Consider the following 70,501-nt stretch of genomic DNA (forward strand, 5'->3'; position numbering starts at 1 on the left):
AGGCCTCAGTTAGGCATAGCTTCAGGGACTGAGTTACGGACAGCCTCAGGTCTTCACTTAGGAACAGCGACAGGGCTTTCTTAGGGACGGTGTCAGGACCTTGGTTAGAAATGGGTCAGGATATTGGCTCAGGATAGTGTCCGGATTTTAGTTATTGCCGGCAGCAGGGCCTATATTAGAGATAGATTCCGGGCCTTAGTTAGGGACAGTGTCAGGGCCTTAATTAGGACTAGTCTGGGCCTTAGTTAGGGAGAGCATTACGGCTTCGGTGAGGATAAGGGGCAGGACATTAGCTCGGGACAGAGTCAGTTTCCAGGCCAGTGGTAGTGTCAGGATGTGAGCTAGGGATAGGGTGAAGACCTTAGTTATTGAGAGCATCAGGGCCTTACTTAGGACCGGCGGCAGGGCCTTCATCAGGACCAGTGTCAGGGCTTCATGTACGGACAGCGTCAGAGCCTAACTAAGGTACGGCAACAGGGCCTAAGTGAGGCCTATCTTTAGGGCCTGAGTTAGGGACAGTGTCAGGGCATGACTTAGGAGCAGTATAAAGGCCTCTGTAGGATCAGCATTAGGGTCTTCGTTAAAGACATTCTCAGGGCCTCTGTTAGGGACCGCCTCAGGGCCTCACTTAGGGACGGCGTCAGGCCTTCCTTTGGGACAGTTTCAGGACCTTGGTAAGACATGGGTCAGGATATTAGCTCAGGATAATGTCAGGACTTTAGATATTGACTGCAGCAGGGCCTTAGAGACAGTGTCTCAGCCTGACTTAGGACTAGCATCAGAGCCTTTGTTAGGTACAGTGTCAGGGACTGAGTTAGGTGTAGTGTCAGGGCCTTAGTTAGGGACAGTGTCAGGGCCTGAGTTAGGACGAGCCTCCAGGGCTCAGTTTGGGCCAGGGTCACGGCCTCGGGACTAATTTTAGGGCCTTAGTTAGGAAGAGCATCAGGGATTTATTTAGCATAAGAAGCTCAACATTAGTTAAAGACAAGGTTAGGTTAAGGTCTAGGGATTGTGTCAGGGCATGACCTAGGGATAGTGTCAAGACCTTAGTTACTTAGGGCATCAGGGCCTAATTTAGGACCAGTGTCAGGGCTTCAGGTAGGGATAGCGTCAGAGCCTGACTTAGGGAGAGCGACAGGGCTTGAGTGAGGCCTAGTGTCAGAGCCTTAGCTAGGGATAGTATCAGGGCATGACTTAGGAGCAGCATAAGGGCCTTGGTAGGATCAGCCTCAGGGAGGGGCTTTGTTAAAGACATTATCAGGGCCTCTGTTAGGGACAGCCTTAGGGCCTCACTTAGGGACAGCGTCAGGGCTTACTTAGGGACAGTTTCAGGACCTTGGTAAGAGATGGGTCTGGAAATTAACTCAGGATAGTGTCAGGACATTAGATATTGACGGCAGCAGGGCCTTAGTTAGGGACAGTGTCAAGGCCTTAGTTAGTACTAGCATCTGGGCCTCTGTTAGGTACAGTGTCAGGGCCTGAGTTAGGAATAGTGTTAGGGCCTTCGTTAGGGACAGTATCACGGCCTTGGGACTAAATTCAGGGCCTGAGGTAGTCACAGCATAAGGGCTTTAGTTACCATAAGAGGCAGGACATTTGCTAGGGACAGGGTTAGGGTAAAGTTTAGGGATCGTGTCAGGAAATGACCTAGGGATAGTGTCAAGAGCTTAGTTACAGTATCAGGGCCTTATTTAGGACCCGTGTCAGGGCTTCAGGTAGGGACAGCGTCAGTGCCTGACTCTGGGAGAGCAACAGGGCCTGAGTGAGGCCTAGCGTCAGGCCCTTAGCTGGGGACACTGTCAGGGTATGATGTAGGAGCAGCATCAGGGCCTTTGTTGCATCAGCATTAGTGTCTTAGTTACAGACATGATCAGGGCCTGAGTTAGTCACAGCGTCAAGGGCTCAGTTAGGCATAGCTTCAGGGACTGAGTTATGGACAGCCTCAGGCCTTCACTTAGGAACAGCGACAGGGCCTTCTTAGGGATGGTGTCAGGACCTTGGTTAGAAATGGGTCAGGATATTAGCTCAGGATAGTGTCCGGATTTTAGTTATTGCCGGCAGCAGGGCCTATATTAGAGATAGATTCCGGGCCTTAGTTAGGGACAGTGTCAGGGCCTTAATTAGGACTAGTCTGGGCCTTAGTTAGGGAGAGCATTACGGCTTCGGTGAGGATAAGGGGCAGGACATTAGCTCGGGACAGAGTCAGGTTCCAGGCCAGTGGTAGTGTCAGGATGTGAGCTAGGGATAGGGTGAAGACCTTAGTTATTGAGAGCATCAGGGCCTTACTTAGGACCGGCGGCAGGGCCTTCATCAGGACCAGTGTCAGGGCTTCACGTACGGACAGCGTCAGAGCCTAACTAAGGTACGGCAACAGGGCCTAAGTGAGGCCTATCTTTAGGGCCTGAGTTAACGACAGTGTCAGGGCATTACTTAGGAGCAGTATAAAGGCCTCTGTAGGATCAGCATTAGGGTCTTCGTTAAAGACATTCTCAGGGCCTCTGTTAGGGACCGCCTCAGGGCCTCACTTAGGGACGGCCTCAGGCCTTCCTTTGGGACAGTTTCAGGACCTTGGTAAGACATGGGTCAGGATATTAGCTCAGGATAATGTCAGGACTTTAGATATTGACTGCAGCAGGGCCTTAGAGACAGTGTCTCAGCCTGACTTAGGACTAGCATCAGAGCCTTTGTTAGGTACAGTGTCAGGGACTGAGTTAGGTGTAGTGTCAGGGCCTTAGTTAGGGACAGTGTCAGGGCCTGAGTTAGGACGAGCCTCCAGGCCTCAGTTAGGGCCAGGGTCACGGCCTCGGGACTAATTTTAGGGCCTTAGTTAAGAAGAGCATCAGGGATTTATTTAGCATAAGAAGCTCAACATTAGTTAAAGACAAGGTTAGGTTAAGGTGTAGGGATTGTGTCAGGGCATGACCTAGGGATAGTGTCAAGACCTTAGTTACTTAGGGCATCAGGGCCTAATTTAGGACCAGTGTCAGGGCTTCAGGTAGGGATAGCGTCAGAGCCTGACTTAGGGAGAGCGACAGGGCTTGAGTGAGGCCTAGTGTCAGAGCCTTAGCTAGGGATAGTATCAGGGCATGACTTAGGAGCAGCATAAGGGCCTTGGTAGGATCAGCCTCAGGGAGGGGCTTTGTTAAAGACATTATCAGGGCCTCTGTTAGGGACAGCCTTAGGGCCTCACTTAGGGACAGCGTCAGGGCTTACTTAGGGACAGTTTCAGGACCTTGGTAAGAGATGGGTCTGGAAATTAACTAAGGATAGTGTCAGGACATTAGATATTGACGGCAGCAGGGCCTTAGTTAGGGACAGTGTCAAGGCCTTAGTTAGTACTAGCATCTGGGCCTCTGTTAGGTACAGTGTCAGGGCCTGAGTTAGGAATAGTGTTAGGGCCTTAGTTAGGGACAGTATCACGGCCTTGGGACTAAATTCAGGGCCTGAGGTAGTCACAGCATAAGGGCTTTAGTTAGCATAAGAGGCAGGACATTTGCTAGGGACAGGGTTAGGGTAAAGTTTAGGGATCGTGTCAGGAAATGACCTAGGGCTAGTGTCAAGAGCTTAGTTACAGTATCAGGGCCTTATTTAGGACCAGTGTCAGGGCTTCAGGTAGGGACAGCGTCAGTGCCTGACTCTGGGAGAGCAACAGGGCCTGAGTGAGGCCTAGCGTCAGGCCCTTAGCTGGGGACACTGTCAGGGTATGATGTAGGAGCAGCATCAGGGCCTTTGTTGCATCAGCATTAGTGTCTTAGTTACAGACATGATCAGGGCCTGAGTTAGTCACAGCGTCAAGGGCTCAGTTAGGCATAGCTTCAGGGACTGAGTTATGGACAGCCTCAGGCCTTCACTTAGGAACAGCGACAGGGCCTTCTTAGGGATGGTGTCAGGACCTTGGTTAGAAATGGGTCAGGATATTAGCTCAGGATAGTGTCCGGATTTTAGTTATTGCCGGCAGCAGGGCCTATATTAGAGATAGATTCCGGGCCTTAGTTAGGGACAGTGTCAGGGCCTTAATTAGGACTAGTCTGGGCCTTAGTTAGGGAGAGCATTACGGCTTCGGTGAGGATAAGGGGCAGGACATTAGCTCGGGACAGAGTCAGGTTCCAGGCCAGTGGTAGTGTCAGGATGTGAGCTAGGGATAGGGTGAAGACCTTAGTTATTGAGAGCATCAGGGCCTTACTTAGGACCGGCGGCAGGGCCTTCATCAGGACCAGTGTCAGGGCTTCACGTACTAACTAAGGTACGGCAACAGGGGCTAAGTGAGGCCTATCTTTAGGGCCCGAGTTAGGGACAGTGTCAGGGCATGACTTAGGAGCAGTATAAGGGCCTCTGTAGGATCAGCATTAGGGTCTTCGTTAAAGACATTCTCAGGGCCTCTGTTAGGGACCGCCTCAGGGCCTCACTTAGGGACAGCGTCAGGGCTTCCTTTGGGACAGTTTCAGGACCTTGGTAAGACATGGGTCAGGATATTAGCTCAGGATAATGTCAGGACTTTAGATATTGACTGCAGCAGGGCCTTAGAGACAGTGTCTCAGCCTGACTTAGGACTAGCATCAGAGCCTTTGTTAGGTACAGTGTCAGGGACTGAGTTAGGTGTAGTGTCAGGGCCTTAGTTAGGGACAGTGTCAGGGCCTGAGTTAGGACGAGCCTGCAGGCCTCAGTTAGGGCCAGGGTCACGGCCTCGGGACTAATTTTAGTGCCTTAGTTAGGAACAGCATCAGGGATTTTTTTAGCATAAGAAGCTCAACATTAGATAAAGACAAGGTTAGGTTAAGGTCTAGGGATTGTGTCAGGGCATGACCTAGGGATAGTGTCAAGACCTTAGTTACTTAGGGCATCAGGGCCTAATTTAGGACCAGTGTCAGGGCTTCAGGTAGGGATAGCGTCAGAGCCTGACTTAGGGAGAGCGACAGGGCTTGAGTGAGGCCTAGTGTCAGAGCCTTAGCTAGGGATAGTATCAGGGCATGACTTAGGAGCAGCATAAGGGCCTTGGTAGGATCAGCCTCAGGGAGGGGCTTTGTTAAAGACATTATCAGGGCCTCTGTTAGGGGCAGCCTTAGGGCCTCCCTTAGGGACAGCGTCAGGGCTTACTTAGGGACAGTTTCAGGACCTTGGTAAGAGATGGGTCCGGAAATTAACTCAGGATATTGTCAGGACATTAGATATTGACGGCAGCAGGGCCTTAGTTAGGGACAGTGTCAAGGCATTAGTTAGTACTAGCATCTGGGCCTCTGTTAGGTACAGTGTCAGGGCCTGAGTTAGGAATAGTGTTAGGGCCTTAGTTAGGGACAGTATCACGGCCTTGGGACTAAATTCAGGGCCTGAGGTAGTCACAGCATAAGGGCTTTAGTTACCATAAGAGGCAGGACATTTGCTAGGGACAGGGTTAGGGTAAAGTTTAGGGATCGTGTCAGGAAATGACCTAGGGCTAGTGTCAAGAGCTTAGTTACAGTATCAGGGCCTTATTTAGGACCAGTGTCAGGGCTTCAGGTAGGGACAGCGTCAGTGCCTGACTCTGGGAGAGCAACAGGGCCTGAGTGAGGCCTAGCGTCAGGCCCATAGCTGGGGACACTGTCAGGGCATGATGTAGGAGCAGCATCAGGGCCTTTGTTGCATCAGCATTAGTGTCGTAGTTACAGACATGATCAGGGCCTGAGTTAGTCACAGCGTCAAGGCCTCAGTTAGGCATAGCTTCAGGGACTGAGTTACGGACAGCCTCAGGTCTTCACTTAGGAACAGCGACAGGGCTTTCTTAGGGACGGTGTCAGGACCTTGGTTAGAAATGGGTCAGGATATTAGCTCAGGATAGTGTCCGGATTTTAGTTATTGCCGGCAGCAGGGCCTATATTAGAGATAGATTCCGGGCCTTAGTTAGGGACAGTGTCAGGGCCTTAATTAGGACTCGTCTGGGCCTTAGTTAGGGAGAGCATTACGGCTTCAGTGAGGATAAGGGGCAGGACGTTAGCTCGGGACAGAGTCAGGTTCCAGGCCAGTGGTAGTGTCAGGATGTGAGCTAGGGATAGGGTGAAGACCTTAGTTATTGAGAGCATCAGGGCCTTAGTTAGGACCAGCGTCAGGGCCTTCATCAGGACCAGTGCCAGGGCTTCACCTACGGACAGCGTCAGAGCCTACCTAAGGTACGGCAACAGGGCCTAAGTGAGGCCTATCTTTAGGGCCTGAGTTAGGGACAGTGTCAGGGCATGACTTAGGAGCCGTATAAGGGCCTCTGTAGGATCAGCATTAGGGTCTTCGTTAAAGACATTCTCAGGGCCTCTGTTAGGGACCGCCTCAGGGCCTCACTTAGGGACAGCGTCAGGGCTTCCTTTGGGACAGTTTCAGGACCTTGGTAAGACATGGGTCAGGATATTAGCTCAGGATAATGTCAGGACTTTAGATATTGACTGCAGCAGGGCTTTAGAGACAGTGTCTCAGCCTGACTTAGGACTAGCATCAGAGCCTTTGTTAGGTACAGTGTCAGGGACTGAGTTAGGTGTAGTGTCAGGGCCTTAGTTAGGGACAGTGTCAGGGCCTGAGTTAGCACGAGACTCCAGGCCTCAGTTAGGGCCAGGGTCACGGCCTCGGGACTAATTTTAGGGCCTTAGTTAGGAAGAGCATCAGGGATTTATTTAGCATAAGAAGCTCAACATTAGTTAAAGACAAGGTTAGGTTAAGGTCTAGGGATTGTGTCAGGGCATGACCTAGGGATAGTGTCAAGACCTTAGTTACTTAGGGCATCAGGGCCTAATTTAGGACCAGTGTCAGGGCTTCAGGTAGGGATAGCGTCAGAGCCTGACTTAGGGAGAGCGACAGGGCTTGAGTGAGGCCTAGTATCAGAGCCTTAGCTAGGGATAGTATCAGGGCATGACTTAGGAGCAGCCTAAGGGCCTTGGTAGGATCAGCCTCAGGGGCTTTGTTAAAGACATTCTCAGGGCCTCTGTTAGGGACAGCCTTAGGGCCTCCCTTAGGGACAGCGTCAGGGCTTACTTAGGGACAGTTTCAGGAGCTTGGTAAGAGATGGGTCCGGAAATTACCTCAGGATAGTGTCAGGACATTAGATATTGATGGCAGCAGGGCCTTAGTTAGGGACAGTGTCAAGGCCTTAGTTAGTACTAGCATCTGGGCCTCTGTTAGGTACAGTGTCAGGGCCTGAGTTAGGAATAGTGTTAGGGCCTTAGTTAGGGACAGTATCACGGCCTTGGGACTAAATTCAGGGCCTGAGGTAGTCACAGCCTAAGGGCTTTAGTTAGCATAAGAGGCAGGACATTTGCTAGGGACAGGGTTAGGGTAAAGTTTAGGGATCGTGTCAGGAAATGACCTAGGGATAGTGTCAAGAGCTTAGTTACAGTATCAGGGCCTTATTTAGGACCCGTGTCAGGGCTTCAGGTAGGGACAGCGTCAGTGCCTGACTCTGGGAGAGCAACAGGGCCTGAGTGAGGCTTAGCGTCAGGCCCATAGCTGGGGACACTGTCAGGGCATGATGTAGGAGCAGCATCAGGGCCTTTGTTGCATCAGCATTAGTGTCTTAGTTACAGACATGATCAGGGCCTGAGTTAGTCACAGCGTCAAGGCCTCAGTTAGGCATAGCTTCAGGGACTGAGTTACGGACAGCCTCAGGTCTTCACTTAGGAACAGCGACAGGGCTTTCTTAGGGACGGTGTCAGGACCTTGGTTAGAAATGGGTCAGGATATTAGCTCAGGATAGTGTCCGGATTTTAGTTATTACCGGCAGCAAGGCCTATATTAGAGATAGATTCCGGGCCTTAGTTAAGGACAGTGTCAGGGCCTTAATTAGGACTAGTCTGGGCCTTAGTTAGGGAGAGCATTACGGCTTCGGTGAGGATAAGGGGCAGGACGTTAGCTCGGGACAGAGTCAGGTTCCAGGCCAGTGGTAGTGTCAGGATGTGAGCTAGGGATAGGGTGAAGACCTTAGTTATTGAGAGCATCAGGGCCTTACTTAGGACCGGCGGCAGGGCCTTCATCAGGACCAGTGTCAGGGCTTCACGTACGGACAGTGTCAGAGCCTAACTAAGGTACGGCAACAGGGCCTAAGTGAGGCCTATCTTTAGGGCCCGAGTTAGGGACAGTGTCAGGGCATGACTTAGGAGCAGTATAAGGGCCTCTGTAGGATCAGCATTAGGGTCTTCGTTAAAGACATTCTCAGGGCCTCTGTTAGGGACCGCCTCAGGGCCTCACTTAGGGACAGCGTCAGGGCTTACTTTGGGACAGTTTCAGGACCTTGGTAAGACATGGGTCAGGATATTAGCTCAGGATAATGTCAGGACTTTAGATATTGACTGCCGCAGGTCCTTAGAGACAGTGTCTCAGCCTGACTTAGGACTAGCATCAGAGCCTTTGTTAGGTACAGTGTCAGGGACTGAGTTAGGTGTAGTGTCAGGGCCTTAGTTAGGGACAGTGTCAGGGCCTGAGTTAGCACGAGACTCCAGGCCTCAGTTAGGGCCTGGGTCACGGCCTCGGGACTAATTTTAGGGCCTTAGTTAGGAAGAGCATCAGGGATTTATTTAGCATAAGAAGCTCAACATTAGTTAAAGACAAGGTTAGGTTAAGGTCTAGGGATTGTGTCAGGGCATGACCTAGGGATAGTGTCAAGACCTTAGTTACTTAGGGCATCAGGGCCTAATTTAGGACCAGTGTCAGGGCTTCAGGTAGGGATAGCGTCAGAGCCTGACTTAGGGAGAGCGACAGGGCTTGAGTGAGGCCTAGTGTCAGAGCCTTAGCTAGGGATAGTATCAGGGCATGACTTAGGAGCAGCATAAGGACCTTGGTAGGATCAGCCTCAGGGAGGGGCTTTGTTAAAGACATTTTCAGGGCCTCTGTTAGGGGCAGCCTTAGGGCCTCCCTTAGGGACAGCGTCAGGGCTTACTTAGGGACAGTTTCAGGACCTTGGTAAGAGATGGGTCCGGAAATTAACTCAGGATAGTGTCAGGACATTAGATATTGACGGCAGCAGGGCCTTAGTTAGGGACAGTGTCAAGGCATTAGTTAGTACTAGCATCTGGGCCTCTGTTAGGTACAGTGTCAGGGCCTGAGTTAGGAATAGTGTTAGGGCCTTAGTTAGGGACAGTATCACGGCCTTGGGACTAAATTCAGGGCCTGAGGTAGTCACAGCATAAGGGCTTTAGTTACCATAAGAGCCAGGACATTTGCTAGGGACAGGGTTAGGGTAAAGTTTAGGGATCGTGTCAGGAAATGACCTAGGGATAGTGTCAAGAGCTTAGTTACAGTATCAGGGCCTTATTTAGGACCAGTGTCAGGGCTTCAGGTAGGGACAGCGTCAGTGCCTGACTCTGGGAGAGCAACAGGGCCTGAGTGAGGCCTAGCGTCAGGCCCATAGCTGGGGACACTGTCAGGGCATGATGTAGGAGCAGCATCAGGGCCTTTGTTGCATCAGCATTAGTGTCGTAGTTACAGACATGATCAGGGCCTGAGTTAGTCACAGCGTCAAGGCCTCAGTTAGGCATAGCTTCAGGGACTGAGTTACGGACAGCCTCAGGTCTTCACTTAGGAACAGCGACAGGGCTTTCTTAGGGACGGTGTCAGGACCTTGGTTAGAAATGGGTCAGGATATTAGCTCAGGATAGTGTCCGGATTTTAGTTATTGCCGGCAGCAGGGCCTATATTAGAGATAGATTCCGGGCCTTAGTTAGGGACAGTGTCAGGGCCTTAATTAGGACTCGTCTGGGCCTTAGTTAGGGAGAGCATTACGGCTTCAGTGAGGATAAGGGGCAGGACGTTAGCTCGGGACAGAGTCAGGTTCCAGGCCAGTGGTAGTGTCAGGATGTGAGCTAGGGATAGGGTGAAGAACTTAGTTATTGAGAGCATCAGGGCCTTAGTTAGGACCAGCGTCAGGGCCTTCATCAGGACCAGTGTCAGGGCTTCACGTACGGACAGCGTCAGAGCCTACCTAAGGTACGGCAACAGGGCCTAAGTGAGGCCTATCTTTAGGGCCTGAGTTAGGGACAGTGTCAGGGCATGACTTAGGAGCCGTATAAGGGCCTCTGTAGGATCAGCATTAGGGTCTTCGTTAAAGACATTCTCAGGGCCTCTGTTAGGGACCGCCTCAGGGCCTCACTTAGGGACAGCGTCAGGGCTTCCTTTGGGACAGTTTCAGGACCTTGGTAAGACATGGGTCAGGATATTAGCTCAGGATAATGTCAGGACTTTAGATATTGACTGCAGCAGGGCTTTAGAGACAGTGTCTCAGCCTGACTTAGGACTAGCATCAGAGCCTTTGTTAGGTACAGTGTCAGGGACTGAGTTAGGTGTAGTGTCAGGGCCTTAGTTAGGGACAGTGTCAGGGCCTGAGTTAGCACGAGACTCCAGGCCTCAGTTAGGGCCAGGGTCACGGCCTCGGGACTAATTTTAGGGCCTTAGTTAGGAAGAGCATCAGGGATTTATTTAGCATAAGAAGCTCAACATTAGTTAAAGACAAGGTTAGGTTAAGGTCTAGGGATTGTGTCAGGGCATGACCTAGGGATAGTGTCAAGACCTTAGTTACTTAGGGCATCAGGGCCTAATTTAGGACCAGTGTCAGGGCTTCAGGTAGGGATAGCGTCAGAGCCTGACTTAGGGAGAGCGACAGGGCTTGAGTGAGGCCTAGTATCAGAGCCTTAGCTAGGGATAGTATCAGGGCATGACTTAGGAGCAGCATAAGGGCCTTGGTAGGATCAGCCTCAGGGGCTTTGTTAAAGACATTCTCAGGGCCTCTGTTAGGGACAGCCTTAGGGCCTCCCTTAGGGACAGCGTCAGGGCTTACTTAGGGACAGTTTCAGGAGCTTGGTAAGAGATGGGTCCGGAAATTACCTCAGGATAGTGTCAGGACATTAGATATTGATGGCAGCAGGGCCTTAGTTAGGGACAGTGTCAAGGCCTTAGTTAGTACTAGCATCTGGGCCTCTGTTAGGTACAGTGTCAGGGCCTGAGTTAGGAATAGTGTTAGGGCCTTAGTTAGGGACAGTATCACGGCCTTGGGACTAAATTCAGGGCCTGAGGTAGTCACAGCCTAAGGGCTTTAGTTAGCATAAGAGGCAGGACATTTGCTAGGGACAGGGTTAGGGTAAAGTTTAGGGATCGTGTCAGGAAATGAGCTAGGGATAGTGTCAAGAGCTTAGTTACAGTATCAGGGCCTTATTTAGGACCCGTGTCAGGGCTTCAGGTAGGGACAGCGTCAGTGCCTGACTCTGGGAGAGCAACAGGGCCTGAGTGAGGCTTAGCGTCAGGCCCATAGCTGGGGACACTGTCAGGGCATGATGTAGGAGCAGCATCAGGGCCTTTGTTGCATCAGCATTAGTGTCTTAGTTACAGACATGATCAGGGCCTGAGTTAGTCACAGCGTCAAGGCCTCAGTTAGGCATAGCTTCAGGGACTGAGTTACGGACAGCCTCAGGTCTTCACTTAGGAACAGCGACAGGGCTTTCTTAGGGACGGTGTCAGGACCTTGGTTAGAAATGGGTCAGGATATTAGCTCAGGATAGTGTCCGGATTTTAGTTATTACCGGCAGCAAGGCCTATATTAGAGATAGATTCCGGGCCTTAGTTAAGGACAGTGTCAGGGCCTTAATTAGGACTAGTCTGGGCCTTAGTTAGGGAGAGCATTAAGGCTTCGGTGAGGATAAGGGGCAGGACGTTAGCTCGGGACAGAGTCAGGTTCCAGGCCAGTGGTAGTGTCAGGATGTGAGCTAGGGATAGGGTGAAGACCTTAGTTATTGAGAGCATCAGGGCCTTAGTTAGGACCAGCGTCAGGGCCTTCATCAGGACCAGTGCCAGGGCTTCACGTACGGACAGCGTCAGAGCCTAACTAAGGTACGGCAACAGGGCCTAAGTGAGGCCTATCTTTAGGGCCTGAGTTAGGGGCAGTGTCAGGGCATGACTTAGGAGCCGTATAAGGGCCTCTGTAGGATCAGCATTAGGGTCTTCGTTAAAGACATTCTCAGGGCCTCTGTTAGGGACCGCCTCAGGGCCTCACTTAGGGACAGCGTCAGGGCTTCCTTTGGGACAGTTTCAGGACCTTGGTAAGACATGGGTCAGGATATTAGCTCGGGATAATGTCAGGACTTTAGATATTGACTGCAGCAGGGCCTTAGAGACAGTGTCTCAGCCTGACTTAGGACTAGCATCAGAGCCTTTGTTAGGTACAGTGTCAGGGACTGAGTTAGGTGTAGTGTCAGGGCCTTAGTTAGGGACAGTGTCAGGGCCTGAGTTAGGACGAGCCTCCAGGCCTCAGTTAGGGCCAGGGTCACGGCCTCGGGACTAATTTTAGGGCCTTAGTTAGGAAGAGCATCAGGGATTTATTTAGCATAAGAAGCTCAACATTAGTTAAAGACAAGGTTAGGTTAAGGTCTAGGGATTGTGTCAGGGCATGACCTAGGGATAGTGTCAAGACCTTAGTTACTTAGGGCATCAGGGCCTAATTTAGGACCAGTGTCAGGGCTTCAGGTAGGGATAGCGTCAGAGCCTGACTTAGGGAGAGCGACAGGGCTTGAGTGAGGCCTAGTGTCAGAGCCTTAGCTAGGGATAGTATCAGGGCATGACTTAGGAGCAGCATAAGGGCCTTGGTAGGATCAGCCTCAGGGAGGGGCTTTGTTAAAGACATTCTCAGGGCCTCTGTTAGGGGCAGCCTTAGGGCCTCACTTAGGGACAGCGTCAGGGCTTACTTAGGGACAGTTTCAGGACCTTGGTAAGAGATGGGTCCGGAAATTAACTCAGGATAGTGTCAGGACATTAGATATTGACGGCAGCAGGGCCTTAGTTAGGGACAGTGTCAAGGCCTTAGTTAGTACTAGCATCTGGGCCTCTGTTAGGTACAGTGTCAGGGCCTGAGTTAGGAATAGTGTTAGGGCCTTAGTTAGGGACAGTATCACGGCCTTGGGACTAAATTCAGGGCCTGAGGTAGTCACAGCATAAGGGCTTTAGTTAGCATAAGAGGCAGGACATTTGCTAGGGTCAGGGTTAGGGTCAAGTTTAGGGATCGTGTCAGGAAATGACCAAGGGCTAGTGTCAAGAGCTTAGTTACAGTATCAGGGCCTTATTTAGGACCAGTGTCAGGGCTTCAGGTAGGGACAGCGTCAGTGCCTGACTCTGGGAGAGCAACAGGGCCTGAGTGAGGCCTAGCGTCAGGCCCTTAGCTGGGGACACTGTCAGGGCATGATGTAGGAGCAGCATCAGGATGCTTTGTTGCATCCGCATTAGCATCAGCATGCTTTGTTGCATCAGCATTAGTGTCTTCGTTAGAGACATGATCAGGGCCTGAGTTAGTCACAGCGTCAAGGCCTCAGTTAGGCATAGCTTCAGGGACTGAGTTACGGACAGCCTCAGGTCTTCACTTAGGAACAGCGACAGGGCTTTCTTAGGGACGGTGTCAGGACCTTGGTTAGAAATGGGTCAGGATATTGGCTCAGGATAGTGTCCGGATTTTAGTTATTGCCGGCAGCAGGGCCTATATTAGAGATAGATTCCGGGCCTTAGTTAGGGACAGTGTCAGGGCCTTAATTAGGACTAGTCTGGGCCTTAGTTAGGGAGAGCATTACGGCTTCGGTGAGGATAAGGGGCAGGACATTAGCTCGGGACAGAGTCAGGTTCCAGGCCAGTGGTAGTGTCAGGATGTGAGCTAGGGATAGGGTGAAGACCTTAGTTATTGAGAGCATCAGGGCCTTACTTAGGACCGGCGGCAGGGCCTTCATCAGGACCAGTGTCAGGGCTTCATGTACGGACAGCGTCAGAGCCTAACTAAGGTACGGCAACAGGGCCTAAGTGAGGCCTATCTTTAGGGCCTGAGTTAGGGACAGTGTCAGGGCATGACTTAGGAGCAGTATAAAGGCCTCTGTAGGATCAGCATTAGGGTCTTCGTTAAAGACATTCTCAGGGCCTCTGTTAGGGACCGCCTCAGGGCCTCACTTAGGGACGGCGTCAGGCCTTCCTTTGGGACAGTTTCAGGACCTTGGTAAGACATGGGTCAGGATATTAGCTCAGGATAATGTCAGGACTTTAGATATTGACTGCAGCAGGGCCTTAGAGACAGTGTCTCAGCCTGACTTAGGACTAGCATCAGAGCCTTTGTTAGGTACAGTGTCAGGGACTGAGTTAGGTGTAGTGTCAGGGCCTTAGTTAGGGACAGTGTCAGGGCCTGAGTTAGGACGAGCCTCCAGGGCTCAGTTTGGGCCAGGGTCACGGCCTCGGGACTAATTTTAGGGCCTTAGTTAGGAAGAGCATCAGGGATTTATTTAGCATAAGAAGCTCAACATTAGTTAAAGACAAGGTTAGGTTAAGGTCTAGGGATTGTGTCAGGGCATGACCTAGGGATAGTGTCAAGACCTTAGTTACTTAGGGCATCAGGGCCTAATTTAGGACCAGTGTCAGGGCTTCAGGTAGGGATAGCGTCAGAGCCTGACTTAGGGAGAGCGACAGGGCTTGAGTGAGGCCTAGTGTCAGAGCCTTAGCTAGGGATAGTATCAGGGCATGACTTAGGAGCAGCATAAGGGCCTTGGTAGGATCAGCCTCAGGGAGGGGCTTTGTTAAAGACATTATCAGGGCCTCTGTTAGGGGCAGCCTTAGGGCCTCACTTAGGGACAGCGTCAGGGCTTACTTAGGGACAGTTTCAGGACCTTGGTAAGAGATGGGTCCGGAAATTAACTCAGGATAGTGTCAGGACATTAGATATTGACGGCAGCAGGGCCTTAGTTAGGGACAGTGTCAAGGCCTTAGTTAGTACTAGCATCTGGGCCTCTGTTAGGTACAGTGTCAGGGCCTGAGTTAGGAATAGTGTTAGGGCCTTCGTTAGGGACAGTATCACGGCCTTGGGACTAAATTCAGGGCCTGAGGTAGTCACAGCATAAGGGCTTTAGTTACCATAAGAGGCAGGACATTTGCTAGGGACAGGGTTAGGGTAAAGTTTAGGGATCGTGTCAGGAGTGTGTCAGGGCTTAGTTACAGTATCAGGGCCTTATTTAGGACCCGTGTCAGGGCTTCAGGTAGGGACAGCGTCAGTGCCTGACTCTGGGAGAGCAACAGGGCCTGAGTGAGGCCTAGCGTCAGGCCCTTAGCTGGGGACACTGTCAGGGTATGATGTAGGAGCAGCATCAGGGCCTTTGTTGCATCAGCATTAGTGTCTTAGTTACAGACATGATCAGGGCCTGAGTTAGTCACAGCGTCAAGGCCTCAGTTAGGCATAGCTTCAGGGACTGAGTTATGGACAGCCTCAGGCCTTCACTTAGGAACAGCGACAGGGCCTTCTTAGGGATGGTGTCAGGACCTTGGTTAGAAATGGGTCAGGATATTAGCTCAGGATAGTGTCCGGATTTTAGTTATTGCTGGCAGCAGGGCCTATATTAGAGATAGATTCCGGGCCTTAGTTAGGGACAGTGTCAGGGCCTTAATTAGGACTAGTCTGGGCCTTAGTTAGGGAGAGCATTACGGCTTCGGTGAGGATAAGGGGCAGGACATTAGCTCGGGACAGAGTCAGGTTCCAGGCCAGTGGTAGTGTCAGGATGTGAGCTAGGGATAGGGTGAAGACCTTAGTTATTGAGAGCATCAGGGCCTTACTTAGGACCGGCGGCAGGGCCTTCATCAGGACCAGTGTCAGGGCTTCACGTACGGACAGCGTCAGAGCCTAACTAAGGTACGGCAACAGGGCCTAAGTGAGGCCTATCTTTAGGGCCTGAGTTAACGACAGTGTCAGGGCATTACTTAGGAGCAGTATAAAGGCCTCTGTAGGATCAGCATTAGGGTCTTCGTTAAAGACATTCTCAGGGCCTCTGTTAGGGACCGCCTCAGGGCCTCACTTAGGGACGGCGTCAGGCCTTACTTTGGGACAGTTTCAGGACCTTGGTAAGACATGGGTCAGGATATTAGCTCAGGATAATGTCAGGACTTTAGATATTGACTGCAGCAGGGCCTTAGAGACAGTGTCTCAGCCTGACTTAGGACTAGCATCAGAGCCTTTGTTAGGTACAGTGTCAGGGACTGAGTTAGGTGTAGTGTCAGGGCCTTAGTTAGGGACAGTGTCAGGGCCTGAGTTAGGACGAGCCTCCAGGCCTCAGTTAGGGCCAGGGTCACGGCCTCTGGACAAATTTTAGGGCCTTAGTTAGGAAGAGCATCAGGGATTTATTTAGCATAAGAAGCTCAACATTAGTTAAAGACAAGGTTAGGTTAAGGTCTAGGGATTGTGTCAGGGCATGACCTAGGGATAGTGTCAAGACCTTAGTTACTTAGGGCATCAGGGCCTAATTTAGGACCAGTGTCAGGGCTTCAGGTAGGGATAGCGTCAGAGCCTGACTTAGGGAGAGCGACAGGGCTTGAGTGAGGCCTAGTGTCAGAGCCTTAGCTAGGGATAGTATCAGGGCATGACTTAGGAGCAGCATAAGGGCCTTGATAGGATCATCCTCAGGGAGGGGCTTTGTTAAAGACATTATCAGGGCCTCTGTTAGGGGCAGCCTTAGGGCCTCACTTAGGGACAGCATCAGGGCTTACTTAGGGACAGTTTCAGGACTTTGGTAAGAGATGGGTCTGGAAATTAACTAAGGATAGTGTCAGGACATTAGATATTGACGGCAGCAGGGCCTTAGTTAGGGACAGTGTCAAGGCCTTAGTTAGTACTAGCATCTGGGCCTCTGTTAGGTACAGTGTCAGGGCCTGAGTTAGGAATAGTGTTAGGGCCTTAGTTAGGGACAGTATCACGGCCTTGGGACTAAATTCAGGGCCTGAGGTAGTCACAGCATAAGGGCTTTAGTTAGCATAAGAGGCAGGACATTTGCTAGGGACAGGGTTAGGGTAAAGTTTAGGGATCGTGTCAGGAAATGACCTAGGGATAGTGTCAAGAGCTTAGTTACAGTATCAGGGCCTTATTTAGGACCAGTGTCAGGGCTTCAGGTAGGGACAGCGTCAGTGCCTGACTCTGGGAGAGCAACAGGGCCTGAGTGAGGCCTAGCGTCAGGCCCTTAGCTGGGGACACTGTCAGGGTATGATGTAGGAGCAGCATCAGGGCCTTTGTTGCATCAGCATTAGTGTCTTAGTTACAGACATGATCAGGGCCTGAGTTAGTCACAGCGTCAAGGGCTCAGTTAGGCATAGCTTCAGGGACTGAGTTATGGACAGCCTCAGGCCTTCACTTAGGAACAGCGACAGGGCCTTCTTAGGGATGGTGTCAGGACCTTGGTTAGAAATGGGTCAGGATATTAGCTCAGGATAGTGTCCGGATTTTAGTTATTGCCGGCAGCAGGGCCTATATTAGAGATAGATTCCGGGCCTTAGTTAGGGACAGTGTCAGGGCCTTAATTAGGACTAGTCTGGGCCTTAGTTAGGGAGAGCATTACGGCTTCGGTGAGGATAAGGGGCAGGACATTAGCTCGGGACAGAGTCAGGTTCCAGGCCAGTGGTAGTGTCAGGATGTGAGCTAGGGATAGGGTGAAGACCTTAGTTATTGAGAGCATCAGGGCCTTACTTAGGACCGGCGGCAGGGCCTTCATCAGGACCAGTGTCAGGGCTTCACGTACGGACAGCGTCAGAGCCTAACTAAGGTACGGCAACAGGGGCTAAGTGAGGCCTATCTTTAGGGCCCGAGTTAGGGACAGTGTCAGGGCATGACTTAGGAGCAGTATAAGGGCCTCTGTAGGATCAGCATTAGGGTCTTCGTTAAAGACATTCTCAGGGCCTCTGTTAGGGACCGCCTCAGGGCCTCACTTAGGGACAGCGTCAGGGCTTCCTTTGGGACAGTTTCAGGACCTTGGTAAGACATGGGTCAGGATATTAGCTCAGGATAATGTCAGGACTTTAGATATTGACTGCAGCAGGGCCTTAGAGACAGTGTCTCAGCCTGACTTAGGACTAGCATCAGAGCCTTTGTTAGGTACAGTGTCAGGGACTGAGTTAGGTGTAGTGTCAGGGCCTTAGTTAGGGACAGTGTCAGGGCCTGAGTTAGGACGAGCCTGCAGGCCTCAGTTAGGGCCAGGGTCACGGCCTCGGGACTAATTTTAGTGCCTTAGTTAGGAACAGCATCAGGGATTTTTTTAGCATAAGAAGCTCAACATTAGATAAAGACAAGGTTAGGTTAAGGTCTAGGGATTGTGTCAGGGCATGACCTAGGGATAGTGTCAAGACCTTAGTTACTTAGGGCATCAGGGCCTAATTTAGGACCAGTGTCAGGGCTTCAGGTAGGGATAGCGTCAGAGCCTGACTTAGGGAGAGCGACAGGGCTTGAGTGAGGCCTAGTGTCAGAGCCTTAGCTAGGGATAGTATCAGGGCATGACTTAGGAGCAGCATAAGGGCCTTGGTAGGATCAGCCTCAGGGAGGGGCTTTGTTAAAGACATTATCAGGGCCTCTGTTAGGGGCAGCCTTAGGGCCTCCCTTAGGGACAGCGTCAGGGCTTACTTAGGGACAGTTTCAGGACCTTGGTAAGAGATGGGTCCGGAAATTAACTCAGGATATTGTCAGGACATTAGATATTGACGGCAGCAGGGCCTTAGTTAGGGACAGTGTCAAGGCATTAGTTAGTACTAGCATCTGGGCCTCTGTTAGGTACAGTGTCAGGGCCTGAGTTAGGAATAGTGTTAGGGCCTTAGTTAGGGACAGTATCACGGCCTTGGGACTAAATTCAGGGCCTGAGGTAGTCACAGCATAAGGGCTTTAGTTACCATAAGAGGCAGGACATTTGCTAGGGACAGGGTTAGGGTAAAGTTTAGGGATCGTGTCAGGAAATGACCTAGGGCTAGTGTCAAGAGCTTAGTTACAGTATCAGGGCCTTATTTAGGACCAGTGTCAGGGCTTCAGGTAGGGACAGCGTCAGTGCCTGACTCTGGGAGAGCAACAGGGCCTGAGTGAGGCCTAGCGTCAGGCCCATAGCTGGGGACACTGTCAGGGCATGATGTAGGAGCAGCATCAGGGCCTTTGTTGCATCAGCATTAGTGTCGTAGTTACAGACATGATCAGGGCCTGAGTTAGTCACAGCGTCAAGGCCTCAGTTAGGCATAGCTTCAGGGACTGAGTTACGGACAGCCTCAGGTCTTCACTTAGGAACAGCGACAGGGCTTTCTTAGGGACGGTGTCAGGACCTTGGTTAGAAATGGGTCAGGATATTAGCTCAGGATAGTGTCCGGATTTTAGTTATTGCCGGCAGCAGGGCCTATATTAGAGATAGATTCCGGGCCTTAGTTAGGGACAGTGTCAGGGCCTTAATTAGGACTCGTCTGGGCCTTAGTTAGGGAGAGCATTACGGCTTCAGTGAGGATAAGGGGCAGGACGTTAGCTCGGGACAGAGTCAGGTTCCAGGCCAGTGGTAGTGTCAGGATGTGAGCTAGGGATAGGGTGAAGACCTTAGTTATTGAGAGCATCAGGGCCTTACTTAGGACCAGCGTCAGGGCCTTCATCAGGACCAGTGCCAGGGCTTCACCTACGGACAGCGTCAGAGCCTACCTAAGGTACGGCAACAGGGCCTAAGTGAGGCCTATCTTTAGGGCCTGAGTTAGGGACAGTGTCAGGGCATGACTTAGGAGCCGTATAAGGGCCTCTGTAGGATCAGCATTAGGGTCTTCGTTAAAGACATTCTCAGGGCCTCTGTTAGGGACCGCCTCAGGGCCTCACTTAGGGACAGCGTCAGGGCTTCCTTTGGGACAGTTTCAGGACCTTGGTAAGACATGGGTCAGGATATTAGCTCAGGATAATGTCAGGACTTTAGATATTGACTGCAGCAGGGCTTTAGAGACAGTGTCTCAGCCTGACTTAGGACTAGCATCAGAGCCTTTGTTAGGTACAGTGTCAGGGACTGAGTTAGGTGTAGTGTCAGGGCCTTAGTTAGGGACAGTGTCAGGGCCTGAGTTAGCACGAGACTCCAGGCCTCAGTTAGGGCCAGGGTCACGGCCTCGGGACTAATTTTAGGGCCTTAGTTAGGAAGAGCATCAGGGATTTATTTAGCATAAGAAGCTCAACATTAGTTAAAGACAAGGTTAGGTTAAGGTCTAGGGATTGTGTCAGGGCATGACCTAGGGATAGTGTCAAGACCTTAGTTACTTAGGGCATCAGGGCCTAATTTAGGACCAGTGTCAGGGCTTCAGGTAGGGATAGCGTCAGAGCCTGACTTAGGGAGAGCGACAGGGCTTGAGTGAGGCCTAGTATCAGAGCCTTAGCTAGGGATAGTATCAGGGCATGACTTAGGAGCAGCCTAAGGGCCTTGGTAGGATCAGCCTCAGGGGCTTTGTTAAAGACATTCTCAGGGCCTCTGTTAGGGACAGCCTTAGGGCCTCACTTAGGGACAGCGTCAGGGCTTACTTAGGGACAGTTTCAGGAGCTTGGTAAGAGATGGGTCCGGAAATTACCTCAGGATAGTGTCAGGACATTAGATATTGATGGCAGCAGGGCCTTAGTTAGGGACAGTGTCAAGGCCTTAGTTAGTACTAGCATCTGGGCCTCTGTTAGGTACAGTGTCAGGGCCTGAGTTAGGAATAGTGTTAGGGCCTTAGTTAGGGACAGTATCACGGCCTTGGGACTAAATTCAGGGCCTGAGGTAGTCACAGCCTAAGGGCTTTAGTTAGCATAAGAGGCAGGACATTTGCTAGGGACAGGGTTAGGGTAAAGTTTAGGGATCGTGTCAGGAAATGAGCTAGGGATAGTGTCAAGAGCTTAGTTACAGTATCAGGGCCTTATTTAGGACCCGTGTCAGGGCTTCAGGTAGGGACAGCGTCAGTGCCTGACTCTGGGAGAGCAACAGGGCCTGAGTGAGGCTTAGCGTCAGGCCCATAGCTGGGGACACTGTCAGGGCATGATGTAGGAGCAGCATCAGGGCCTTTGTTGCATCAGCATTAGTGTCGTAGTTACAGACATGATCAGGGCCTGAGTTAGTCACAGCGTCAAGGCCTCAGTTAGGCATAGCTTCAGGGACTGAGTTACGGACAGCCTCAGGTCTTCACTTAGGAACAGCGACAGGGCTTTCTTAGGGACGGTGTCAGGACCTTGGTTAGAAATGGGTCAGGATATTAGCTCAGGATAGTGTCCGGATTTTAGTTATTACCGGCAGCAAGGCCTATATTAGAGATAGATTCCGGGCCTTAGTTAAGGACAGTGTCAGGGCCTTAATTAGGACTAGTCTGGGCCTTAGTTAGGGAGAGCATTAAGGCTTCGGTGAGGATAAGGGGCAGGACGTTAGCTCGGGACAGAGTCAGGTTCCAGGCCAGTGGTAGTGTCAGGATGTGAGCTAGGGATAGGGTGAAGACCTTAGTTATTGAGAGCATCAGGGCCTTAGTTAGGACCAGCGTCAGGGCCTTCATCAGGACCAGTGCCAGGGCTTCACGTACGGACAGCGTCAGAGCCTAACTAAGGTACGGCAACAGGGCCTAAGTGAGGCCTATCTTTAGGGCCTGAGTTAGGGGCAGTGTCAGGGCATGACTTAGGAGCCGTATAAGGGCCTCTGTAGGATCAGCATTAGGGTCTTCGTTAAAGACATTCTCAGGGCCTCTGTTAGGGACCGCCTCAGGGCCTCACTTAGGGACAGCGTCAGGGCTTCCTTTGGGACAGTTTCAGGACCTTGGTAAGACATGGGTCAGGATATTAGCTCGGGATAATGTCAGGACTTTAGATATTGACTGCAGCAGGGCCTTAGAGACAGTGTCTCAGCCTGACTTAGGACTAGCATCAGAGCCTTTGTTAGGTACAGTGTCAGGGACTGAGTTAGGTGTAGTGTCAGGGCCTTAGTTAGGGACAGTGTCAGGGCCTGAGTTAGGACGAGCCTCCAGGCCTCAGTTAGGGCCAGGGTCACGGCCTCGGGACTAATTTTAGGGCCTTAGTTAGGAAGAGCATCAGGGATTTATTTAGCATAAGAAGCTCAACATTAGTTAAAGACAAGGTTAGGTTAAGGTCTAGGGATTGTGTCAGGGCATGACCTAGGGATAGTGTCAAGACCTTAGTTACTTAGGGCATCAGGGCCTAATTTAGGACCAGTGTCAGGGCTTCAGGTAGGGATAGCGTCAGAGCCTGACTTAGGGAGAGCGACAGGGCTTGAGTGAGGCCTAGTGTCAGAGCCTTAGCTAGGGATAGTATCAGGGCATGACTTAGGAGCAGCATAAGGGCCTTGGTAGGATCAGCCTCAGGGAGGGGCTTTGTTAAAGACATTATCAGGGCCTCTGTTAGGGGCAGCCTTAGGGCCTCACTTAGGGACAGCGTCAGGGCTTACTTAGGGACAGTTTCAGGACCTTGGTAAGAGATGGGTCCGGAAATTAACTCAGGATAGTGTCAGGACATTAGATATTGACGGCAGCAGGGCCTTAGTTAGGGACAGTGTCAAGGCCTTAGTTAGTACTAGCATCTGGGCCTCTGTTAGGTACAGTGTCAGGGCCTGAGTTAGGAATAGTGTTAGGGCCTTAGTTAGGGACAGTATCACGGCCTTGGGACTAAATTCAGGGCCTGAGGTAGTCACAGCATAAGGGCTTTAGTTAGCATAAGAGGCAGGACATTTGCTAGGGTCAGGGTTAGGGTCAAGTTTAGGGATCGTGTCAGGAAATGACCAAGGGCTAGTGTCAAGAGCTTAGTTACAGTATCAGGGCCTTATTTAGGACCAGTGTCAGGGCTTCAGGTAGGGACAGCGTCAGTGCCTGACTCTGGGAGAGCAACAGGGCCTGAGTGAGGCCTAGCGTCAGGCCCTTAGCTGGGGACACTGTCAGGGCATGATGTAGGAGCAGCATCAGGATGCTTTGTTGCATCCGCATTAGCATCAGCATGCTTTGTTGCATCAGCATTAGTGTCTTCGTTAGAGACATGATCAGGGCCTGAGTTAGTCACAGCGTCAAGGCCTCAGTTAGGCATAGCTTCAGGGACTGAGTTACGGACAGCCTCAGGTCTTCACTTAGGAACAGCGACAGGGCTTTCTTAGGGACGGTGTCAGGACCTTGGTTAGAAATGGGTCAGGATATTGGCTCAGGATAGTGTCCGGATTTTAGTTATTGCCGGCAGCAGGGCCTATATTAGAGATAGATTCCGGGCCTTAGTTAGGGACAGTGTCAGGGCCTTAATTAGGACTAGTCTGGGCCTTAGTTAGGGAGAGCATTACGGCTTCGGTGAGGATAAGGGGCAGGACATTAGCTCGGGACAGAGTCAGGTTCCAGGCCAGTGGTAGTGTCAGGATGTGAGCTAGGGATAGGGTGAAGACCTTAGTTATTGAGAGCATCAGGGCCTTACTTAGGACCGGCGGCAGGGCCTTCATCAGGACCAGTGTCAGGGCTTCATGTACGGACAGCGTCAGAGCCTAACTAAGGTACGGCAACAGGGCCTAAGTGAGGCCTATCTTTAGGGCCTGAGTTAGGGACAGTGTCAGGGCATGACTTAGGAGCAGTATAAAGGCCTCTGTAGGATCAGCATTAGGGTCTTCGTTAAAGACATTCTCAGGGCCTCTCTTAGGGACCGCCTCAGGGCCTCACTTAGGGACGGCGTCAGGCCTTCCTTTGGGACAGTTTCAGGACCTTGGTAAGACATGGGTCAGGATATTAGCTCAGGATAATGTCAGGACTTTAGATATTGACTGCAGCAGGGCCTTAGAGACAGTGTCTCAGCCTGACTTAGGACTAGCATCAGAGCCTTTGTTAGGTACAGTGTCAGGGACTGAGTTAGGTGTAGTGTCAGGGCCTTAGTTAGGGACAGTGTCAGGGCCTGAGTTAGGACGAGCCTCCAGGGCTCAGTTTGGGCCAGGGTCACGGCCTCGGGACTAATTTTAGGGCCTTAGTTAGGAAGAGCATCAGGGATTTATTTAGCATAAGAAGCTCAACATTAGTTAAAGACAAGGTTAGGTTAAGGTCTAGGGATTGTGTCAGGGCATGACCTAGGGATAGTGTCAAGACCTTAGTTACTTAGGGCATCAGGGCCTAATTTAGGACCAGTGTCAGGGCTTCAGGTAGGGATAGCGTCAGAGCCTGACTTAGGGAGAGCGACAGGGCTTGAGTGAGGCCTAGTGTCAGAGCCTTAGCTAGGGATAGTATCAGGGCATGACTTAGGAGCAGCATAAGGGCCTTGGTAGGATCAGCCTCAGGGAGGGGCTTTGTTAAAGGCATTATCAGGGCCTCTGTTAGGGACAGCCTTAGGGCCTCACTTAGGGACAGCGTCAGGGCTTACTTAGGGACAGTTTCAGGACCTTGGTAAGAGATGGGTCTGGAAATTAACTCAGGATAGTGTCAGGACATTAGATATTGACGGCAGCAGGGCCTTAGTTAGGGACAGTGTCAAGGCCTTAGTTAGTACTAGCATCTGGGCCTCTGTTAGGTACAGTGTCAGGGCCTGAGTTAGGAATAGTGTTAGGGCCTTCGTTAGGGACAGTATCACGGCCTTGGGACTAAATTCAGGGCCTGAGGTAGTCACAGCATAAGGGCTTTAGTTACCATAAGAGGCAGGACATTTGCTAGGGACAGGGTTAGGGTAAAGTTTAGGGATCGTGTCAGGAAATGACCTAGGGATAGTGTCAAGAGCTTAGTTACAGTATCAGGGCCTTATTTAGGACCCGTGTCAGGGCTTCAGGTAGGGACAGCGTCAGTGCCTGACTCTGGGAGAGCAACAGGGCCTGAGTGAGGCCTAGCGTCAGGCCCTTAGCTGGGGACACTGTCAGGGTATGATATAGGAGCAGCATCAGGGCCTTTGTTGCATCAGCATTAGTGTCTTAGTTACAGACATGATCAGGGCCTGAGTTAGTCACAGCGTCAAGGCCTCAGTTAGGCATAGCTTCAGGGACTGAGTTATGGACAGCCTCAGGCCTTCACTTAGGAACAGCGACAGGGCCTTCTTAGGGATGGTGTCAGGACCTTGGTTAGAAATGGGTCAGGATATTAGCTCAGGATAGTGTCCGGATTTTAGTTATTGCCGGCAGCAGGGCCTATATTAGAGATAGATTCCGGGCCTTAGTTAGGGACAGTGTCAGGGCCTTAATTAGGACTAGTCTGGGCCTTAGTTAGGGAGAGCATTACGGCTTCGGTGAGGATAAGGGGCAGGACATTAGCTCGGGACAGAGTCAGGTTCCAGGCCAGTGGTAGTGTCAGGATGTGAGCTAGGGATAGGGTGAAGACCTTAGTTATTGAGAGCATCAGGGCCTTACTTAGGACCGGCGGCAGGGCCTTCATCAGGACCAGTGTCAGGGCTTCACGTACGGACAGCGTCAGAGCCTAACTAAGGTACGGCAACAGGGCCTAAGTGAGGCCTATCTTTAGGGCCTGAGTTAACGACAGTGTCAGGGCATTACTTAGGAGCAGTATAAAGGCCTCTGTAGGATCAGCATTAGGGTCTTCGTTAAAGACATTCTCAGGGCCTCTGTTAGGGACCGCCTCAGGGCCTCACTTAGGGACGGCGTCAGGCCTTCCTTTGGGACAGTTTCAGGACCTTGGTAAGACATGGGTCAGGATATTAGCTCGGGATAATGTCAGGACTTTAGATATTGACTGCAGCAGGGCCTTAGAGACAGTGTCTCAGCCTGACTTAGGACTAGCATCAGAGCCTTTGTTAGGTACAGTGTCAGGGACTGAGTTAGGTGTAGTGTCAGGGCCTTAGTTAGGGACAGTGTCAGGGCCTGAGTTAGCACGAGACTCCAGGCCTCAGTTAGGGCCAGGGTCACGGCCTCGGGACTAATTTTAGGGCCTTAGTTAGGAAGAGCATCAGGGATTTATTTAGCATAAGAAGCTCAACATTAGTTAAAGACAAGGTTAGGTTAAGGTCTAGGGATTGTGTCAGGGCATGACCTAGGGATAGTGTCAAGACCTTAGTTACTTAGGGCATCAGGGCCTAATTTAGGACCAGTGTCAGGGCTTCAGGTAGGGATAGCGTCAGAGCCTGACTTAGGGAGAGCGACAGGGCTTGAGTGAGGCCTAGTGTCAGAGCCTTAGCTAGGGATAGTATCAGGGCATGACTTAGGAGCAGCATAAGGGCCTTGGTAGGATCAGCCTCAGGGAGGGGCTTTGTTAAAGACATTATCAGGGCCTCTGTTAGGGGCAGCCTTAGGGCCTCACTTAGGGACAGCGTCAGGGCTTACTTAGGGACAGTTTCAGGACCTTGGTAAGAGATGGGTCCGGAAATTAACTCAGGATAGTGTCAGGACATTAGATATTGACGGCAGCAGGGCCTTAGTTAGGGACAGTGTCAAGGCCTTAGTTAGTACTAGCATCTGGGCCTCTGTTAGGTACAGTGTCAGGGCCTGAGTTAGGAATAGTGTTAGGGCCTTAGTTAGGGACAGTATCACGGCCTTGGGACTAAATTCAGGGCCTGAGGTAGTCACAGCATAAGGGCTTTAGTTAGCATAAGAGGCAGGACATTTGCTAGGGTCAGGGTTAGGGTCAAGTTTAGGGATCGTGTCAGGAAATGACCAAGGGCTAGTGTCAAGAGCTTAGTTACAGTATCAGGGCCTTATTTAGGACCAGTGTCAGGGCTTCAGGTAGGGACAGCGTCAGTGCCTGACTCTGGGAGAGCAACAGGGCCTGAGTGAGGCCTAGCGTCAGGCCCTTAGCTGGGGACACTGTCAGGGCATGATGTAGGAGCAGCATCAGGATGCTTTGTTGCATCCGCATTAGCATCAGCATGCTTTGTTGCATCAGCATTAGTGTCTTCGTTAGAGACATGATCAGGGCCTGAGTTAGTCACAGCGTCAAGGCCTCAGTTAGGCATAGCTTCAGGGACTGAGTTACGGACAGCCTCAGGTCTTCACTTAGGAACAGCGACAGGGCTTTCTTAGGGACGGTGTCAGGACCTTGGTTAGAAATGGGTCAGGATATTGGCTCAGGATAGTGTCCGGATTTTAGTTATTGCCGGCAGCAGGGCCTATATTAGAGATAGTTTCCGGGCCTTAGTTAGGGACAGTGTCAGGGCCTTAATTAGGACTAGTCTGGGCCTTAGTTAGGGAGAGCATTACGGCTTCGGTGAGGATAAGGGGCAGGACATTAGCTCGGGACAGAGTCAGGTTCCAGGCCAGTGGTAGTGTCAGGATGTGAGCTAGGGATAGGGTGAAGACCTTAGTTATTGAGAGCATCAGGGCCTTACTTAGGACCGGCGGCAGGGCCTTCATCAGGACCAGTGTCAGGGCTTCATGTACGGACAGCGTCAGAGCCTAACTAAGGTACGGCAACAGGGCCTAAGTGAGGCCTATCTTTAGGGCCTGAGTTAGGGACAGTGTCAGGGCATGACTTAGGAGCAGTATAAAGGCCTCTGTAGGATCAGCATTAGGGTCTTCGTTAAAGACATTCTCAGGGCCTCTGTTAGGGACCGCCTCAGGGCCTCACTTAGGGACGGCGTCAGGCCTTCCTTTGGGACAGTTTCAGGACCTTGGTAAGACATGGGTCAGGATATTAGCTCAGGATAATGTCAGGACTTTAGATATTGACTGCAGCAGGGCCTTAGAGACAGTGTCTCAGCCTGACTTAGGACTAGCATCAGAGCCTTTGTTAGGTACAGTGTCAGGGACTGAGTTAGGTGTAGTGTCAGGGCCTTAGTTAGGGACAGTGTCAGGGCCTGAGTTAGGACGAGCCTCCAGGGCTCAGTTTGGGCCAGGGTCACGGCCTCGGGACTAATTTTAGGGCCTTAGTTAGGAAGAGCATCAGGGATTTATTTAGCATAAGAAGCTCAACATTAGTTAAAGACAAGGTTAGGTTAAGGTCTAGGGATTGTGTCAGGGCATGACCTAGGGATAGTGTCAAGACCTTAGTTACTTAGGGCATCAGGGCCTAATTTAGGACCAGTGTCAGGGCTTCAGGTAGGGATAGCGTCAGAGCCTGACTTAGGGAGAGCGACAGGGCTTGAGTGAGGCCTAGTGTCAGAGCCTTAGCTAGGGATAGTATCAGGGCATGACTTAGGAGCAGCATAAGGGCCTTGGTAGGATCAGCCTCAGGGAGGGGCTTTGTTAAAGACATTATCAGGGCCTCTGTTAGGGACAGCCTTAGGGCCTCACTTAGGGACAGCGTCAGGGCTTACTTAGGGACAGTTTCAGGACCTTGGTAAGAGATGGGTCTGGAAATTAACTCAGGATAGTGTCAGGACATTAGATATTGACGGCAGCAGGGCCTTAGTTAGGGACAGTGTCAAGGCCTTAGTTAGTACTAGCATCTGGGCCTCTGTTAGGTACAGTGTCAGGGCCTGAGTTAGGAATAGTGTTAGGGCCTTCGTTAGGGACAGTATCACGGCCTTGGGACTAAATTCAGGGCCTGAGGTAGTCACAGCATAAGGGCTTTAGTTACCATAAGAGGCAGGACATTTGCTAGGGACAGGGTTAGGGTAAAGTTTAGGGATCGTGTCAGGAAATGACCTAGGGATAGTGTCAAGAGCTTAGTTACAGTATCAGGGCCTTATTTAGGACCCGTGTCAGGGCTTCAGGTAGGGACAGCGTCAGTGCCTGACTCTGGGAGAGCAACAGGGCCTGAGTGAGGCCTAGCGTCAGGCCCTTAGCTGGGGACACTGTCAGGGTATGATGTAGGAGCAGCATCAGGGCCTTTGTTGCATCAGCATTAGTGTCTTAGTTACAGACATGATCAGGGCCTGAGTTAGTCACAGCGTCAAGGCCTCAGTTAGGCATAGCTTCAGGGACTGAGTTATGGACAGCCTCAGGCCTTCACTTAGGAACAGCGACAGGGCCTTCTTAGGGATGGTGTCAGGACCTTGGTTAGAAATGGGTCAGGATATTAGCTCAGGATAGTGTCCGGATTTTAGTTATTGCCGGCAGCAGGGCCTATATTAGAGATAGATTCCGGGCCTTAGTTAGGGACAGTGTCAGGGCCTTAATTAGGACTAGTCTGGGCCTTAGTTAGGGAGAGCATTACGGCTTCGGTGAGGATAAGGGGCAGGACATTAGCTCGGGACAGAGTCAGGTTCCAGGCCAGTGGTAGTGTCAGGATGTGAGCTAGGGATAGGGTGAAGACCTTAGTTATTGAGAGCATCAGGGCCTTACTTAGGACTGGCGGCAGGGCCTTCATCAGGACCAGTGTCAGGGCTTCACGTACGGACAGCGTCAGAGCCTAACTAAGGTACGGCAACAGGGCCTAAGTGAGGCCTATCTTTAGGGCCTGAGTTAACGACAGTGTCAGGGCATTACTTAGGAGCAGTATAAAGGCCTCTGTAGGATCAGCATTAGGGTCTTCGTTAAAGACATTCTCAGGGCCTCTGTTAGGGACCGCCTCAGGGCCTCACTTAGGGACGGCGTCAGGCCTTCCTTTGGGACAGTTTCAGGACCTTGGTAAGACATGGGTCAGGATATTAGCTCAGGATAATGTCAGGACTTTAGATATTGACTGCAGCAGGGCCTTAGAGACAGTGTCTCAGCCTGACTTAGGACTAGCATCAGAGCCTTTGTTAGGTACAGTGTCAGGGACTGAGTTAGGTGTAGTGTCAGGGCCTTAGTTAGGGACAGTGTCAGGGCCTGAGTTAGGACGAGCCTCCAGGCCTCAGTTAGGGCCAGGGTCACGGCCTCGGGACTAATTTTAGGGCCTTAGTTAAGAAGAGCATCAGGGATTTATTTAGCATAAGAAGCTCAACATTAGTTAAAGACAAGGTTAGGTTAAGGTGTAGGGATTGTGTCAGGGCATGACCTAGGGATAGTGTCAAGACCTTAGTTACTTAGGGCATCAGGGCCTAATTTAGGACCAGTGTCAGGGCTTCAGGTAGGGATAGCGTCAGAGCCTGACTTAGGGAGAGCGACAGGGCTTGAGTGAGGCCTAGTGTCAGAGCCTTAGCTAGGGATAGTATCAGGGCATGACTTAGGAGCAGCATAAGGGCCTTGGTAGGATCAGCCTCAGGGAGGGGCTTTGTTAAAGACATTATCAGGGCCTCTGTTAGGGACAGCCTTAGGGCCTCACTTAGGGACAGCGTCAGGGCTTACTTAGGGACAGTTTCAGGACCTTGGTAAGAGATGGGTTTGGAAATTAACTCAGGATAGTGTCAGGACATTAGATATTGACGGCAGCAGGGCCTTAGTTAGGGACAGTGTCAAGGCCTTAGTTAGTACTAGCATCTGGGCCTCTGTTAGGTACAGTGTCAGGGCCTGAGTTAGGAATAGTGTTAGGGCCTTAGTTAGGGACAGTATCACGGCCTTGGGACTAAATTCAGGGCCTGAGGTAGTCACAGCATAAGGGCTTTAGTTAGCATAAGAGTCAGGACATTTGCTAGGGACAGGGTTAGGGTAAAGTTTAGGGATCGTGTCAGGAAATGACCTAGGGCTAGTGTCAAGAGCTTAGTTACAGTATCAGGGCCTTATTTAGGACCCGTGTCAGGGCTTCAGGTAGGGACAGCGTCAGTGCCTGACTCTGGGAGAGCAACAGGGCCTGAGTGAGGCCTAGCATCAGGCCCTTAGCTGGGGACACTGTCAGGGCATGATGTTGGAGCAGCATCAGGGCCTTTGTTGCATCAGCATTAGTGTCTTAGTTACAGACATGATCAGGGCCTGAGTTAGTCACAGCGTCAAGGGCTCAGTTAGGCATAGCTTCAGGGACTGAGTTATGGACAGCCTCAGGCCTTCACTTAGGAACAGCGACAGGGCCTACTTAGGGATGGTGTCAGGACCTTGGTTAGAAATGGGTCAGGATATTAGCTCAGGATAGTGTCCGGATTTTAGTTATTGCCGGCAGCAGGGCCTATATTAGAGATAGATTCCGGGCCTTAGTTAGGGACAGTGTCAGGGCCTTAATTAGGACTAGTCTGGGCCTTAGTTAGGGAGAGCATTACGGCTTCGGTGAGGATAAGGGGCAGGACATTAGCTCGGGACAGAGTCAGGTTCCAGGCCAGTGGTAGTGTCAGGATGTGAGCTAGGGATAGGGTGAAGACCTTAGTTATTGAGAGCATCAGGGCCTTACTTAGGACCGGCGGCAGGGCTTTCATCAGGACCAGTGTCAGGGCTTCACGTACGGACAGCGTCAGAGCCTAACTAAGGTACGGCAACAGGGCCTAAGTGAGGCCTATCTTTAGGGCCTGAGTTAGGGACAGTGTCAGGGCATGACTTAGGAGCAGTATAAGGGCCTCTGTAGGATCAGCATTAGGGTCTTCGTTAAAGACATTCTCAGGGCCTCTGTTAGGGACCGCCTCAGGGCCTCACTTAGGGACAGCGTCAGGCCTTCCTTTGGGACAGTTTCAGGACCTTGGTAAGACATGGGTCAGGATATTAGCTCAGGATAATGTCAGGACTTTAGATATTGACTGCAGCAGGGCCTTAGAGACAGTGTCTCAGCCTGACTTAGGACTAGCATCAGAGCCTTTGTTAGGTACAGTGTCAGGGACTGAGTTAGGTGTAGTGTCAGGGCCTTAGTTAGGGACAGTGTCAGGGCCTGAGTTAGGACGAGCCTCCAGGCCTCAGTTAGGGCCAGGGTCACGGCCTCTGGACTAATTTTAGGGCCTTAGTTAGGAAGAGCATCAGGGATTTATTTAGCATAAGAAGCTCAACATTAGTTAAAGACAAGGTTAGGTTAAGGTCTAGGGATTGTGTCAGGGCATGACCTAGGGATAGTGTCAAGACCTTAGTTACTTAGGGCATCAGGGCCTAATTTAGGACCAGTGTCAGGGCTTCAGGTAGGGATAGCGTCAGAGCCTGACTTAGGGAGAGCGACAGGGCTTGAGTGAGGCCTAGTGTCAGAGCCTTAGCTAGGGATAGTATCAGGGCATGACTTAGGAGCAGCATAAGGGCCTTGATAGGATCAGCCTCAGGGAGGGGCTTTGTTAAAGACATTATCAGGGCCTCTGTTAGGGGCAGCCTTAGGGCCTCACTTAGGGACAGCATCAGGGCTTACTTAGGGACAGTTTCAGGACTTTGGTAAGAGATGGGTCTGGAAATTAACTAAGGATAGTGTCAGGACATTAGATATTGACGGCAGCAGGGCCTTAGTTAGGGACAGTGTCAAGGCCTTAGTTAGTACTAGCATCTGGGCCTCTGTTAGGTACAGTGTCAGGGCCTGAGTTAGGAATAGTGTTAGGGCCTTAGTTAGGGACAGTATCACGGCCTTGGGACTAAATTCAGGGCCTGAGGTAGTCACAGCATAAGGGCTTTAGTTAGCATAAGAGGCAGGACATTTGCTAGGGACAGGGTTAGGGTAAAGTTTAGGGATCGTGTCAGGAAATGACCTAGGGATAGTGTCAAGAGCTTAGTTACAGTATCAGGGCCTTATTTAGGACCAGTGTCAGGGCTTCAGGTAGGGACAGCGTCAGTGCCTGACTCTGGGAGAGCAACAGGGCCTGAGTGAGGCCTAGCGTCAGGCCCTTAGCTGGGGACACTGTCAGGGTATGATGTAGGAGCAGCATCAGGGCCTTTGTTGCATCAGCATTAGTGTCTTAGTTACAGACATGATCAGGGCCTGAGTTAGTCACAGCGTCAAGGGCTCAGTTAGGCATAGCTTCAGGGACTGAGTTATGGACAGCCTCAGGCCTTCACTTAGGAACAGCGACAGGGCCTTCTTAGGGATGGTGTCAGGACCTTGGTTAGAAATGGGTCAGGATATTAGCTCAGGATAGTGTCCGGATTTTAGTTATTGCCGGCAGCAGGGCCTATATTAGAGATAGATTCCGGGCCTTAGTTAGGGACAGTGTCAGGGCCTTAATTAGGACTAGTCTGGGCCTTAGTTAGGGAGAGCATTACGGCTTCGGTGAGGATAAGGGGCAGGACATTAGCTCGGGACAGAGTCAGGTTCCAGGCCAGTGGTAGTGTCAGGATGTGAGCTAGGGATAGGGTGAAGACCTTAGTTATTGAGAGCATCAGGGCCTTACTTAGGACCGGCGGCAGGGCCTTCATCAGGACCAGTGTCAGGGCTTCACGTACGGACAGCGTCAGAGCCTAACTAAGGTACGGCAACAGGGCCTAAGTGAGGCCTATCTTTAGGGCCCGAGTTAGGGACAGTGTCAGGGCATGACTTAGGAGCAGTATAAGGGCCTCTGTAGGATCAGCATTAGGGTCTTCGTTAAAGACATTCTCAGGGCCTCTGTTAGGGACCGCCTCAGGGCCTCACTTAGGGACAGCGTCAGGGCTTCCTTTGGGACAGTTTCAGGACCTTGGTAAGACATGGGTCAGGATATTAGCTCAGGATAATGTCAGGACTTTAGATATTGACTGCAGCAGGGCCTTAGAGACAGTGTCTCAGCCTGACTTAGGACTAGCATCAGAGCCTTTGTTAGGTACAGTGTCAGGGACTGAGTTAGGTGTAGTGTCAGGGCCTTAGTTAGGGACAGTGTCAGGGCCTGAGTTAGGACGAGCCTGCAGGCCTCAGTTAGGGCCAGGGTCACGGCCTCGGGACTAATTTTAGTGCCTTAGTTAGGAACAGCATCAGGGATTTTTTTAGCATAAGAAGCTCAACATTAGATAAAGACAAGGTTAGGTTAAGGTCTAGGGATTGTGTCAGGGCATGACCTAGGGATAGTGTCAAGACCTTAGTTACTTAGGGCATCAGGGCCTAATTTAGGACCAGTGTCAGGGCTTCAGGTAGGGATAGCGTCAGAGCCTGACTTAGGGAGAGCGACAGGGCTTGAGTGAGGCCTAGTGTCAGAGCCTTAGCTAGGGATAGTATCAGGGCATGACTTAGGAGCAGCATAAGGGCCTTGGTAGGATCAGCCTCAGGGAGGGGCTTTGTTAAAGACATTATCAGGGCCTCTGTTAGGGGCAGCCTTAGGGCCTCCCTTAGGGACAGCGTCAGGGCTTACTTAGGGACAGTTTCAGGACCTTGGTAAGAGATGGGTCCGGAAATTAACTCAGGATATTGTCAGGACATTAGATATTGACGGCAGCAGGGCCTTAGTTAGGGACAGTGTCAAGGCATTAGTTAGTACTAGCATCTGGGCCTCTGTTAGGTACAGTGTCAGGGCCTGAGTTAGGAATAGTGTTAGGGCCTTAGTTAGGGACAGTATCACGGCCTTGGGACTAAATTCAGGGCCTGAGGTAGTCACAGCATAAGGGCTTTAGTTACCATAAGAGGCAGGACATTTGCTAGGGACAGGGTTAGGGTAAAGTTTAGGGATCGTGTCAGGAAATGACCTAGGGCTAGTGTCAAGAGCTTAGTTACAGTATCAGGGCCTTATTTAGGACCAGTGTCAGGGCTTCAGGTAGGGACAGCGTCAGTGCCTGACTCTGGGAGAGCAACAGGGCCTGAGTGAGGCCTAGCGTCAGGCCCATAGCTGGGGACACTGTCAGGGCATGATGTAGGAGCAGCATCAGGGCCTTTGTTGCATCAGCATTAGTGTCGTAGTTACAGACATGATCAGGGCCTGAGTTAGTCACAGCGTCAAGGCCTCAGTTAGGCATAGCTTCAGGGACTGAGTTACGGACAGCCTCAGGTCTTCACTTAGGAACAGCGACAGGGCTTTCTTAGGGACGGTGTCAGGACCTTGGTTAGAAATGGGTCAGGATATTAGCTCAGGATAGTGTCCGGATTTTAGTTATTGCCGGCAGCAGGGCCTATATTAGAGATAGATTCCGGGCCTTAGTTAGGGACAGTGTCAGGGCCTTAATTAGGACTCGTCTGGGCCTTAGTTAGGGAGAGCATTACGGCTTCAGTGAGGATAAGGGGCAGGACGTTAGCTCGGGACAGAGTCAGGTTCCAGGCCAGTGGTAGTGTCAGGATGTGAGCTAGGGATAGGGTGAAGACCTTAGTTATTGAGAGCATCAGGGCCTTAGTTAGGACCAGCGTCAGGGCCTTCATCAGGACCAGTGCCAGGGCTTCACGTACGGACAGCGTCAGAGCCTACCTAAGGTACGGCAACAGGGCCTAAGTGAGGCCTATCTTTAGGGCCTGAGTTAGGGACAGTGTCAGGGCATGACTTAGGAGCCGTATAAGGGCCTCTGTAGGATCAGCATTAGGGTCTTCGTTAAAGACATTCTCAGGGCCTCTGTTAGGGACCGCCTCAGGGCCTCACTTAGGGACAGCGTCAGGGCTTCCTTTGGGACAGTTTCAGGACCTTGGTAAGACATGGGTCAGGATATTAGCTCAGGATAATGTCAGGACTTTAGATATTGACTGCAGCAGGGCCTTAGAGACAGTGTCTCAGCCTGACTTAGGACTAGCATCAGAGCCTTTGTTAGGTACAGTGTCAGGGACTGAGTTAGGTGTAGTGTCAGGGCCTTAGTTAGGGACAGTGTCAGGGCCTGAGTTAGCACGAGACTCCAGGCCTCAGTTAGGGCCAGGGTCACGGCCTCGGGACTAATTTTAGGGCCTTAGTTAGGAAGAGCATCAGGGATTTATTTAGCATAAGAAGCTCAACATTAGTTAAAGACAAGGTTAGGTTAAGGTCTAGGGATTGTGTCAGGGCATGACCTAGGGATAGTGTCAAGACCTTAGTTACTTAGGGCATCAGGGCCTAATTTAGGACCAGTGTCAGGGCTTCAGGTAGGGATAGCGTCAGAGCCTGACTTAGGGAGAGCGACAGGGCTTGAGTGAGGCCTAGTGTCAGAGCCTTAGCTAGGGATAGTATCAGGGCATGACTTAGGAGCAGCATAAGGGCCTTGATAGGATCAGCCTCAGGGAGGGGCTTTGTTAAAGACATTATCAGGGCCTCTGTTAGGGGCAGCCTTAGGGCCTCACTTAGGGACAGCATCAGGGCTTACTTAGGGACAGTTTCAGGACCTTGGTAAGAGATGGGTCCGGAAATTAACTCAGGATAGTGTCAGGACATTAGATATTGACGGCAGCAGGGCCTTAGTTAGGGACAGTGTCAAGGCCTTAGTTAGTACTAGCATCTGGGCCTCTGTTAGGTACAGTGTCAGGGCCTGAGTTAGGAATAGTGTTAGGGCCTTAGTTAGGGACAGTATCACGGCCTTGGGACTAAATTCAGGGCCTGAGGTAGTCACAGCATAAGGGCTTTAGTTAGCATAAGAGGCAGGACATTTGCTAGGGACAGGGTTAGGGTAAAGTTTAGGGATCGTGTCAGGAAATGACCTAGGGCTAGTGTCAAGAGCTTAGTTACAGTATCAGGGCCTTATTTAGGACCAGTGTCAGCGCTTCAGTTAGGGACAGCGTCAGTGCCTGACTCTGGGAGAGCAACAGGGCCTGAGTGAGGCCTAGCGTCAGGCCCTTAGCTGGGGACACTGTCAGGGTATGATGTAGGAGCAGCATCAGGGCCTTTGTTGCATCAGCATTAGTGTCTTAGTTACAGACATGATCAGGGCCTGAGTTAGTCACAGCGTCAAGGGCTCAGTTAGGCATAGCTTCAGGGACTGAGTTATGGACAGCCTCAGGCCTTCACTTAGGAACAGCGACAGGGCCTTCTTAGGGATGGTGTCAGGACCTTGGTTAGAAATGGGTCAGGATATTAGCTCAGGATAGTGTCCGGATTTTAGTTATTGCCGGCAGCAGGGCCTATATTAGAGATAGATTCCGGGCCTTAGTTAGGGACAGTGTCAGGGCCTTAATTAGGACTAGTCTGGGCCTTAGTTAGGGAGAGCATTACGGCTTCGGTGAGGATAAGGGGCAGGACATTAGCTCGGGACAGAGTCAGGTTCCAGGCCAGTGGTAGTGTCAGGATGTGAGCTAGGGATAGGGTGAAGACCTTAGTTATTGAGAGCATCAGGGCCTTACTTAGGACCGGCGGCAGGGCCTTCATCAGGACCAGTGTCAGGGCTTCACGTACGGACAGCGTCAGAGCCTAACTAAGGTACGGCAACAGGGCCTAAGTGAGGCCTATCTTTAGGGCCCGAGTTAGGGACAGTGTCAGGGCATGACTTAGGAGCAGTATAAGGGCCTCTGTAGGATCAGCATTAGGGTCTTCGTTAAAGACATTCTCAGGGCCTCTGTTAGGGACCGCCTCAGGGCCTCACTTAGGGACAGCGTCAGGGCTTCCTTTGGGACAGTTTCAGGACCTTGGTAAGACATGGGTCAGGATATTAGCTCAGGATAATGTCAGGACTTTAGATATTGACTGCCGCAGGTCCTTAGAGACAGTGTCTCAGCCTGACTTAGGACTAGCATCAGAGCCTTTGTTAGGTACAGTGTCAGGGACTGAGTTAGGTGTAGTGTCAGGGCCTTAGTTAGGGACAGTGTCAGGGCCTGAGTTAGCACGAGACTCCAGGCCTCAGTTAGGGCCTGGGTCACGGCCTCGGGACTAATTTTAGGGCCTTAGTTAGGAAGAGCATCAGGGATTTATTTAGCATAAGAAGCTCAACATTAGTTAAAGACAAGGTTAGGTTAAGGTCTAGGGATTGTGTCAGGGCATGACCTAGGGATAGTGTCAAGACCTTAGTTACTTAGGGCATCAGGGCCTAATTTAGGACCAGTGTCAGGGCTTCAGGTAGGGATAGCGTCAGAGCCTGACTTAGGGAGAGCGACAGGGCTTGAGTGAGGCCTAGTGTCAGAGCCTTAGCTAGGGATAGTATCAGGGCATGACTTAGGAGCAGCATAAAGGCCTTGATAGGATCAGCCTCAGGGAGGGGCTTTGTTAAAGACATTATCAGGGCCTCTGTTAGGGGCAGCCTTAGGGCCTCACTTAGGGACAGCATCAGGGCTTACTTAGGGACAGTTTCAGGACCTTGGTAAGAGATGGGTCCGGAAATTAACTCAGGATAGTGTCAGGACATTAGATATTGACGGCAGCAGGGCCTTAGTTAGGGACAGTGTCAAGGCCTTAGTTAGTACTAGCATCTGGGCCTCTGTTAGGTACAGTGTCAGGGCCTGAGTTAGGAATAGTGTTAGGGCCTTCGTTAGGGACAGTATCACGGCCTTGGGACTAAATTCAGGGCCTGAGGTAGTCACAGCATAAGGGCTTTAGTTAGCATAAGAGGCAGGACATTTGCTAGGGACAGGGTTAGGGTAAAGTTTAGGGATCGTGTCAGGAAATGACCTAGGGATAGTGTCAAGAGCTTAGTTACAGTATCAGGGCCTTATTTAGGACCAGTGTCAGGGCTTCAGGTAGGGACAGCGTCAGTGCCTGACTCTGGGAGAGCAACAGGGCCTGAGTGAGGCCTAGCGTCAGGCCCTTAGCTGGGGACACTGTCAGGGTATGATGTAGGAGCAGCATCAGGGCCTTTGTTGCATCAGCATTAGTGTCTTAGTTACAGACATGATCAGGGCCTGAGTTAGTCACAGCGTCAAGGGCTCAGTTAGGCATAGCTTCAGGGACTGAGTTATGGACAGCCTCAGGCCTTCACTTAGGAACAGCGACAGGGCCTTCTTAGGGATGGTGTCAGGACCTTGGTTAGAAATGGGTCAGGATATTAGCTCAGGATAGTGTCCGGATTTTAGTTATTGCCGGCAGCAGGGCCTATATTAGAGATAGATTCCGGGCCTTAGTTAGGGACAGTGTCAGGGCCTTAATTAGGACTAGTCTGGGCCTTAGTTAGGGAGAGCATTACGGCTTCGGTGAGGATAAGGGGCAGGACATTAGCTCGGGACAGAGTCAGGTTCCAGGCCAGTGGTAGTGTCAGGATGTGAGCTAGGGATAGGGTGAAGACCTTAGTTATTGAGAGCATCAGGGCCTTACTTAGGACCGGCGGCAGGGCCTTCATCAGGACCAGTGTCAGGGCTTCACGTACGGACAGCGTCAGAGCCTAACTAAGGTACGGCAACAGGGCCTAAGTGAGGCCTATCTTTAGGGCCTGAGTTAGGGACAGTGTCAGGGCATGACTTAGGAGCAGTATAAGGGCCTCTGTAGGATCAGCATTAGGGTCTTCGTTAAAGACATTCTCAGGGCCTCTGTTAGGGACCGCCTCAGGGCCTCACTTAGGGACAGCGTCAGGCCTTCCTTTGGGACAGTTTCAGGACCTTGGTAAGACATGGGTCAGGATATTAGCTCAGGATAATGTCAGGACTTTAGATATTGACTGCAGCAGGGCCTTAGAGACAGTGTCTCAGCCTGACTTAGGACTAGCATCAGAGCCTTTGTTAGGTACAGTGTCAGGGACTGAGTTAGGTGTAGTGTCAGGGCCTTAGTTAGGGACAGTGTCAGGGCCTGAGTTAGGACGAGCCTCCAGGCCTCAGTTAGGGCCAGGGTCACGGCCTCTGGACTAATTTTAGGGCCTTAGTTAGGAAGAGCATCAGGGATTTATTTAGCATAAGAAGCTCAACATTAGTTAAAGACAAGGTTAGGTTAAGGTCTAGGGATTGTGTCAGGGCATGACCTAGGGATAGTGTCAAGACCTTAGTTACTTAGGGCATCAGGGCCTAATTTAGGACCAGTGTCAGGGCTTCAGGTAGGGATAGCGTCAGAGCCTGACTTAGGGAGAGCGACAGGGCTTGAGTGAGGCCTAGTGTCAGAGCCTTAGCTAGGGATAGTATCAGGGCATGACTTAGGAGCAGCATAAGGGCCTTGATAGGATCAGCCTCAGGGAGGGGCTTTGTTAAAGACATTATCAGGGCCTCTGTTAGGGGCAGCCTTAGGGCCTCACTTAGGGACAGCATCAGGGCTTACTTAGGGACAGTTTCAGGACCTTGGTAAGAGATGGGTCTGGAAATTAACTAAGGATAGTGTCAGGACATTAGATATTGACGGCAGCAGGGCCTTAGTTAGGGACAGTGTCAAGGCCTTAGTTAGTACTAGCATCTGGGCCTCTGTTAGGTACAGTGTCAGGGCCTGAGTTAGGAATAGTGTTAGGGCCTTAGTTAGGGACAGTATCACGGCCTTGGGACTAAATTCAGGGCCTGAGGTAGTCACAGCATAAGGGCTTTAGTTAGCATAAGAGGCAGGACATTTGCTAGGGACAGGGTTAGGGTAAAGTTTAGGGATCGTGTCAGGAAATGACCTAGGGATAGTGTCAAGAGCTTAGTTACAGTATCAGGGCCTTATTTAGGACCAGTGTCAGGGCTTCAGGTAGGGACAGCGTCAGTGCCTGACTCTGGGAGAGCAACAGGGCCTGAGTGAGGCCTAGCGTCAGGCCCTTAGCTGGGGACACTGTCAGGGTATGATGTAGGAGCAGCATCAGGGCCTTTGTTGCATCAGCATTAGTGTCTTAGTTACAGACATGATCAGGGCCTGAGTTAGTCACAGCGTCAAGGGCTCAGTTAGGCATAGCTTCAGGGACTGAGTTATGGACAGCCTCAGGCCTTCACTTAGGAACAGCGACAGGGCCTTCTTAGGGATGGTGTCAGGACCTTGGTTAGAAATGGGTCAGGATATTAGCTCAGGATAGTGTCCGGATTTTAGTTATTGCCGGCAGCAGGGCCTATATTAGAGATAGATTCCGGGCCTTAGTTAGGGACAGTGTCAGGGCCTTAATTAGGACTAGTCTGGGCCTTAGTTAGGGAGAGCATTACGGCTTCGGTGAGGATAAGGGGCAGGACATTAGCTCGGGACAGAGTCAGGTTCCAGGCCAGTGGTAGTGTCAGGATGTGAGCTAGGGATAGGGTGAAGACCTTAGTTATTGAGAGCATCAGGGCCTTACTTAGGACCGGCGGCAGGGCCTTCATCAGGACCAGTGTCAGGGCTTCACGTACGGACAGCGTCAGAGCCTAACTAAGGTACGGCAACAGGGCCTAAGTGAGGCCTATCTTTAGGGCCTGAGTTAGGGACAGTGTCAGGGCATGACTTAGGAGCAGTATAAGGGCCTCTGTAGGATCAGCATTAGGGTCTTCGTTAAAGACATTCTCAGGGCCTCTGTTAGGGACCGCCTCAGGGCCTCACTTAGGGACAGCGTCAGGCCTTCCTTTGGGACAGTTTCAGGACCTTGGTAAGACATGGGTCAGGATATTAGCTCAGGATAATGTCAGGACTTTAGATATTGACTGCAGCAGGGCCTTAGAGACAGTGTCTCAGCCTGACTTAGGACTAGCATCAGAGCCTTTGTTAGGTACTGTGTCAGGGACTGAGTTAGGTGTAGTGTCAGGGCCTTAGTTAGGGACAGTGTCAGGGCCTGAGTTAGGACGAGCCTGCAGGCCTCAGTTAGGGCCAGGGTCACGGCCTCGGGACTAATTTTAGTGCCTTAGTTAGGAACAGCATCAGGGATTTTTTTAGCATAAGAAGCTCAACATTAGATAAAGACAAGGTTAGGTTAAGGTCTAGGGATTGTGTCAGGGCATGACCTAGGGATAGTGTCAAGACCTTAGTTACTTAGGGCATCAGGGCCTAATTTAGGACCAGTGTCAGGGCTTCAGGTAGGGATAGCGTCAGAGCCTGACTTAGGGAGAGCGACAGGGCTTGAGTGAGGCCTAGTGTCAGAGCCTTAGCTAGGGATAGTATCAGGGCATGACTTAGGAGCAGCATAAGGGCCTTGGTAGGATCAGCCTCAGGGAGGGGCTTTGTTAAAGACATTATCAGGGCCTCTGTTAGGGGCAGCCTTAGGGCCTCCCTTAGGGACAGCGTCAGGGCTTACTTAGGGACAGTTTCAGGACCTTGGTAAGAGATGGGTCCGGAAATTAACTCAGGATATTGTCAGGACATTAGATATTGACGGCAGCAGGGCCTTAGTTAGGGACAGTGTCAAGGCCTTAGTTAGTACTAGCATCTGGGCCTCTGTTAGGTACAGTGTCAGGGCCTGAGTTAGGAATAGTGTTAGGGCCTTAGTTAGGGACAGTATCACGGCCTTGGGACTAAATTCAGGGCCTGAGGTAGTCACAGCATAAGGGCTTTAGTTACCATAAGAGGCAAGACATTTGCTAGGGACAGGGTTAGGGTAAAGTTTAGGGATCGTGTCAGGAAATGACCTAGGGCTAGTGTCAAGAGCTTAGTTACAGTATCAGGGCCTTATTTAGGACCAGTGTCAGGGCTTCAGGTAGGGACAGCGTCAGTGCCTGACTCTGGGAGAGCAACAGGGCCTGAGTGAGGCCTAGCGTCAGGCCCATAGCTGGGGACACTGTCAGGGCATGATGTAGGAGCAGCATCAGGGCCTTTGTTGCATCAGCATTAGTGTCGTAGTTACAGACATGATCAGGGCCTGAGTTAGTCACAGCGTCAAGGGCTCAGTTAGGCATAGCTTCAGGGACTGAGTTATGGACAGCCTCAGGCCTTCACTTAGGAACAGCGACAGGGCCTTCTTAGGGATGGTGTCAGGACCTTGGTTAGAAATGGGTCAGGATATTAGCTCAGGATAGTGTCCGGATTTTAGTTATTGCCGGCAGCAGGGCCTATATTAGAGATAGATTCCGGGCCTTAGTTAGGGACAGTGTCAGGGCCTTAATTAGGACTAGTCTGGGCCTTAGTTAGGGAGAGCATTACGGCTTCGGTGAGGATAAGGGGCAGGACATTAGCTCGGGACAGAGTCAGGTTCCAGGCCAGTGGTAGTGTCAGGATGTGAGCTAGGGATAGGGTGAAGACCTTAGTTATTGAGAGCATCAGGGCCTTACTTAGGACCGGCGGCAGGGCCTTCATCAGGACCAGTGTCAGGGCTTCACGTACGGACAGCGTCAGAGCCTAACTAAGGTACGGCAACAGGGCCTAAGTGAGGCCTATCTTTAGGGCCTGAGTTAGGGACAGTGTCAGGGCATGACTTAGGAGCAGTATAAGGGCCTCTGTAGGATCAGCATTAGGGTCTTCGTTAAAGACATTCTCAGGGCCTCTGTTAGGGACCGCCTCAGGGCCTCACTTAGGGACAGCGTCAGGCCTTCCTTTGGGACAGTTTCAGGACCTTGGTAAGACATGGGTCAGGATATTAGCTCAGGATAATGTCAGGACTTTAGATATTGACTGCAGCAGGGCCTTAGAGACAGTGTCTCAGCCTGACTTAGGACTAGCATCAGAGCCTTTGTTAGGTACAGTGTCAGGGACTGAGTTAGGTGTAGTGTCAGGGCCTTAGTTAGGGACAGTGTCAGGGCCTGAGTTAGGACGAGCCTCCAGGCCTCAGTTAGGGCCAGGGTCACGGCCTCTGGACTAATTTTAGGGCCTTAGTTAGGAAGAGCATCAGGGATTTATTTAGCATAAGAAGCTCAACATTAGTTAAAGACAAGGTTAGGTTAAGGTCTAGGGATTGTGTCAGGGCATGACCTAGGGATAGTGTCAAGACCTTAGTTACTTAGGGCATCAGGGCCTAATTTAGGACCAGTGTCAGGGCTTCAGGTAGGGATAGCGTCAGAGCCTGACTTAGGGAGAGCGACAGGGCTTGAGTGAGGCCTAGTGTCAGAGCCTTAGCTAGGGATAGTATCAGGGCATGACTTAGGAGCAGCATAAGGGCCTTGGTAGGATCAGCCTCAGGGAGGGGCTTTGTTAAAGACATTATCAGGGCCTCTGTTAGGGGCAGCCTTAGGGCCTCCCTTAGGGACAGCGTCAGGGCTTACTTAGGGACAGTTTCAGGACCTTGGTAAGAGATGGGTCCGGAAATTAACTCAGGATATTGTCAGGACATTAGATATTGACGGCAGCAGGGCCTTAGTTAGGGACAGTGTCAAGGCATTAGTTAGTACTAGCATCTGGGCCTCTGTTAGGTACAGTGTCAGGGCCTGAGTTAGGAATAGTGTTAGGGCCTTAGTTAGGGACAGTATCACGGCCTTGGGACTAAATTCAGGGCCTGAGGTAGTCACAGCATAAGGGCTTTAGTTACCATAAGAGGCAGGACATTTGCTAGGGACAGGGTTAGGGTAAAGTTTAGGGATCGTGTCAGGAAATGACCTAGGGCTAGTGTCAAGAGCTTAGTTACAGTATCAGGGCCTTATTTAGGACCAGTGTCAGGGCTTCAGGTAGGGACAGCGTCAGTGCCTGACTCTGGGAGAGCAACAGGGCCTGAGTGAGGCCTAGCGTCAGGCCCATAGCTGGGGACACTGTCAGGGCATGATGTAGGAGCAGCATCAGGGCCTTTGTTGCATCAGCATTAGTGTCGTAGTTACAGACATGATCAGGGCCTGAGTTAGTCACAGCGTCAAGGCCTCAGTTAGGCATAGCTTCAGGGACTGAGTTACGGACAGCCTCAGGTCTTCACTTAGGAACAGCGACAGGGCTTTCTTAGGGACGGTGTCAGGACCTTGGTTAGAAATGGGTCAGGATATTAGCTCAGGATAGTGTCCGGATTTTAGTTATTGCCGGCAGCAGGGCCTATATTAGAGATAGATTCCGGGCCTTAGTTAGGGACAGTGTCAGGGCCTTAATTAGGACTCGTCTGGGCCTTAGTTAGGGAGAGCATTACGGCTTCAGTGAGGATAAGGGGCAGGACGTTAGCTCGGGACAGAGTCAGGTTCCAGGCCAGTGGTAGTGTCAGGATGTGAGCTAGGGATAGGGTGAAGACCTTAGTTATTGAGAGCATCAGGGCCTTAGTTAGGACCAGCGTCAGGGCCTTCATCAGGACCAGTGCCAGGGCTTCACGTACGGACAGCGTCAGAGCCTACCTAAGGTACGGCAACAGGGCCTAAGTGAGGCCTATCTTTAGGGCCTGAGTTAGGGACAGTGTCAGGGCATGACTTAGGAGCCGTATAAGGGCCTCTGTAGGATCAGCATTAGGGTCTTCGTTAAAGACATTCTCAGGGCCTCTGTTAGGGACCGCCTCAGGGCCTCACTTAGGGACAGCGTCAGGGCTTCCTTTGGGACAGTTTCAGGACCTTGGTAAGACATGGGTCAGGATATTAGCTCAGGATAATGTCAGGACTTTAGATATTGACTGCAGCAGGGCCTTAGAGACAGTGTCTCAGCCTGACTTAGGACTAGCATCAGAGCCTTTGTTAGGTACAGTGTCAGGGACTGAGTTAGGTGTAGTGTCAGGGCCTTAGTTAGGGACAGTGTCAGGGCCTGAGTTAGCACGAGACTCCAGGCCTCAGTTAGGGCCAGGGTCACGGCCTCGGGACTAATTTTAGGGCCTTAGTTAGGAAGAGCATCAGGGATTTATTTAGCATAAGAAGCTCAACATTAGTTAAAGACAAGGTTAGGTTAAGGTCTAGGGATTGTGTCAGGGCATGACCTAGGGATAGTGTCAAGACCTTAGTTACTTAGGGCATCAGGGCCTAATTTAGGACCAGTGTCAGGGCTTCAGGTAGGGATAGCGTCAGAGCCTGACTTAGGGAGAGCGACAGGGCTTGAGTGAGGCCTAGTGTCAGAGCCTTAGCTAGGGATAGTATCAGGGCATGACTTAGGAGCAGCATAAGGGCCTTGATAGGATCAGCCTCAGGGAGGGGCTTTGTTAAAGACATTATCAGGGCCTCTGTTAGGGGCAGCCTTAGGGCCTCACTTAGGGACAGCATCAGGGCTTACTTAGGGACAGTTTCAGGACCTTGGTAAGAGATGGGTCCGGAAATTAACTCAGGATAGTGTCAGGACATTAGATATTGACGGCAGCAGGGCCTTAGTTAGGGACAGTGTCAAGGCCTTAGTTAGTACTAGCATCTGGGCCTCTGTTAGGTACAGTGTCAGGGCCTGAGTTAGGAATAGTGTTAGGGCCTTAGTTAGGGACAGTATCACGGCCTTGGGACTAAATTCAGGGCCTGAGGTAGTCACAGCATAAGGGCTTTAGTTAGCATAAGAGGCAGGACATTTGCTAGGGACAGGGTTAGGGTAAAGTTTAGGGATCGTGTCAGGAAATGACCTAGGGCTAGTGTCAAGAGCTTAGTTACAGTATCAGGGCCTTATTTAGGACCAGTGTCAGCGCTTCAGTTAGGGACAGCGTCAGTGCCTGACTCTGGGAGAGCAACAGGGCCTGAGTGAGGCCTAGCGTCAGGCCCTTAGCTGGGGACACTGTCAGGGTATGATGTAGGAGCAGCATCAGGGCCTTTGTTGCATCAGCATTAGTGTCTTAGTTACAGACATGATCAGGGCCTGAGTTAGTCACAGCGTCAAGGGCTCAGTTAGGCATAGCTTCAGGGACTGAGTTATGGACAGCCTCAGGCCTTCACTTAGGAACAGCGACAGGGCCTTCTTAGGGATGGTGTCAGGACCTTGGTTAGAAATGGGTCAGGATATTAGCTCAGGATAGTGTCCGGATTTTAGTTATTGCCGGCAGCAGGGCCTATATTAGAGATAGATTCCGGGCCTTAGTTAGGGACAGTGTCAGGGCCTTAATTAGGACTAGTCTGGGCCTTAGTTAGGGAGAGCATTACGGCTTCGGTGAGGATAAGGGGCAGGACATTAGCTCGGGACAGAGTCAGGTTCCAGGCCAGTGGTAGTGTCAGGATGTGAGCTAGGGATAGGGTGAAGACCTTAGTTATTGAGAGCATCAGGGCCTTACTTAGGACCGGCGGCAGGGCCTTCATCAGGACCAGTGTCAGGGCTTCACGTACGGACAGCGTCAGAGCCTAACTAAGGTACGGCAACAGGGCCTAAGTGAGGCCTATCTTTAGGGCCCGAGTTAGGGACAGTGTCAGGGCATGACTTAGGAGCAGTATAAGGGCCTCTGTAGGATCAGCATTAGGGTCTTCGTTAAAGACATTCTCAGGGCCTCTGTTAGGGACCGCCTCAGGGCCTCACTTAGGGACAGCGTCAGGGCTTCCTTTGGGACAGTTTCAGGACCTTGGTAAGACATGGGTCAGGATATTAGCTCAGGATAATGTCAGGACTTTAGATATTGACTGCCGCAGGTCCTTAGAGACAGTGTCTCAGCCTGACTTAGGACTAGCATCAGAGCCTTTGTTAGGTACAGTGTCAGGGACTGAGTTAGGTGTAGTGTCAGGGCCTTAGTTAGGGACAGTGTCAGGGCCTGAGTTAGCACGAGACTCCAGGCCTCAGTTAGGGCCTGGGTCACGGCCTCGGGACTAATTTTAGGGCCTTAGTTAGGAAGAGCATCAGGGATTTATTTAGCATAAGAAGCTCAACATTAGTTAAAGACAAGGTTAGGTTAAGGTCTAGGGATTGTGTCAGGGCATGACCTAGGGATAGTGTCAAGACCTTAGTTACTTAGGGCATCAGGGCCTAATTTAGGACCAGTGTCAGGGCTTCAGGTAGGGATAGCGTCAGAGCCTGACTTAGGGAGAGCGACAGGGCTTGAGTGAGGCCTAGTGTCAGAGCCTTAGCTAGGGATAGTATCAGGGCATGACTTAGGAGCAGCATAAAGGCCTTGATAGGATCAGCCTCAGGGAGGGGCTTTGTTAAAGACATTATCAGGGCCTCTGTTAGGGGCAGCCTTAGGGCCTCACTTAGGGACAGCATCAGGGCTTACTTAGGGACAGTTTCAGGACCTTGGTAAGAGATGGGTCCGGAAATTAACTCAGGATAGTGTCAGGACATTAGATATTGACGGCAGCAGGGCCTTAGTTAGGGACAGTGTCAAGGCCTTAGTTAGTACTAGCATCTGGGCCTCTGTTAGGTACAGTGTCAGGGCCTGAGTTAGGAATAGTGTTAGGGCCTTCGTTAGGGACAGTATCACGGCCTTGGGACTAAATTCAGGGCCTGAGGTAGTCACAGCATAAGGGCTTTAGTTAGCATAAGAGGCAGGACATTTGCTAGGGACAGGGTTAGGGTAAAGTTTAGGGATCGTGTCAGGAAATGACCTAGGGATAGTGTCAAGAGCTTAGTTACAGTATCAGGGCCTTATTTAGGACCAGTGTCAGGGCTTCAGGTAGGGACAGCGTCAGTGCCTGACTCTGGGAGAGCAACAGGGCCTGAGTGAGGCCTAGCGTCAGGCCCTTAGCTGGGGACACTGTCAGGGTATGATGTAGGAGCAGCATCAGGGCCTTTGTTGCATCAGCATTAGTGTCTTAGTTACAGACATGATCAGGGCCTGAGTTAGTCACAGCGTCAAGGGCTCAGTTAGGCATAGCTTCAGGGACTGAGTTATGGACAGCCTCAGGCCTTCACTTAGGAACAGCGACAGGGCCTTCTTAGGGATGGTGTCAGGACCTTGGTTAGAAATGGGTCAGGATATTAGCTCAGGATAGTGTCCGGATTTTAGTTATTGCCGGCAGCAGGGCCTATATTAGAGATAGATTCCGGGCCTTAGTTAGGGACAGTGTCAGGGCCTTAATTAGGACTAGTCTGGGCCTTAGTTAGGGAGAGCATTACGGCTTCGGTGAGGATAAGGGGCAGGACATTAGCTCGGGACAGAGTCAGGTTCCAGGCCAGTGGTAGTGTCAGGATGTGAGCTAGGGATAGGGTGAAGACCTTAGTTATTGAGAGCATCAGGGCCTTACTTAGGACCGGCGGCAGGGCCTTCATCAGGACCAGTGTCAGGGCTTCACGTACGGACAGCGTCAGAGCCTAACTAAGGTACGGCAACAGGGCCTAAGTGAGGCCTATCTTTAGGGCCTGAGTTAGGGACAGTGTCAGGGCATGACTTAGGAGCAGTATAAGGGCCTCTGTAGGATCAGCATTAGGGTCTTCGTTAAAGACATTCTCAGGGCCTCTGTTAGGGACCGCCTCAGGGCCTCACTTAGGGACAGCGTCAGGCCTTCCTTTGGGACAGTTTCAGGACCTTGGTAAGACATGGGTCAGGATATTAGCTCAGGATAATGTCAGGACTTTAGATATTGACTGCAGCAGGGCCTTAGAGACAGTGTCTCAGCCTGACTTAGGACTAGCATCAGAGCCTTTGTTAGGTACAGTGTCAGGGACTGAGTTAGGTGTAGTGTCAGGGCCTTAGTTAGGGACAGTGTCAGGGCCTGAGTTAGGACGAGCCTCCAGGCCTCAGTTAGGGCCAGGGTCACGGCCTCTGGACTAATTTTAGGGCCTTAGTTAGGAAGAGCATCAGGGATTTATTTAGCATAAGAAGCTCAACATTAGTTAAAGACAAGGTTAGGTTAAGGTCTAGGGATTGTGTCAGGGCATGACCTAGGGATAGTGTCAAGACCTTAGTTACTTAGGGCATCAGGGCCTAATTTAGGACCAGTGTCAGGGCTTCAGGTAGGGATAGCGTCAGAGCCTGACTTAGGGAGAGCGACAGGGCTTGAGTGAGGCCTAGTGTCAGAGCCTTAGCTAGGGATAGTATCAGGGCATGACTTAGGAGCAGCATAAGGGCCTTGATAGGATCAGCCTCAGGGAGGGGCTTTGTTAAAGACATTATCAGGGCCTCTGTTAGGGGCAGCCTTAGGGCCTCACTTAGGGACAGCATCAGGGCTTACTTAGGGACAGTTTCAGGACCTTGGTAAGAGATGGGTCTGGAAATTAACTAAGGATAGTGTCAGGACATTAGATATTGACGGCAGCAGGGCCTTAGTTAGGGACAGTGTCAAGGCCTTAGTTAGTACTAGCATCTGGGCCTCTGTTAGGTACAGTGTCAGGGCCTGAGTTAGGAATAGTGTTAGGGCCTTAGTTAGGGACAGTATCACGGCCTTGGGACTAAATTCAGGGCCTGAGGTAGTCACAGCCTAAGGGCTTTAGTTAGCATAAGAGGCAGGACATTTGCTAGGGACAGGGTTAGGGTAAAGTTTAGGGATCGTGTCAGGAAATGACCTAGGGATAGTGTCAAGAGCTTAGTTACAGTATCAGGGCCTTATTTAGGACCCGTGTCAGGGCTTGAGGTAGGGACAGCGTCAGTGCCTGACTCTGGGAGAGCAACAGGGCCTGAGTGAGGCTTAGCGTCAGGCCCATAGCTGGGGACACTGTCAGGGCATGATGTAGGAGCAGCATCAGGGCCTTTGTTGCATCAGCATTAGTGTCTTAGTTACAGACATGATCAGGGCCTGAGTTAGTCACAGCGTCAAGGCCTCAGTTAGGCATAGCTTCAGGGACTGAGTTACGGACAGCCTCAGGTCTTCACTTAGGAACAGCGACAGGGCTTTCTTAGGGACGGTGTCAGGACCTTGGTTAGAAATGGGTCAGGATATTAGCTCAGGATAGTGTCCGGATTTTAGTTATTACCGGCAGCAAGGCCTATATTAGAGATAGATTCTGGGCCTTAGTTAAGGACAGTGTCAGGGCCTTAATTAGGACTAGTCTGGGCCTTAGTTAGGGAGAGCATTAAGGCTTCGGTGAGGATAAGGGGCAGGACGTTAGCTCGGGACAGAGTCAGGTTCCAGGCCAGTGGTAGTGTCAGGATGTGAGCTAGGGATAGGGTGAAGACCTTAGTTATTGAGAGCATCAGGGCCTTAGTTAGGACCAGCGTCAGGGCCTTCATCAGGACCAGTGCCAGGGCTTCACGTACAGACAGCGTCAGAGCCTAACTAAGGTACGGCAACAGGGCCTAAGTGAGGCCTATCTTTAGGGCCTGAGTTAGGGGCAGTGTCAGGGCATAACTTAGGAGCCGTATAAGGGCCTCTGTAGGATCAGCATTAGGGTCTTCGTTAAAGACATTCTCAGGGCCTCTGTTAGGGACCGCCTCAGGGCCTCACTTAGGGACAGCGTCAGGGCTTCCTTTGGGACAGTTTCAGGACCTTGGTAAGACATGGGTCAGGATATTAGCTCGGGATAATGTCAGGACTTTAGATATTGACTGCAGCAGGGCCTTAGAGACAGTGTCTCAGCCTGACTTAGGACTAGCATCAGAGCCTTTGTTAGGTACAGTGTCAGGGACTGAGTTAGGTGTAGTGTCAGGGCCTTAGTTAGGGACAGTGTCAGGGCCTGAGTTAGGACGAGCCTCCAGGCCTCAGTTAGGGCCAGGGTCACGGCCTCGGGACTAATTTTAGGGCCTTAGTTAGGAAGAGCATCAGGGATTTATTTAGCATAAGAAGCTCAACATTAGTTAAAGACAAGGTTAGGTTAAGGTCTAGGGATTGTGTCAGGGCATGACCTAGGGATAGTGTCAAGACCTTAGTTACTTAGGGCATCAGGGCCTAATTTAGGACCAGTGTCAGGGCTTCAGGTAGGGATAGCGTCAGAGCCTGACTTAGGGAGAGCGACAGGGCTTGAGTGAGGCCTAGTGTCAGAGCCTTAGCTAGGGATAGTATCAGGGCATGACTTAGGAGCAGCATAAGGGCCTTGGTAGGATCAGCCTCAGGGAGGGGCTTTGTTAAAGACATTATCAGGGCCTCTGTTAGGGGCAGCCTTAGGGCCTCACTTAGGGACAGCGTCAGGGCTTACTTAGGGACAGTTTCAGGACCTTGGTAAGAGATGGGTCCGGAAATTAACTCAGGATAGTGTCAGGACATTAGATATTGACGGCAGCAGGGCCTTAGTTAGGGACAGTGTCAAGGCCTTAGTTAGTACTAGCATCTGGGCCTCTGTTAGGTACAGTGTCAGGGCCTGAGTTAGGAATAGTGTTAGGGCCTTAGTTAGGGACAGTATCACGGCCTTGGGACTAAATTCAGGGCCTGAGGTAGTCACAGCATAAGGGCTTTAGTTAGCATAAGAGGCAGGACATTTGCTAGGGTCAGGGTTAGGGTCAAGTTTAGGGATCGTGTCAGGAAATGACCAAGGGCTAGTGTCAAGAGCTTAGTTACAGTATCAGGGCCTTATTTAGGACCAGTGTCAGGGCTTCAGGTAGGGACAGCGTCAGTGCCTGACTCTGGGAGAGCAACAGGGCCTGAGTGAGGCCTAGCGTCAGGCCCTTAGCTGGGGACACTGTCAGGGCATGATGTAGGAGCAGCATCAGGATGCTTTGTTGCATCCGCATTAGCATCAGCATGCTTTGTTGCATCAGCATTAGTGTCTTCGTTAGAGACATGATCAGGGCCTGAGTTAGTCACAGCGTCAAGGCCTCAGTTAGGCATAGCTTCAGGGACTGAGTTACGGACAACCTCAGGTCTTCACTTAGGAACAGCGACAGGGCTTTCTTAGGGACGGTGTCAGGACCTTGGTTAGAAATGGGTCAGGATATTGGCTCAGGATAGTGTCCGGATTTTAGTTATTGCCGGCAGCAGGGCCTATATTAGAGATAGATTCCGGGCCTTAGTTAGGGACAGTGTCAGGGCCTTAATTAGGACTAGTCTGGGCCTTAGTTAGGGAGAGCATTACGGCTTCGGTGAGGATAAGGGGCAGGACATTAGCTCGGGACAGAGTCAGGTTCCAGGCCAGTGGTAGTGTCAGGATGTGAGCTAGGGATAGGGTGAAGACCTTAGTTATTGAGAGCATCAGGGCCTTACTTAGGACCGGCGGCAGGGCCTTCATCAGGACCAGTGTCAGGGCTTCATGTACGGACAGCGTCAGAGCCTAACTAAGGTACGGCAACAGGGCCTAAGTGAGGCCTATCTTTAGGGCCTGAGTTAGGGACAGTGTCAGGGCATGACTTAGGAGCAGTATAAAGGCCTCTGTAGGATCAGCATTAGGGTCTTCGTTAAAGACATTCTCAGGGCCTCTGTTAGGGACCGCCTCAGGGCCTCACTTAGGGACGGCGTCAGGCCTTCCTTTGGGACAGTTTCAGGACCTTGGTAAGACATGGGTCAGGATATTAGCTCAGGATAATGTCAGGACTTTAGATATTGACTGCAGCAGGGCCTTAGAGACAGTGTCTCAGCCTGACTTAGGACTAGCATCAGAGCCTTTGTTAGGTACAGTGTCAGGGACTGAGTTAGGTGTAGTGTCAGGGCCTTAGTTAGGGACAGTGTCAGGGCCTGAGTTAGGACGAGCCTCCAGGGCTCAGTTTGGGCCAGGGTCACGGCCTCGGGACTAATTTTAGGGCCTTAGTTAGGAACAGCATCAGGGATTTTTTTAGCATAAGAAGCTCAACATTAGTTAAAGACAAGGTTAGGTTAAGGTCTAGGGATTGTGTCAGGGCATGACCTAGGGATAGTGTCAAGACCTTAGTTACTTAGGGCATCAGGGCCTAATTTAGGACCAGTGTCAGGGCTTCAGGTAGGGATAGCGTCAGAGCCTGACTTAGGGAGAGCGACAGGGCTTGAGTGAGGCCTAGTGTCAGAGCCTTAGCTAGGGATAGTATCAGGGCATGACTTAGGAGCAGCATAAGGGCCTTGGTAGGATCAGCCTCAGGGAGGGGCTTTGTTAAAGACATTATCAGGGCCTCTGTTAGGGACAGCCTTAGGGCCTCACTTAGGGACAGCGTCAGGGCTTACTTAGGGACAGTTTCAGGACCTTGGTAAGAGATGGGTCCGGAAATTAACTCAGGATAGTGTCAGGACATTAGATATTGACGGCAGCAGGGCCTTAGTTAGGGACAGTGTCAAGGCCTTAGTTAGTACTAGCATCTGGGCCTCTGTTAGGTACAGTGTCAGGGCCTGAGTTAGGAATAGTGTTAGGGCCTTAGTTAGGGACAGTATCACGGCCTTGGGACTAAATTCAGGGCCTGAGGTAGTCACAGCCTAAGGGCTTTAGTTAGCATAAGAGGCAGGACATTTGCTAGGGACAGGGTTAGGGTAAAGTTTAGGGATCGTGTCAGGAAATGACCTAGGGCTAGTGTCAAGAGCTTAGTTACAGTATCAGGGCCTTATTTAGGACCAGTGTCAGGGCTTCAGGTAGGGACAGCGTCAGTGCCTGACTCTGGGAGAGCAACAGGGCCTGAGTGAGGCCTAGCGTCAGGCCCATAGCTGGGGACACTGTCAGGGCATGATGTAGGAGCAGCATCAGGGCCTTTGTTGCATCAGCATTAGTGTCTTAGTTACAGACGTGATCAGGGCCTGAGTTAGTCACAGCGTCAAGGGCTCAGTTAGGCATAGCTTCAGGGACTGAGTTACGGACAGCCTCAGGTCTTCACTTAGGAACAGCGACAGGGCTTTCTTAGGGACGGTGTCAGGACCTTGGTTAGAAATGGGTCAGGATATTAGATCAGGATAGTGTCCGGATTTTAGTTATTGCCGGCAGCAGGGCCTATATTAGAGATAGATTCCGGACCTTAGTTAGGGACAGTGTCAGGGCCTGAGTTAGGACGAGCCTCCAGGCCTCAGTTAGGGCGAGGGTCACGGCCTCGGGACTAATTTTAGGGCCTTAGTTAGGAAGAGCATCAGGGATTTATTTAGCATAAGAAGCTCAACATTAGTTAAAGACAAGGTTAGGTTAAGGTCTAGGGATTGTGTCAGGGCATGACCTAGGGATAGTGTCAAGACCTTAGTTACTTAGGGCATCAGGGCCTAATTTAGGACCAGTGTCAGGGCTTCAGGTAGGGATAGCGTCAGAGCCTGACTTAGGGAGAGCGACAGGGCTTGAGTGAGGCCTAGTGTCAGAGCCTTAGCTAGGGATAGTATCAGGGCATGACTTAGGAGCAGCATAAGGGCCTTGATAGGATCAGCCTCAGGGAGGGGCTTTGTTAAAGACATTATCAGGGCCTCACTTAGGGACAGCATCAGGGCTTACTTAGGGACAGTTTCAGGACCTTGGTAAGAGATGGGTCTGGAAATTAACTCAGGATAGTGTCAGGACATTAGATATTGACGGCAGCAGGGCCTTAGTTAGGGACAGTGTCAAGGCCTTAGTTAGTACTAGCATCTGGGCCTCTGTTAGGTACAGTGTCAGGGCCTGAGTTAGGAATAGTGTTAGGGCCTTCGTTAGGGACAGTATCACGGCCTTGGGACTAAATTCAGGGCCTGAGGTAGTCACAGCATAAGGGCTTTAGTTAGCATAAGAGGCAGGACATTTGCTAGGGACAGGGTTAGGGTCAAGTTTAGGGATCGTGTCAGGAAATGACCTAGGGCTAGTGTCAAGAGCTTAGTTACAGTATCAGGGCCTTATTTAGGACCCGTGTCAGGGCTTCAGGTAGGGACAGCGTCAGTGCCTGACTCTGGGAGAGCAACAGGGCCTGAGTGAGGCCTAGCGTCAGGCCCTTAGCTGGGGACACTGTCAGGGTATGATGTAGGAGCAGCATCAGGGCCTTTGTTGCATCAGCATTAGTGTCTTAGTTACAGACATGATCAGGGCCTGAGTTAGTCACAGCGTCAAGGGCTCAGTTAGGCATAGCTTCAGGGACTGAGTTATGGACAGCCTCAGGCCTTCACTTAGGAACAGCGACAGGGCCTTCTTAGGGATGGTGTCAGGACCTTGGTTAGAAATGGGTCAGGATATTAGCTCAGGATAGTGTCCGGATTTTAGTTATTGCCGGCAGCAGGGCCTATATTAGAGATAGATTCCGGGCCTTAGTTAGGGACAGTGTCAGGGCCTTAATTAGGACTAGTCTGGGCCTTAGTTAGGGAGAGCATTACGGCTTCGGTGAGGATAAGGGGCAGGACATTAGCTCGGGACAGAGTCAGGTTCCAGGCCAGTGGTAGTGTCAGGATGTGAGCTAGGGATAGGGTGAAGACCTTAGTTATTGAGAGCATCAGGGCCTTACTTAGGACCGGCGGCAGGGCCTTCATCAGGACCAGTGTCAGGGCTTCACGTACGGACAGCGTCAGAGCCTAACTAAGGTACGGCAACAGGGCCTAAGTGAGGCCTATCTTTAGGGCCCGAGTTAGGGACAGTGTCAGGGCATGACTTAGGAGCAGTATAAGGGCCTCTGTAGGATCAGCATTAGGGTCTTCGTTAAAGACATTCTCAGGGCCTCTGTTAGGGACCGCCTCAGGGCCTCACTTAGGGACAGCGTCAGGGCTTCCTTTGGGACAGTTTCAGGACCTTGGTAAGACATGGGTCAGGATATTAGCTCAGGATAATGTCAGGACTTTAGATATTGACTGCAGCAGGGCCTTAGAGACAGTGTCTCAGCCTGACTTAGGACTAGCATCAGAGCCTTTGTTAGGTACAGTGTCAGGGACTGAGTTAGGTGTAGTGTCAGGGCCTTAGTTAGGGACAGTGTCAGGGCCTGAGTTAGGACGAGCCTGCAGGCCTCAGTTAGGGCCAGGGTCACGGCCTCGGGACTAATTTTAGTGCCTTAGTTAGGAACAGCATCAGGGATTTTTTTAGCATAAGAAGCTCAACATTAGTTAAAGACAAGGTTAGGTTAAGGTCTAGGGATTGTGTCAGGGCATGACCTAGGGATAGTGTCAAGACCTTAGTTACTTAGGGCATCAGGGCCTAATTTAGGACCAGTGTCAGGGCTTCAGGTAGGGATAGCGTCAGAGCCTGACTTAGGGAGAGCGACAGGGCTTGAGTGAGGCCTAGTGTCAGAGCCTTAGCTAGGGATAGTATCAGGGCATGACTTAGGAGCAGCATAAGGGCCTTGGTAGGATCAGCCTCAGGGAGGGGCTTTGTTAAAGACATTATCAGGGCCTCTGTTAGGGGCAGCCTTAGGGCCTCCCTTAGGGACAGCGTCAGGGCTTACTTAGGGACAGTTTCAGGACCTTGGTAAGAGATGGGTCCGGAAATTAACTCAGGATAGTGTCAGGACATTAGATATTGACGGCAGCAGGGCCTTAGTTAGGGACAGTGTCAAGGCATTAGTTAGTACTAGCATCTGGGCCTCTGTTAGGTACAGTGTCAGGGCCTGAGTTAGGAATAGTGTTAGGGCCTTAGTTAGGGACAGTATCACGGCCTTGGGACTAAATTCAGGGCCTGAGGTAGTCACAGCATAAGGGCTTTAGTTACCATAAGAGGCAGGACATTTGCTAGGGACAGGGTTAGGGTAAAGTTTAGGGATCGTGTCAGGAAATGACCTAGGGATAGTGTCAAGAGCTTAGTTACAGTATCAGGGCCTTATTTAGGACCAGTGTCAGGGCTTCAGGTAGGGACAGCGTCAGTGCCTGACTCTGGGAGAGCAACAGGGCCTGAGTGAGGCCTAGCGTCAGGCCCATAGCTGGGGACACTGTCAGGGCATGATGTAGGAGCAGCATCAGGGCCTTTGTTGCATCAGCATTAGTGTCGTAGTTACAGACATGATCAGGGCCTGAGTTAGTCACAGCGTCAAGGGCTCAGTTAGGCATAGCTTCAGGGACTGAGTTACGGACAGCCTCAGGTCTTCACTTAGGAACAGCGACAGGGCTTTCTTAGGGACGGTGTCAGGACCTTGGTTAGAAATGGGTCAGGATATTAGCTCAGGATAGTGTCCGGATTTTAGTTATTGCCGGCAGCAGGGCCTATATTAGAGATAGATTCCGGGCCTTAGTTAGGGACAGTGTCAGGGCCTTAATTAGGACTCGTCTGGGCCTTAGTTAGGGAGAGCATTACGGCTTCAGTGAGGATAAGGGGCAGGACGTTAGCTCGGGACAGAGTCAGGTTCCAGGCCAGTGGTAGTGTCAGGATGTGAGCTAGGGATAGGGTGAAGACCTTAGTTATTGAGAGCATCAGGGCCTTAGTTAGGACCAGCGTCAGGGCCTTCATCAGGACCAGTGCCAGGGCTTCACGTACGGACAGCGTCAGAGCCTACCTAAGGTACGGCAACAGGGCCTAAGTGAGGCCTATCTTTAGGGCCTGAGTTAGGGACAGTGTCAGGGCATGACTTAGGAGCCGTATAAGGGCCTCTGTAGGATCAGCATTAGGGTCTTCGTTAAAGACATTCTCAGGGCCTCTGTTAGGGACCGCCTCAGGGCCTCACTTAGGGACAGCGTCAGGGCTTCCTTTGGGACAGTTTCAGGACCTTGGTAAGACATGGGTCAGGATATTAGCTCAGGATAATGTCAGGACTTTAGATATTGACTGCAGCAGGGCCTTAGAGACAGTGTCTCAGCCTGACTTAGGACTAGCATCAGAGCCTTTGTTAGGTACAGTGTCAGGGACTGAGTTAGGTGTAGTGTCAGGGCCTTAGTTAGGGACAGTGTCAGGGCCTGAGTTAGCACGAGACTCCAGGCCTCAGTTAGGGCCAGGGTCACGGCCTCGGGACTAATTTTAGGGCCTTAGTTAGGAAGAGCATCAGGGATTTATTTAGCATAAGAAGCTCAACATTAGTTAAAGACAAGGTTAGGTTAAGGTCTAGGGATTGTGTCAGGGCATGACCTAGGGATAGTGTCAAGACCTTAGTTACTTAGGGCATCAGGGCCTAATTTAGGACCAGTGTCAGGGCTTCAGGTAGGGATAGCGTCAGAGCCTGACTTAGGGAGAGCGACAGGGCTTGAGTGAGGCCTAGTGTCAGAGCCTTAGCTAGGGATAGTATCAGGGCATGACTTAGGAGCAGCATAAGGGCCTTGATAGGATCAGCCTCAGGGAGGGGCTTTGTTAAAGACATTATCAGGGCCTCTGTTAGGGGCAGCCTTAGGGCCTCACTTAGGGACAGCATCAGGGCTTACTTAGGGACAGTTTCAGGACCTTGGTAAGAGATGGGTCCGGAAATTAACTCAGGATAGTGTCAGGACATTAGATATTGACGGCAGCAGGGCCTTAGTTAGGGACAGTGTCAAGGCCTTAGTTAGTACTAGCATCTGGGCCTCTGTTAGGTACAGTGTCAGGGCCTGAGTTAGGAATAGTGTTAGGGCCTTAGTTAGGGACAGTATCACGGCCTTGGGACTAAATTCAGGGCCTGAGGTAGTCACAGCATAAGGGCTTTAGTTACCATAAGAGGCAGGACATTTGCTAGGGACAGGGTTAGGGTAAAGTTTAGGGATCGTGTCAGGAAATGACCTAGGGATAGTGTCAAGAGCTTAGTTACAGTATCAGGGCCTTATTTAGGACCAGTGTCAGGGCTTCAGGTAGGGACAGCGTCAGTGCCTGACTCTGGGAGAGCAACAGGGCCTGAGTGAGGCCTAGCGTCAGGCCCATAGCTGGGGACACTGTCAGGGCATGATGTAGGAGCAGCATCAGGGCCTTTGTTGCATCAGCATTAGTGTCGTAGTTACAGACATGATCAGGGCCTGAGTTAGTCACAGCGTCAAGGCCTCAGTTAGGCATAGCTTCAGGGACTGAGTTACGGACAGCCTCAGGTCTTCACTTAGGAACAGCGACAGGGCTTTCTTAGGGACGGTGTCAGGACCTTGGTTAGAAATGGGTCAGGATATTAGCTCAGGATAGTGTCCGGATTTTAGTTATTGCCGGCAGCAGGGCCTATATTAGAGATAGATTCCGGGCCTTAGTTAGGGACAGTGTCAGGGCCTTAATTAGGACTCGTCTGGGCCTTAGTTAGGGAGAGCATTACGGCTTCAGTGAGGATAAGGGGCAGGACGTTAGCTCGGGACAGAGTCAGGTTCCAGGCCAGTGGTAGTGTCAGGATGTGAGCTAGGGATAGGGTGAAGACCTTAGTTATTGAGAGCATCAGGGCCTTAGTTAGGACCAGCGTCAGGGCCTTCATCAGGACCAGTGCCAGGGCTTCACGTACGGACAGCGTCAGAGCCTACCTAAGGTACGGCAACAGGGCCTAAGTGAGGCCTATCTTTAGGGCCTGAGTTAGGGACAGTGTCAGGGCATGACTTAGGAGCCGTATAAGGGCCTCTGTAGGATCAGCATTAGGGTCTTCGTTAAAGACATTCTCAGGGCCTCTGTTAGGGACCGCCTCAGGGCCTCACTTAGGGACAGCGTCAGGGCTTCCTTTGGGACAGTTTCAGGACCTTGGTAAGACATGGGTCAGGATATTAGCTCAGGATAATGTCAGGACTTTAGATATTGACTGCAGCAGGGCCTTAGAGACAGTGTCTCAGCCTGACTTAGGACTAGCATCAGAGCCTTTGTTAGGTACAGTGTCAGGGACTGAGTTAGGTGTAGTGTCAGGGCCTTAGTTAGGGACAGTGTCAGGGCCTGAGTTAGCACGAGACTCCAGGCCTCAGTTAGGGCCAGGGTCACGGCCTCGGGACTAATTTTAGGGCCTTAGTTAGGAAGAGCATCAGGGATTTATTTAGCATAAGAAGCTCAACATTAGTTAAAGACAAGGTTAGGTTAAGGTCTAGGGATTGTGTCAGGGCATGACCTAGGGATAGTGTCAAGACCTTAGTTACTTAGGGCATCAGGGCCTAATTTAGGACCAGTGTCAGGGCTTCAGGTAGGGATAGCGTCAGAGCCTGACTTAGGGAGAGCGACAGGGCTTGAGTGAGGCCTAGTGTCAGAGCCTTAGCTAGGGATAGTATCAGGGCATGACTTAGGAGCAGCATAAGGGCCTTGATAGGATCAGCCTCAGGGAGGGGCTTTGTTAAAGACATTATCAGGGCCTCTGTTAGGGGCAGCCTTAGGGCCTCACTTAGGGACAGCATCAGGGCTTACTTAGGGACAGTTTCAGGACCTTGGTAAGAGATGGGTCCGGAAATTAACTCAGGATAGTGTCAGGACATTAGATATTGACGGCAGCAGGGCCTTAGTTAGGGACAGTGTCAAGGCCTTAGTTAGTACTAGCATCTGGGCCTCTGTTAGGTACAGTGTCAGGGCCTGAGTTAGGAATAGTGTTAGGGCCTTAGTTAGGGACAGTATCACGGCCTTGGGACTAAATTCAGGGCCTGAGGTAGTCACAGCATAAGGGCTTTAGTTAGCATAAGAGGCAGGACATTTGCTAGGGACAGGGTTAGGGTAAAGTTTAGGGATCGTGTCAGGAAATGACCTAGGGCTAGTGTCAAGAGCTTAGTTACAGTATCAGGGCCTTATTTAGGACCAGTGTCAGCGCTTCAGTTAGGGACAGCGTCAGTGCCTGACTCTGGGAGAGCAACAGGGCCTGAGTGAGGCCTAGCGTCAGGCCCTTAGCTGGGGACACTGTCAGGGTATGATGTAGGAGCAGCATCAGGGCCTTTGTTGCATCAGCATTAGTGTCTTAGTTACAGACATGATCAGGGCCTGAGTTAGTCACAGCGTCAAGGGCTCAGTTAGGCATAGCTTCAGGGACTGAGTTATGGACAGCCTCAGGCCTTCACTTAGGAACAGCGACAGGGCCTTCTTAGGGATGGTGTCAGGACCTTGGTTAGAAATGGGTCAGGATATTAGCTCAGGATAGTGTCCGGATTTTAGTTATTGCCGGCAGCAGGGCCTATATTAGAGATAGATTCCGGGCCTTAGTTAGGGACAGTGTCAGGGCCTTAATTAGGACTAGTCTGGGCCTTAGTTAGGGAGAGCATTACGGCTTCGGTGAGGATAAGGGGCAGGACATTAGCTCGGGACAGAGTCAGGTTCCAGGCCAGTGGTAGTGTCAGGATGTGAGCTAGGGATAGGGTGAAGACCTTAGTTATTGAGAGCATCAGGGCCTTACTTAGGACCGGCGGCAGGGCCTTCATCAGGACCAGTGTCAGGGCTTCACGTACGGACAGTGTCAGAGCCTAACTAAGGTACGGCAACAGGGCCTAACTGAGGCCTATCTTTAGGGCCTGAGTTAGGGGCAGTGTCAGGGCATGACTTAGGAGCCGTATAAGGGCCTCTGTAGGATCAGCATTAGGGTCTTCGTTAAAGACATTCTCAGGGCCTCTGTTAGGGACCGCCTCAGGGCCTCACTTAGGGACAGCGTCAGGGCTTCCTTTGGGACAGTTTCAGGACCTTGGTAAGACATGGGTCAGGATATTAGCTCGGGATAATGTCAGGACTTTAGATATTGACTGCAGCAGGGCCTTAGAGACAGTGTCTCAGCCTGACTTAGGACTAGCATCAGAGCCTTTGTTAGGTACAGTGTCAGGGACTGAGTTAGGTGTAGTGTCAGGGCCTTAGTTAGGGACAGTGTCAGGGCCTGAGTTAGGACGAGCCTCCAGGCCTCAGTTAGGGCCAGGGTCACGGCCTCGGGACTAATTTTAGGGCCTTAGTTAGGAAGAGCATCAGGGATTTATTTAGCATAAGAAGCTCAACATTAGTTAAAGACAAGGTTAGGTTCAGGTGTAGGGATTGTGTCAGGGCATGACCTAGGGATAGTGTCAAGACCTTAGTTACTTAGGGCATCAGGGCCTAATTTAGGACCAGTGTCAGGGCTTCAGGTAGGGATAGCGTCAGAGCCTGACTTAGGGAGAGCGACAGGGCTTGAGTGAGGCCTAGTGTCAGAGCCTTAGCTAGGGATAGTATCAGGGCATGACTTAGGAGCAGCATAAGGGCCTTGGTAGGATCAGCCTCAGGGAGGGGCTTTGTTAAAGACATTATCAGGGCCTCTGTTAGGGGCAGCCTTAGGGCCTCACTTAGGGACAGCGTCAGGGCTTACTTAGGGACAGTTTCAGGACCTTGGTAAGAGATGGGTCCGGAAATTAACTCAGGATAGTGTCAGGACATTAGATATTGACGGCAGCAGGGCCTTAGTTAGGGACAGTGTCAAGGCCTTAGTTAGTACTAGCATCTGGGCCTCTGTTAGGTACAGTGTCAGGGCCTGAGTTAGGAATAGTGTTAGGGCCTTAGTTAGGGACAGTATCACGGCCTTGGGACTAAATTCAGGGCCTGAGGTAGTCACAGCATAAGGGCTTTAGTTAGCATAAGAGGCAGGACATTTGCTAGGGTCAGGGTTAGGGTCAAGTTTAGGGATCGTGTCAGGAAATGACCAAGGGCTAGTGTCAAGAGCTTAGTTACAGTATCAGGGCCTTATTTAGGACCAGTGTCAGGGCTTCAGGTAGGGACAGCGTCAGTGCCTGACTCTGGGAGAGCAACAGGGCCTGAGTGAGGCCTAGCGTCAGGCCCTTAGCTGGGGACACTGTCAGGGCATGATGTAGGAGCAGCATCAGGATGCTTTGTTGCATCCGCATTAGCATCAGCATGCTTTGTTGCATCAGCATTAGTGTCTTCGTTAGAGACATGATCAGGGCCTGAGTTAGTCACAGCGTCAAGGCCTCAGTTAGGCATAGCTTCAGGGACTGAGTTACGGACAACCTCAGGTCTTCACTTAGGAACAGCGATAGGGCTTTCTTAGGGACGGTGTCAGGACCTTGGTTAGAAATGGGTCAGGATATTGGCTCAGGATAGTGTCCGGATTTTAGTTATTGCCGGCAGCAGGGCCTATATTAGAGATAGATTCCGGGCCTTAGTTAGGGACAGTGTCAGGGCCTTAATTAGGACTAGTCTGGGCCTTAGTTAGGGAGAGCATTACGGCTTCGGTGAGGATAAGGGGCAGGACATTAGCTCGGGACAGAGTCAGGTTCCAGGCCAGTGGTAGTGTCAGGATGTGAGCTAGGGATAGGGTGAAGACCTTAGTTATTGAGAGCATCAGGGCCTTACTTAGGACCGGCGGCAGGGCCTTCATCAGGACCAGTGTCAGGGCTTCATGTACGGACAGCGTCAGAGCCTAACTAAGGTACGGCAACAGGGCCTAAGTGAGGCCTATCTTTAGGGCCTGAGTTAGGGACAGTGTCAGGGCATGACTTAGGAGCAGTATAAAGGCCTCTGTAGGATCAGCATTAGGGTCTTCGTTAAAGACATTCTCAGGGCCTCTGTTAGGGACCGCCTCAGGGCCTCACTTAGGGACGGCGTCAGGCCTTCCTTTGGGACAGTTTCAGGACCTTGGTAAGACATGGGTCAGGATATTAGCTCAGGATAATGTCAGGACTTTAGATATTGACTGCAGCAGGGCCTTAGAGACAGTGTCTCAGCCTGACTTAGGACTAGCATCAGAGCCTTTGTTAGGTACAGTGTCAGGGACTGAGTTAGGTGTAGTGTCAGGGCCTTAGTTAGGGACAGTGTCAGGGCCTGAGTTAGGACGAGCCTCCAGGGCTCAGTTTGGGCCAGGGTCACGGCCTCGGGACTAATTTTAGGGCCTTAGTTAGGAAGAGCATCAGGGATTTTTTTAGCATAAGAAGCTCAACATTAGTTAAAGACAAGGTTAGGTTAAGGTCTAGGGATTGTGTCAGGGCATGACCTAGGGATAGTGCCAAGACCTTAGTTACTTAGGGCATCAGGGCCTAATTTAGGACCAGTGTCAGGGCTTCAGGTAGGGATAGCGTCAGAGCCTGACTTAGGGAGAGCGACAGGGCTTGAGTGAGGCCTAGTGTCAGAGCCTTAGCTAGGGATAGTATCAGGGCATGACTTAGGAGCAGCATAAGGGCCTTGGTAGGATCAGCCTCAGGGAGGGGCTTTGTTAAAGACATTATCAGGGCCTCTGTTAGGGACAGCCTTAGGGCCTCACTTAGGGACAGCGTCAGGGCTTACTTAGGGACAGTTTCAGGACCTTGGTAAGAGATGGGTCCGGAAATTAACTCAGGATAGTGTCAGGACATTAGATATTGACGGCAGCAGGGCCTTAGTTAGGGACAGTGTCAAGGCCTTAGTTAGTACTAGCATCTGGGCCTCTGTTAGGTACAGTGTCAGGGCCTGAGTTAGGAATAGTGTTAGGGCCTTAGTTAGGGACAGTATCACGGCCTTGGGACTAAATTCAGGGCCTGAGGTAGTCACAGCATAAGGGCTTTAGTTAGCATAAGAGGCAGGACATTTGCTAGGGACAGGGTTAGGGTAAAGTTTAGGGATCGTGTCAGGAAATGACCTAGGGCTAGTGTCAAGAGCTTAGTTACAGTATCAGGGCCTTATTTAGGACCAGTGTCAGGGCTTCAGGTAGGGACAGCGTCAGTGCCTGACTCTGGGAGAGCAACAGGGCCTGAGTGAGGCCTAGCGTCAGGCCCATAGCTGGGGACACTGTCAGGGCATGATGTAGGAGCAGCATCAGGGCCTTTGTTGCATCAGCATTAGTGTCTTAGTTACAGACGTGATCAGGGCCTGAGTTAGTCACAGCGTCAAGGGCTCAGTTAGGCATAGCTTCAGGGACTGAGTTACGGACAGCCTCAGGTCTTCACTTAGGAACAGCGACAGGGCTTTCTTAGGGACGGTGTCAGGACCTTGGTTAGAAATGGGTCAGGATATTAGATCAGGATAGTGTCCGGATTTTAGTTATTGCCGGCAGCAGGGCCTATATTAGAGATAGATTCCGGACCTTAGTTAGGGACAGTGTCAGGGCCTGAGTTAGGACGAGCCTCCAGGCCTCAGTTAGGGCGAGGGTCACGGCCTCGGGACTAATTTTAGGGCCTTAGTTAGGAAGAGCATCAGGGATTTATTTAGCATAAGAAGCTCAACATTAGTTAAAGACAAGGTTAGGTTAAGGTCTAGGGATTGTGTCAGGGCATGACCTAGGGATAGTGTCAAGACCTTAGTTACTTAGGGCATCAGGGCCTAATTTAGGACCAGTGTCAGGGCTTCAGGTAGGGATAGCGTCAGAGCCTGACTTAGGGAGAGCGACAGGGCTTGAGTGAGGCCTAGTGTCAGAGCCTTAGCTAGGGATAGTATCAGGGCATGACTTAGGAGCAGCATAAGGGCCTTGGTAGGATCAGCCTCAGGGAGGGGCTTTGTTAAAGACATTATCAGGGCCTCTGTTAGGGACAGCCTTAGGGCCTCACTTAGGGACAGCGTCAGGGCTTACTTAGGGACAGTTTCAGGACCTTGGTAAGAGATGGGTCCGGAAATTAACTCAGGATAGTGTCAGGACATTAGATATTGACGGCAGCAGGGCCTTAGTTAGGGACAGTGTCAAGGCCTTAGTTAGTACTAGCATCTGGGCCTCTGTTAGGTACAGTGTCAGGGCCTGAGTTAGGAATAGTGTTAGGGCCTTAGTTAGGGACAGTATCACGGCCTTGGGACTAAATTCAGGGCCTGAGGTAGTCACAGCCTAAGGGCTTTAGTTAGCATAAGAGGCAGGACATTTGCTAGGGACAGGGTTAGGGTAAAGTTTAGGGATCGTGTCAGGAAATGACCTAGGGCTAGTGTCAAGAGCTTAGTTACAGTATCAGGGCCTTATTTAGGACCAGTGTCAGGGCTTCAGGTAGGGACAGCGTCAGTGCCTGACTCTGGGAGAGCAACAGGGCCTGAGTGAGGCCTAGCGTCAGGCCCATAGCTGGGGACACTGTCAGGGCATGATGTAGGAGCAGCATCAGGGCCTTTGTTGCATCAGCATTAGTGTCTTAGTTACAGACGTGATCAGGGCCTGAGTTAGTCACAGCGTCAAGGGCTCAGTTAGGCATAGCTTCAGGGACTGAGTTACGGACAGCCTCAGGTCTTCACTTAGGAACAGCGACAGGGCTTTCTTAGGGACGGTGTCAGGACCTTGGTTAGAAATGGGTCAGGATATTAGATCAGGATAGTGTCCGGATTTTAGTTATTGCCGGCAGCAGGGCCTATATTAGAGATAGATTCCGGACCTTAGTTAGGGACAGTGTCAGGGCCTGAGTTAGGACGAGCCTCCAGGCCTCAGTTAGGGCGAGGGTCACGGCCTCGGGACTAATTTTAGGGCCTTAGTTAGGAAGAGCATCAGGGATTTATTTAGCATAAGAAGCTCAACATTAGTTAAAGACAAGGTTAGGTTAAGGTCTAGGGATTGTGTCAGGGCATGACCTAGGGATAGTGTCAAGACCTTAGTTACTTAGGGCATCAGGGCCTAATTTAGGACCAGTGTCAGGGCTTCAGGTAGGGATAGCGTCAGAGCCTGACTTAGGGAGAGCGACAGGGCTTGAGTGAGGCCTAGTGTCAGAGCCTTAGCTAGGGATAGTATCAGGGCATGACTTAGGAGCAGCATAAGGGCCTTGATAGGATCAGCCTCAGGGAGGGGCTTTGTTAAAGACATTATCAGGGCCTCACTTAGGGACAGCATCAGGGCTTACTTAGGGACAGTTTCAGGACCTTGGTAAGAGATGGGTCTGGAAATTAACTCAGGATAGTGTCAGGACATTAGATATTGACGGCAGCAGGGCCTTAGTTAGGGACAGTGTCAAGGCCTTAGTTAGTACTAGCATCTGGGCCTCTGTTAGGTACAGTGTCAGGGCCTGAGTTAGGAATAGTGTTAGGGCCTTCGTTAGGGACAGTATCACGGCCTTGGGACTAAATTCAGGGCCTGAGGTAGTCACAGCATAAGGGCTTTAGTTAGCATAAGAGGCAGGACATTTGCTAGGGACAGGGTTAGGGTCAAGTTTAGGGATCGTGTCAGGAAATGACCTAGGGCTAGTGTCAAGAGCTTAGTTACAGTATCAGGGCCTTATTTAGGACCCGTGTCAGGGCTTCAGGTAGGGACAGCGTCAGTGCCTGACTCTGGGAGAGCAACAGGGCCTGAGTGAGGCCTAGCGTCAGGCCCTTAGCTGGGGACACTGTCAGGGTATGATGTAGGAGCAGCATCAGGGCCTTTGTTGCATCAGCATTAGTGTCTTAGTTACAGACATGATCAGGGCCTGAGTTAGTCACAGCGTCAAGGGCTCAGTTAGGCATAGCTTCAGGGACTGAGTTATGGACAGCCTCAGGCCTTCACTTAGGAACAGCGACAGGGCCTTCTTAGGGATGGTGTCAGGACCTTGGTTAGAAATGGGTCAGGATATTAGCTCAGGATAGTGTCCGGATTTTAGTTATTGCCGGCAGCAGGGCCTATATTAGAGATAGATTCCGGGCCTTAGTTAGGGACAGTGTCAGGGCCTTAATTAGGACTAGTCTGGGCCTTAGTTAGGGAGAGCATTACGGCTTCGGTGAGGATAAGGGGCAGGACATTAGCTCGGGACAGAGTCAGGTTCCAGGCCAGTGGTAGTGTCAGGATGTGAGCTAGGGATAGGGTGAAGACCTTAGTTATTGAGAGCATCAGGGCCTTACTTAGGACCGGCGGCAGGGCCTTCATCAGGACCAGTGTCAGGGCTTCACGTACGGACAGCGTCAGAGCCTAACTAAGGTACGGCAACAGGGCCTAAGTGAGGCCTATCTTTAGGGCCCGAGTTAGGGACAGTGTCAGGGCATGACTTAGGAGCAGTATAAGGGCCTCTGTAGGATCAGCATTAGGGTCTTCGTTAAAGACATTCTCAGGGCCTCTGTTAGGGACCGCCTCAGGGCCTCACTTAGGGACAGCGTCAGGGCTTCCTTTGGGACAGTTTCAGGACCTTGGTAAGACATGGGTCAGGATATTAGCTCAGGATAATGTCAGGACTTTAGATATTGACTGCAGCAGGGCCTTAGAGACAGTGTCTCAGCCTGACTTAGGACTAGCATCAGAGCCTTTGTTAGGTACAGTGTCAGGGACTGAGTTAGGTGTAGTGTCAGGGCCTTAGTTAGGGACAGTGTCAGGGCCTGAGTTAGGACGAGCCTGCAGGCCTCAGTTAGGGCCAGGGTCACGGCCTCGGGACTAATTTTAGTGCCTTAGTTAGGAACAGCATCAGGGATTTTTTTAGCATAAGAAGCTCAACATTAGTTAAAGACAAGGTTAGGTTAAGGTCTAGGGATTGTGTCAGGGCATGACCTAGGGATAGTGTCAAGACCTTAGTTACTTAGGGCATCAGGGCCTAATTTAGGACCAGTGTCAGGGCTTCAGGTAGGGATAGCGTCAGAGCCTGACTTAGGGAGAGCGACAGGGCTTGAGTGAGGCCTAGTGTCAGAGCCTTAGCTAGGGATAGTATCAGGGCATGACTTAGGAGCAGCATAAGGGCCTTGGTAGGATCAGCCTCAGGGAGGGGCTTTGTTAAAGACATTATCAGGGCCTCTGTTAGGGGCAGCCTTAGGGCCTCCCTTAGGGACAGCGTCAGGGCTTACTTAGGGACAGTTTCAGGACCTTGGTAAGAGATGGGTCCGGAAATTAACTCAGGATAGTGTCAGGACATTAGATATTGACGGCAGCAGGGCCTTAGTTAGGGACAGTGTCAAGGCATTAGTTAGTACTAGCATCTGGGCCTCTGTTAGGTACAGTGTCAGGGCCTGAGTTAGGAATAGTGTTAGGGCCTTAGTTAGGGACAGTATCACGGCCTTGGGACTAAATTCAGGGCCTGAGGTAGTCACAGCATAAGGGCTTTAGTTACCATAAGAGGCAGGACATTTGCTAGGGACAGGGTTAGGGTAAAGTTTAGGGATCGTGTCAGGAAATGACCTAGGGATAGTGTCAAGAGCTTAGTTACAGTATCAGGGCCTTATTTAGGACCAGTGTCAGGGCTTCAGGTAGGGACAGCGTCAGTGCCTGACTCTGGGAGAGCAACAGGGCCTGAGTGAGGCCTAGCGTCAGGCCCATAGCTGGGGACACTGTCAGGGCATGATGTAGGAGCAGCATCAGGGCCTTTGTTGCATCAGCATTAGTGTCGTAGTTACAGACATGATCAGGGCCTGAGTTAGTCACAGCGTCAAGGGCTCAGTTAGGCATAGCTTCAGGGACTGAGTTACGGACAGCCTCAGGTCTTCACTTAGGAACAGCGACAGGGCTTTCTTAGGGACGGTGTCAGGACCTTGGTTAGAAATGGGTCAGGATATTAGCTCAGGATAGTGTCCGGATTTTAGTTATTGCCGGCAGCAGGGCCTATATTAGAGATAGATTCCGGGCCTTAGTTAGGGACAGTGTCAGGGCCTTAATTAGGACTCGTCTGGGCCTTAGTTAGGGAGAGCATTACGGCTTCAGTGAGGATAAGGGGCAGGACGTTAGCTCGGGACAGAGTCAGGTTCCAGGCCAGTGGTAGTGTCAGGATGTGAGCTAGGGATAGGGTGAAGACCTTAGTTATTGAGAGCATCAGGGCCTTAGTTAGGACCAGCGTCAGGGCCTTCATCAGGACCAGTGCCAGGGCTTCACGTACGGACAGCGTCAGAGCCTACCTAAGGTACGGCAACAGGGCCTAAGTGAGGCCTATCTTTAGGGCCTGAGTTAGGGACAGTGTCAGGGCATGACTTAGGAGCCGTATAAGGGCCTCTGTAGGATCAGCATTAGGGTCTTCGTTAAAGACATTCTCAGGGCCTCTGTTAGGGACCGCCTCAGGGCCTCACTTAGGGACAGCGTCAGGGCTTCCTTTGGGACAGTTTCAGGACCTTGGTAAGACATGGGTCAGGATATTAGCTCAGGATAATGTCAGGACTTTAGATATTGACTGCAGCAGGGCCTTAGAGACAGTGTCTCAGCCTGACTTAGGACTAGCATCAGAGCCTTTGTTAGGTACAGTGTCAGGGACTGAGTTAGGTGTAGTGTCAGGGCCTTAGTTAGGGACAGTGTCAGGGCCTGAGTTAGCACGAGACTCCAGGCCTCAGTTAGGGCCAGGGTCACGGCCTCGGGACTAATTTTAGGGCCTTAGTTAGGAAGAGCATCAGGGATTTATTTAGCATAAGAAGCTCAACATTAGTTAAAGACAAGGTTAGGTTAAGGTCTAGGGATTGTGTCAGGGCATGACCTAGGGATAGTGTCAAGACCTTAGTTACTTAGGGCATCAGGGCCTAATTTAGGACCAGTGTCAGGGCTTCAGGTAGGGATAGCGTCAGAGCCTGACTTAGGGAGAGCGACAGGGCTTGAGTGAGGCCTAGTGTCAGAGCCTTAGCTAGGGATAGTATCAGGGCATGACTTAGGAGCAGCATAAGGGCCTTGATAGGATCAGCCTCAGGGAGGGGCTTTGTTAAAGACATTATCAGGGCCTCTGTTAGGGGCAGCCTTAGGGCCTCACTTAGGGACAGCATCAGGGCTTACTTAGGGACAGTTTCAGGACCTTGGTAAGAGATGGGTCCGGAAATTAACTCAGGATAGTGTCAGGACATTAGATATTGACGGCAGCAGGGCCTTAGTTAGGGACAGTGTCAAGGCCTTAGTTAGTACTAGCATCTGGGCCTCTGTTAGGTACAGTGTCAGGGCCTGAGTTAGGAATAGTGTTAGGGCCTTAGTTAGGGACAGTATCACGGCCTTGGGACTAAATTCAGGGCCTGAGGTAGTCACAGCATAAGGGCTTTAGTTACCATAAGAGGCAGGACATTTGCTAGGGACAGGGTTAGGGTAAAGTTTAGGGATCGTGTCAGGAAATGACCTAGGGATAGTGTCAAGAGCTTAGTTACAGTATCAGGGCCTTATTTAGGACCAGTGTCAGGGCTTCAGGTAGGGACAGCGTCAGTGCCTGACTCTGGGAGAGCAACAGGGCCTGAGTGAGGCCTAGCGTCAGGCCCATAGCTGGGGACACTGTCAGGGCATGATGTAGGAGCAGCATCAGGGCCTTTGTTGCATCAGCATTAGTGTCGTAGTTACAGACATGATCAGGGCCTGAGTTAGTCACAGCGTCAAGGCCTCAGTTAGGCATAGCTTCAGGGACTGAGTTACGGACAGCCTCAGGTCTTCACTTAGGAACAGCGACAGGGCTTTCTTAGGGACGGTGTCAGGACCTTGGTTAGAAATGGGTCAGGATATTAGCTCAGGATAGTGTCCGGATTTTAGTTATTGCCGGCAGCAGGGCCTATATTAGAGATAGATTCCGGGCCTTAGTTAGGGACAGTGTCAGGGCCTTAATTAGGACTCGTCTGGGCCTTAGTTAGGGAGAGCATTACGGCTTC

Source organism: Balaenoptera borealis (assembly GCF_965194805.1).
Source record: "Balaenoptera borealis genome assembly, chromosome: 10".
Lineage (NCBI taxonomy): Eukaryota > Metazoa > Chordata > Mammalia > Artiodactyla > Balaenopteridae > Balaenoptera > Balaenoptera borealis.